The sequence below is a fragment of the Serinus canaria genome, chromosome 1 (assembly GCF_022539315.1).
Source record: "Serinus canaria isolate serCan28SL12 chromosome 1, serCan2020, whole genome shotgun sequence".
Taxonomy (NCBI): domain Eukaryota; kingdom Metazoa; phylum Chordata; class Aves; order Passeriformes; family Fringillidae; genus Serinus; species Serinus canaria.
The window spans coordinates 68,735,703-68,807,791 of NC_066313.1; the positions used below are offsets into that span (position 1 = coordinate 68,735,703).

The 72,089-nt window shown below is 34.5% G+C and overlaps 1 long non-coding RNA gene across 1 annotated transcript; it reads left to right on the top strand.

Moving 5' to 3' along the window:
• Positions 1 to 34,076: 34,076 nt before the first annotated feature.
• On the top strand, positions 34,077 to 57,698 carry LOC127060187 (uncharacterized). The gene is made up of 3 exons (XR_007778906.1): positions 34,077 to 34,273; positions 56,792 to 56,853; positions 57,630 to 57,698. It is a non-coding gene; the product is annotated as an uncharacterized LOC127060187 (long non-coding RNA).
• The last annotated feature ends 14,391 nt before the right edge of the window (positions 57,699 to 72,089 follow it).

The window sequence follows — 72,089 nt, forward strand, 5'->3', positions numbered from 1 at the left end:
TAGAAAAATAAGTAAATTTGTGGAGGTTTATGGAAAATTTTATACTGAAAACACTGAAATAAAATCTTCCCATTTTCATATTTTTACCTGTAGATCTCGGGAGCAAGATGGAGAGACAGTGTGAAACTATTAATTGATTTCACAAAGAGTTGCAGTCACTAAAAATTTAATCTTCTTATAAAATTATTCTTTTAGATCTTTTTGATCTGATTTTACACTAGCAAATAATAAAGAAAATTACAGAATATAAAGCTCTAAAGTAATTCTTTTTCTCTCCCTAAGGCTACTGACTATCTTTTCCTCTTGATCCTATGTTTTGTCCTTTCAAGGTCATTCTCATTAAATTTAGTTGGTGTTTAACTTTTAAGCTGCTCCCCATTTGATGTAGAAGCCAACTGTGTGTGAGAAATATTAATTTTTCTGCCAGTCAGAAGAAATTTGATTTAATTGGCTTTTATCCTGAATCATGTCATTAAACTTCAAGAAGATTCCTAATTAATTATTTACAGGGCACATATCATGTTCCACACAGTGCAAAACCTTAAATGCTTGGACTTGAGAGTACAGTATTTTAACAGTTGAGTTTGTAGAGAGGTAGAGGCAAGGATGGACTTCAGGTATATATACAACCTTATAAAAATACCTTCTCTTTTATGAAGTGAGTGGCAATGAGAAGTGATGGTGTAGCATAACTGCCTTCACCTCAACTTCATTTTGAAAGTTTAAACTTAACAAAGCATAAGTAACTATAATAAAATCCTCCTGTAGGAGCACAGCATGTCTCCACAGTGTTCTTCATCAGTTCTGATTCAGAAAATGGTGTCTGCCTCTAAGGGCGGTCTCTTTAGAAATTTAACAGTCCAGTTCAGAGAAAACTAACCCACAAGGGTTACAAAGATTCAAACACCGCAGGACCTAGTAGGGAAGCTATTATAATTGGCTTTCCACTGCTATCCTTAGCTATAAGAAATGTGTCACTATCAGAGAGTCTTGGACCCCTCGTGGGTTGTAAGAACATTTGGAGATTTGAAATGACAGAGTAGAGGCCTGGAGTGTGTGCAGTAAAAATGGCAGAAGAGCTCTGTTGTGTCTGTATGCAGTTTAATTACAGTGTTTTGCTGTAACATTTTACAGCAGGAAGAATATATCTTGAGGGGCTGTACAAGCAAATAAGCTTCATTTGTACTGGCTTTCTTCTAAAACCATTTTCCAAGTTCAATATGCTCAAAAATTAACTATCTTAGTTATTGGAAAAGTTCTAAGGTTCAATGAATATAAATGCTCCATGTTGTAGCCACACATGATTATAACATTGCTAGTCAAATCTCTGTAATTGTATAAATTACATTCTATATGCAGCAAAAGATCCAGCAGGTCAATCTACTACTACTGCACCTAATACTTTTGTATTTGTCTAGGCTTGATTAAATTTACTTTTAGACAAGATAAAGCTAATCAAAATCTATCAACAGAATCCCTTTTGTGATGGTCTGTATCAGCACAACTATGACAGGCTTCTCTTCACCCCAGAATAATCTTACAATGTGTGAAGGAAAGAGCTTAAAAGAAATGGTTAGGGATCAAATTAGAGTCCTCAGCTAAAAAAAAGAGTTTTGCACTTAAGCAATTTGAAGTAAAACTGTAAATAGAGGTGACTCAACTGTCGTGCAAAAATATTTTATGTTTTTAGTGAAAAACATATTTCTGCATAAAAATTTTGTCTGTGAAATATTATTTTTTTTTAGTAAGAACTTCTTCTGCTCTCAAGGTAATTAGCATATAATTAAACGTTCAATGAAGAATGTACACTAAAATATTGGTGTTAGAAGAACTGGTTTTATAAAATATTTTTTATTAAACTACAATAAGTTCCAGTAAAAATAAAATGGTAGGGGTTTCTCTAACACAAACAAGATTTCCTTCAATTTATTTGCTGAGCATATTGAATACCAGTTTTTTTTTCTTTTTCTGTATGGTATAAAATATATCTTGCACCAGCGGTTAATAGTAATATTTTTTTGAAAGACAATTGTAGATAAATGTTTTAAAACAAAAAGTAACCTATGTAAGGGCCAAATCCTGAGAAAAAAGAAGCCCCAAACTACCTAATATTATTTTACCTACATTTTACCTTCTGTCAGGGGAGCCCATCTCCAAATAGATGCCCTGCTTCCTTTCAATATCAGAGCATTTTATTTGATTTTGCACATTTATTTCCATTTAAAATACATCATAGACAGGTCACATGCTCAGGAAGAAAGGAAGATTATTCCTTCCTTGAAAAGAAACTAAGTGTACCTAGAAGAAAGGAGACTCCAGAGCACAGTGTGTGACTATAGCAGCAAATATGAAAATCACAGGAAGGAACTAGGAAATAGCAGCTCAAGCAGAGACTGAAAAAGGAGTCTTGGTAAGCACCTTAAGGGATGTCAGCTCATAAAATATCTTGAGTTAATTAAAAACTGGCCTGAAAACTGAGACCCATTCTACAAAGTCCCAACACAAATACTTTTTAAAAATTGTATTCCTACCTTACCTCTTCACTTAAAGCTTTCTATATTTATTAGATAATCTGAGCAATCTCCATTTCTTAGATAATCTGAATGATTTTTTTTTTCATCAGGCAGCTTCCTGAAAGCAAAATGGGTCAATCTGCCTCCAAGGTCTTGCTGACTTAATATGCATTTACAGTGATTTAATATGTATCAATATGAAGTTGTATGAATAACTGAATTTCTGCTCCCTTTCATCCTGAAAGCTGATTGAATAGCTGGGTTGTGACTTAACCCTATTTTATAAAGCATAAGGAGAAGTTATACATTTTTTGCCCAGAAAATTTGCTTTGATTTGATTGGTCCTGATTATCTTGAAATCCAGAACCCTGAATGACAATTTACTGAGGTAAAACTACCAAAACTGATTATCATGAGAGATTTAGTAATTTCACTCACTAATATTAGGAGAAATGTCTTATTTTGAAGTTTTAAATGCCAACATTTCTTTTTCAAAGAGGAATAAACTTTTCTAATTCCAATTTAAAGCCCATAAGTAAACAGCATCATAAGCTTATCTTTTATTAAACAATTAAATCTTCAAAACTCTCACCCAAATCACGGAAAAACTGCATCAGATTTTTTATTTTATCTAATCAGGTTCAAATTGCACCATTAAACTTTCAAGAGAGTTATCTAACTGCATATTGTAGCTCATATAGAAAGTGATTATGTAATGAGGTACTTTTAAAGGACTTTGCTCCTTTGTGTTAAAACAAATGCACAAACAAAAACTGTGTGCTAGATAAAGATATAGAAAGAATAAATGTGGGTTTTAAGATTAATTATTAGGACAGATATATAAGATAGGAGAATCAGAGATTTTTCAACTTCAGAATCTTGTTACTCACTGTTTTATCAGATTACTTCAGCATAAAGTGTAGAAAATTTCTCTGGAACAGCAGCTGAATTCTATCCATCTTTTCTGCTAATAGAGTTGCCTTCCTGCAATTTATGTAGTTTACCTTTTGGTGTATGTTGATTTTCCACAATTAAGTGGACTGGTCTCAATAACTTCTCTTACTAGTCACCTCAAAGTGTTAACTTGGGAGAGAGCACACTTCTTAGGGGAGGATTTTCTTGAACTAAATCCACTGTGACTGTATCAGGAGTTGAAACTGGATATTCAATGGCTTTAATAAATGTTGCATGTGAGATATTGTGAAACCAGGAAGCACTGATTCCTGAAGGTTTGAGGTGTTTTTTTTAAATGACAGTAGATACTGTCTTTGTGTAGCATGAGGTGTAAGGTTTCAATGAATCTGTTTACCACACAAGTTTCACATCTTGTCTTTCCAAAGAACTCCCCAGGGGTATGTGAAAGGAAAAGCAGTGTGAAAATCTAGGAGTTGCGGACTGTCTGAGGTACTGCTGTTCTCCCTGCAAGTCATCATGGGTCACTGTTACTTCTCTTGGATCTTTGGATCCAAGGGTAAGATAGATGTTCATTGTTCCAGAACCACTGGCATATGGATATGTCACCCAAGCCTGTTCAATTGAAAATAGAATGTGTAATTCTTATTGCAAGTTTCATTCTTTCTACATAGGAAAGTCATTAAAAACTACTTTATGAATGCTTATAGTGTCTGTTACTGTCTGCTAAGACATGGAAAAATGAAGGACATTCTGACCATGAGGTTAGTTTATCTGGGGAACTTTAGTGTACAAGACTACACATATATATGGGTGAGTCATTTTCCTGGCTTGTTAGCAAGCTGCTGAAAGATTTTGTCATCTTGTTTTGCAGGTGAACTAGTTTAGACCTTTTTTTTTTTTTTTCCGTAATATTCATAGAATATTAGAACACAGAAACAGAACACAGAAACAGAAAGTTCAAACTTAAGTCAATTTTCATGTTGCAGAGAGAACTAGGAAAAGGCCTGCACATCTCTTATTAGCCATGTACCTGTGTTCCTCTTGTATGGTTTCTGGACAATAATTCATGGCAACTCTTTGCAAAACATTAAATTAAGGAAACAAATTTTCTGCATTATCATCCTCATAAAATAATCAAAGATCTATTTATTCATCTCAATTCTTTATATTTTATTATTTTGTGTGTATTATCCATCATGGTAATGACTATTTCTTTCTGATACCAGGAGATCAGAACATCTATAAAAAGAAGAACTGACACTAGGATAAGAAATTCATAGACATGGCTTCAAGTAGTAGTTACTGACCAGTAAATGTAAATTACTGCCTTGAAAATAGAAAAAAATCGAGTTTTCATTTGAAGAGGTGTAAATGGTTTTATGCCTGATCAATCACTCTAACATATAATAAAAGAGTGCTTTGAACTACAATGATCAATATATTTAGTCCATTATTGGACTTTTGTCATGTGCATAAGCAGAGCTAATGCAGATATAATCTGATTTTTGAGAAAGGCAAGAGAAATAATTTTCCATCTCTCTCTTTAAGCAGAATGTAAAGCTACATCAGTCCCATAGCTCACAGTCTGCCTTTATGCATTGTCAGATGTACAACTTCATTTTCTTTCATTGTAGCTGTTAAGCTACTCTATAAAATGTGCTGCTTTACAACTGGCTTGTTTTCTTGGTTTTTTTTTTTTTTGTGAGGGATTATTTTTTGGTTTTGGTTTTGTTTTTTTTTTTTTTCTGAACAACAGAATAGTCCTGATTTTTTAACTTTATAAAGGACAGTTTTACAGAGAGTTATGAAAAAAAAAAAAAAGAGAAAGTAAATAGATAGTGTGCTAAAAGCAGGAGGTGACTTTTGGATAAAACAGGGTGCATCTTAATCACTTGGTAGCAAAAAGCTAATTAAACTCCACCAATAAATTGACATAGCACAGGCTAGAAGAGTACATGCAAGTTATCATTACATTATGCAAGATAGCAAAGTTTACAGTCAAAATTGTAGCCTTCAAGGGCAGACTGTCAAGTGCAGAGGACCTCTCGCTTAGAAGTAATGTGGGACTAAAATCAATTTTAATTGCTTGATAAAAAACTTGTAGCTTTGGGAATATTTTTGCTCTTTTATCCTTTGATATTTTTTTTCTCTTCTTTTTCTGACAAAGAGGTGGCTGAATCCACCAAGCTTTGAAAAGTCTTTTTTAGTTTTTTTCAGGCTTTGAGTCTTTGTTTAGAGTAGAATGACACTAATGTGTGCTACTGCTCATGTGATAATGCCTCTTGGTAGCTTAAAAACCCAGTTGTAATTTTCTGCAGCTTTTATTCATAGTAAAGATAGTAAGTTAGATTCAACAAAATGATTACTGATGATCATTAAATATATACTGCATAAGCACAGATAATGGTACTGTTTATTTTGTATGAGACCTGACTTTTTCATAGGAATAATTGTAGATTTTACTCAGTGTAAAGCTATAATAACTGCCTTTAGAAAAGTACTTGCTCCACTTTTCTGGTGGTCAGTAAAAAACAGAATTTGGCCCTTAAACCTACAGCTTAAATGACAATCCCAGCCCCTTTATTAACTCATAATGAGAATTATTGATAATTAACAGACAGGTATTCAGTTAAACTTAGGGGAAGTAATAGAACCCTCTCAGCCCATTCTGATAAAAGTAATTTTAAAGAATTTGTGAGGAAAACAGAAAAAACACCTATTCTCAAAAAGCCCACCAAGATTATATATGTTTTCCTTACTTCCTGCTATTCAACTTTGACTCCTCCAAAGCAATAGTGAGAAAATGTTGAAATAATAAGAAGTCTTTCAAAATAATCTTAAAAGTATTAGAAATCACCTCTTTTTTTATCATTTTGTTGCATATTGTACTGAACTTACAAGGTCTGAAGAGTGAGGTTTTACAGTCTTGAGGTTTTTCTGAGCTTATTTTGAGTCATAACTTTTTTATTCCTTGGCTTAGTTTTGAAAGCATTTTTTTCTAATTTATCAGGTGTCTATATCTAAATTTCATTTTTTGCATTTACTTTTGCTAATCTTTGCACAGTAAAACTGTAGTTTTTATAGATAATGGTCACAAAAAGTTGTTCTAGGCAGAAGGAAATATTTACAAGCCTAACACAATGATATAGTGTAGAGAAACACAGGTTTAGTATGATAAAGGCCTTGACATGGACGGACAAAGTGCAGCACAGAGAAGGAAAAGAGAATAAAAGAGAGGAAATGGGAAAGAGAAAAAATAAACCATTGACATGATACTATTCCTCCCTGAAAAGGATTCCAGATGCTAACAACTGGCTAGAACAGATCATCACCACTAAACCCATAATGAAATTGTTGGCCCAGAGAAGCAGTTAAGGGGTGAGTGGAACAGCAGGAAAAGGAGCAGAAAGTAAGAGTGCAAATTACAATTTTAAATGTGGTATTGCTCTTATTGAGAACCTTTCTGCATATAACTATTCTATCAGCATTATTAACTCTTTGTTTCTCTAATTTCCTATAGACTAATGATGATTTTTGAGTTAGGCTATTATGATGTCATTTATACTAACAAGTAAAGTCTCAGCTTTACTTAAGTAAATGGTTGTTGCTCTTCCTCTTTGACCATAGAAGGATTTTGAAAATAATGTGCTATTCAGTTAATTTACATATTGATTCAAAACTTCTATTATTTGCAATGCATTAGATCTTGGAGGTTTCCATGTGCAACAAGAATCTTATTGTCATGACTGTGGTACAAACGGACCAGTAAGAGCCACTAGTACTCAGCTGTTTATATGGCTAAAATAATAGAGTAATTCCCAACATTACCTAAGCCTGGGCCACCCATCATTTTTCCAAACTCCCCAATAATTGTTCAGAATTTTAGTAGTCAGAATACCTTATCCACTGAGAATTCAGCTATAGAGTTTGGATAATAGCAGAGTGTGAGAGAATGGACAAGGTATACTCCTGAGACCTGAAGTTCAGTTTGGTCCAGTCTTGCTTTGTAATCTCAATTTTGCTCAAAATGTTATTAGGCAGATATAAATAATAGCTTCAAAGCTGAACAAGAAGAGTTGCTGACATGAGAGGTTATACAACCTAGAAAAAAATAAAATAACAACAAGGCAACATCAAGGATCAGCTTGTTCTAAGGGAGCAACAGTAGCTCACCCAACTGGCACATGCCTGGCAAGCAGACCTGTCTCATCCAGAGTGCTGAGCATATTAATATAATCTTAGCTTTCTACCACACTAGTCCTAGCTACCTAGTGGATATACTTGCCAATAAATAATTGCTATGTTAATAAATAATTCTTAAGTTTTCTGTTTGAGAGTGTCTCTGTGTGTGATAAAGGTACACGAAGAAAAAAGACTCAGAGAAGAAGAGCTTCAGGGGGTGCAGAGGATCAAGGCTTTTGCTGTCTTCCATGCTGGGAATGGACACAGAAATACTGAGTTTTAAATTCTATTTTTCTCAATATGCTTAGGAAAATTCTCCTCAGCTAAGTTACTTACAACCTACCTATTGTATTAACTTCAAAGTATGACGTAGAGCCAGTCAGGCTGAGAGGTTTCATCCTGACAGATTCAGAAAATTCATTTCTTTGTATTCTCACAGATGTGTAACAAAAATTGCTCACCATGTGTGCCTTCTTAGCCAGGCTTGACCCTTATATAAGAGGTAGATAGTAGAGAGTTAAATTTAAGTGAGTTTTTAAAGCTCTTGCTGTTTGAGCCTGGCAATTAGGGAAAGTTTGGTGGTGAGTTTGTAACACTGGAGCTCAAACTGAAAATCTCTGATGTATAAACCACTGAAATTAATTAGATAAAACAACTATTAATTCCTGCTGAGTTGAGCGGAAATCAAACCCTACAAGTAAAAGATTGTCTTCTTTATTATTAATAAATTCTCCAGTAAGTAATAATTTAATAATCAGTTAAAAAATACAAAAAACCCACAACACCCAGAGTAAAAATTGTAAGGTAAATTCATCAAATCAAACTTGTTCCACTTTTGAAATTAAATAAGCAACATTTTAATCATCTGGGTGCAAAGGCAAAATATCCCACATCTCCTGTAAATATACTCAGTTATTCTATGCCCTGCCATAATATTCTAATTATAGAAATGTTTTTTGGGTCTCCCTTGAAGAAATAGGGACATTAAAGATAACTTCTTTTTTTTTCTGTAAAGCACTATGGACAATTTCAAGGATGATTTTCATGGGCAAGTGATGAACTCCTGCCTTGAAACCACATAAATTAAACATGCTTAAAAAATTTTTGTTTGAAAGCAATCTTTATGCTTTCCTCCCATTTTGGGAATTATAAGAGAGAAAATGATTCAGAGAAAACAGCACAGCAGTGGAGAATAATGCAACAATCTGTTATTTTGAATTTATGAATTACATAATTGAGGCATTACATTCATGATCTATGTATGCCTTGCAGATATTTCTTTTATATTAGAAGTAAACCATGAACACATTTTTTTTCTATGAAAATAAAATACAGAGGAACTAACAGAGCCATATGTTTTATTAATGACTTGAGAGCACGCACTTCAGCTGCTGTCATAACTAGTGACACTTCCCTTATCTTTTCAAAACACAACATAAAAAGTTTCAGGTTAGTAATTTGATGTGAATAAAGTCTCATGAGAAAAATTTTATCTTGAACATGGTAACTGGTCACTAAAAAATATTTTTTACTTCTAGAACATTTCATAAGACTTGTTCTATTTCAAATTAAATATGCTATGAAGTTAGTATGCTACTTAATCAATACGAGATCTAAGATTTTCTACTGATTTTGAAATGGCATTAAATTACTTAAAGTGGTAAGAAATGCCTCAATAGCAACTATTCAATATCAGAATGCATGCCCTATCCATTGATACATGTTTTTGCTCCCAGAAACACGAGTATCACATCAAGACATGCAGAAACTATTTCCTCTCAGGCTATGGACCCGAGTATTTTGCTTTGACTTTGAATTATGGATACGGAGTGCTGACCTTGATTTCTAAGACTAGAATTCCCATTGAATTTTTTTGTATTAGAGGTATAGATAAAAATCTGCTCCCGAAGTCTAATCTGGGGCTATGTGTAAGCAAGCCATCCTAATTTTCTTTTTAAACTTTGACTAACACTATTGTGTGGGAAAAGGAAACATTCCTTTTTCAGCAAAAAGAACCAGCACATTTCTTGCATCTATTTTGAAGAACACAGCTGAGTTCTGTGCTCCACAGCATTCCTCTCTAAAAGACTGTGACAGTAGCTGAGAAAATAATGGAAATGAAAGGGTTATTTTAAAGACCAGAATGACTCAGTTTTTGTAACAGGAAACCAGACTAGAGAAGCTGATGCAGGATATAACATAATGTTATAATGATTGTTATAGAAGTTCTTCTGAGATTTACTTCCAGTTCCATGCATAAACCTGGCATATCCAGATTTGGCACACTGTATCAAGTGTAGGGATACACTTTGAAAGGTATGAACACCATTTTTGTTCATTTCAAAGGAACAAAAGTGAGATGTCATCAACCTGTAACCCAAGTATATGATACTTGAGTTAGACCTAGCTTTAAAGATAGGAGCAAATTTGCCCAGTAGTATGGGTATAAACTGTGCAGAGAAGAAACTGTGCAATGAAACAACGGAGTAAAAAATATATAAAGAGGACAGAAAGAGAAGCACAGGAAGTTACATAAGAAAAGAAGTTTCCTTAAAAGCCTTGTATTGCGAGTCGTGGTTGCTGCTTAGGGACTAGATTTTCCTTTTCCTTCCATGTTCTCTTCAGATTTTCAACATCTGGCAGTATTTAGTATTAGGAACAGGGTGTAGTCCACCATTTTTTGAAAGAACAAGATCAGAAAGTTAACATTCCTGTAACTAGGGAAAATCTTTCTGGTCTTATGGGACATCCATGTCTATATGTATCAAACATTGATTGAAACTTGTTTTGCAATTTTTTAAAAAAAACATGGCTAACACAGTCAATAAACATATGAGAGACATAACAGGATACCTTTCTTTTGTTAGTTTTTCTTCAGTTGATTTGTATCTTTGTTGGATTTTTTGCAAACGTAGTGTTGGTTTTTGGTTGGTTTGGTATTTTACATGAGGCAATAATACTAGGAAATATTTTTAATTCCTTCTAAGTTAATTAATAAATTATTAAATCCTAAAAAATTTCATTACAAATGCTACTTAATAGTGCAAATGATGGATCTCATGTTAATTCCTCGCTGCTGTAGAAATATATTAGCTAAGACAATAAATCTCTTTATTACAATACCTATTTGTATTCACAATGAAACACTGTTCATAGAATATACTTATCCATTATCTAGAACATGTACATGTACGTGTTTTCACGGTATTCTGCTAGCAGTATGCTGGTAGAAGCACCACTTAAGAAAGCTGAAATTACATTGCCTACCACTGAGCACAGGGATAATGAACATGCTTTGGTTGCTTCTGAGCACCTTTCTCCTTCAGTGCTGAAGCACTAACTTCAAATAAACTACAACATTTTTAAGCCACTATCTAGCATGTTGGATAAGGTTAATTTTTTTTTTTTTTTTTTTGCACTTTAGGCTTGAATCAATGTTCCTTTGACAGTAACAAAGAGATTAATAAATTAATACTATGGCTCCACTAATTTTGGCATGGTCCAAGAAGATTTGAATTTTAATATTCTTCACTGTTTTTTGGAAAATGTACATATCTTCAGGAAAGGAAAATTAAAAGATCGAGGTATTATTTCTTTCAAGAAAGACACTTTTGTGACTTTTACTCAATGAACAATTAATTTTTTTTAAACCATGGACTCTCATATGTTAAAATAACTTATATAAGTTGTTGTCTTCTTCAGTGTCAAGTCACAGGTGTAAGGAAAAATAAGGTTTTGATTTTTACTTTTCGTTTAGAATTGCAATATTAATATGCTATGCACATTTGCAGAACCATACCAGAACTGATTTATGTGGCATTAAATATTTCAAACAACTGCCTGGAAGCAATGCCTTCAGGTAGTCCCTATACTAGCCAGCTACCATGTTAAGAGTAATGTAATTCCCACAAGTACTGCTTTCCAGAAATACTACTTTTTTAACATGACAGCAAATGCATTGTGACAGACATGTTTGATGGAAACAGAGGAAAAATGTTTCTTTTATATGAAGTCCTTGTAGCAATGTTTTTTTAATGAGTTGGGAAGTCGCACAGATATTAACAGATATTTTATTTTTTCTAGATCAAAATAGACATATCTTCAAAGCTGACCAGAATACAGAGGTGCCATCTTTCTGTCCAGCATTTCTTTTAGTTTTATTCAAGCTATTATGTGATTGATAAAAAATGATTTCTCTTTCTGTCCCATTTTTCCATTTATCCTTCCGTCTAGACTGTTTGATAAGAGGCAGCTTCTATCTAATTTAAAATCTATATAAAATGCAGAAAATACTATTAATTTCACAAGTCAAAGATGGGGGGCTATCTCAGCATGATAATAGTATGAAATTTAGATTTAAGCTCTCCTTGTAGTTTCTTGTAGTGTATTTTGTTTTACTTTGGTTTCCTGTCAAGCAAGAAAAATGCAATATTTGAATAGAATATAATTCAATTGTGTCCCTAAATAAAAAAAAATAAAGATACAAAACTGATACATTGTGGAGTCAAATTCTGCTATTGTTTTACTCAGATTTACCTCCAGTTTGCTTTTGTAATTTGCTGTTGATTTACACTAGTGTACATAAAACTAAATGCTAAATCTATGGAGTCCAGGGATCTAATCCTAAATAAAACAAATTTTCAGGCAGTGAGCATGGGTAAGACATACCTGCTGGTCATTAAAATGTTCACAAAAGTGGAGATCAAAGAAATCATGCTGTCAAAAGAAATTCTAAGTGAAATCGTGTGAGGCTTCAAAGAATGAATAAAGGATGGTGAGACAAGAAAAGAAAAAGAATGAATTTACATAGGGTGAGTAAGAATCTGCTGAGAATTTACAACTAAGAGTCTCACAGTGTATCATACTTATTCCCATGTTTTGAAGGTTAGGACTTCTAAAAACAGTACTAACTCTTAAAATATTTATCAATCTACTTGCCAGCAGAACATAAGGAAGAGAAAGAGCATCAACAGCCACTGGGGAATATTTTGTTTCTTCATAATAATGCACACTTCCAGAAGAAGAATGGGGTGATAATTGAAGTCATCCTTACTTATATGCTTGCTCTAGAATCTGTGTTGCTTGTCTGCTTGTTTGCCTTTTCCAATTTCAGCTTGGAAACTTGATTTCTTTTTGGTACATTTTTCCTTGCTGGGAACCCCTCTTTGCTCACTGTAAACTTACTTTGGCATTTTATTATTGAACAATGAGTTAAAAATGTGTGACACTTGTATCCTATACTTTCAGATTCTAGACATAGTTTTTATGCTTCACAGTATGCATTGGGCCAGAGATGCAAGTCATCTGTATTCAGATGTGTACTGGGTGTGCTCCTTCTCAACAAGTACAGTGAGCAGTAAAAGTTTAATATATTTCTCCAGTTTTGCTGTAGACTAGTTTTCCCTTTCAGCCCCAACATATGGAATAGACAAGTTGCACATGGAAGCGATGAAAGATTTGACTCCTTCTAGAATGTCATTGCTGTGCCTTGCTTAGTACACAGGTTCAGAGCATTAAAAAAAATGAATAAATCAGTTCAGGTGATGCTATTACTTCTAGTCCAATAAGTTTTCATAAACAATTTTCATATGAAGCATTAAAAAACAATTCCTTTTTTGTTTTTATGCTACAAATAATTTTGAATTTTAGTCATTCATTATTAATTGTATGCATTTTTGTAATTTTGTTCTCCAGGGTATACTTTTGATGAGGTTAAAACTTAGCAGGATTTGTTTGTCCATGCTTTAGCTTCCTTTCCTATCTAAAGAAAATAAGAAAACAATAAACATGTAATTCATTTTCAGTCGTCTTAGAATAGGACTGTAGAAAAGAAACACTCCTATTTTTATCTGCTAGCAGGAGAAATTTATGTAAATCAATGATGAAACTCATCCTTGGAGAGAAGGTGCTCAGAAGGAAGTGTAAGGAGATGAAAAAGACCAGTACAAATGACTCATCCAGCGGGATATACAGCTACTCAGACACAAGCAAAGGTGAATACTTTGGACTAATCTTTCAGCAAAATTGTGGGTAGGCAGCAACATTTCCTAAGAGGCATATTCAGAGTTGCATTCCAGGAAGGAGTACACATGTAGAATAATGCAGGAAGAGTGTAAAGAATAAAAATGAACATTCTATTGAAGGTCAGGATAATTGATTTTAGTAGCACTTGCTCTCAGTTAAAGTGCAGTGCATTTGTTGGCAGGTGAAATTTTGGGTCATCTATTGTCTAAATGACAATAGTTTTCTCTTACAGACATTGAAATAGCTTGTTTCTATATGACAATGAAAGTAATTTCCTGTAACATTCACTATGGTTACATTTTTTACCTCATAATGATTTTTAATAAGTCACCTTAAAAAGTCTATATTTACTATGGATCTTACTGACTAAAGGAAAATTATTTTAAAATTAGCAGACTACCTGAAGTACAGCATCCTCCCCTTTCACTCCTACCAACCTTGTGTTTATAGCTATGGATCATTCTCTTTAAGAAAATGATGCATGATCTGTGTAAGCTGTTGTGTTGATATACATTGCTAGTGTTGTTATGATTTGGCATATTTAGGTTCAGTTTCCCATCTTTGAAAAACTGAAATGAAAGCTTAACATAAAGGAGATGTGTAAGCTTACCCAAAATGTTTGGGGATTTTTTAACATATTTGTGTGCAATGAATAAATACAAACAGCTAAGAACAATCTCCTGATAACTCAAAAAAACTATAACAGTCACTTGACTCTATACTCTGGATCTATATTTTCATGCATTCAAACACCATCAGACACTGGATAAACAGAAATTCAGAATTTGTATATAATTTAGAAATTATCAGAACTGAACTAATGTGAGTTGAGAAATTTGTTTAATACCTAGCAAAGGTAAATGATGCAGCTTTCAGGGGTTTGTCTATAATTGTTTTCCATTGTCTCAGGCTTGGGGACAAGTAGGGCATTGTGAGGAGCATTCACCATCCCATCTTTTTTCCAGTTGCCACACAGAGTTAAGCTGAGGGGTGAACACCTTTTGAGTGTAAAGCACCTTCTCTTTTTTTTTTTTGGTATACTTTTGTTATTAATATTGCTGATGTCATTACCTATTTCTTGTTTCTTTCATTGCACCTTGCTGTCAATAAATTCAGTAAATTGTTATCTCAACCCATAGTCTCTGTCTTTGTCCCTCTCTTGCCAGAGAGGATGGGGGAAAGAAAATGGCTTATCCCAACAGAATGGCAGATGCATATTTGTCCACAGCTGAAGCAGAGGTTGTTGGTGTCACGAGAAAACTAGAAAACTTGTTAAGTTGCTCCAATAAATAACTAGCCATTTACTAGAACATACTAAATATAAACTGCAGTATAATGACACAATAGGCTGATATAAAATATCTAGAGATTACCATAAGACTGGGATTGCTCAGTACATCAACATAATTGTACACTCACCATCATCCCAAATCAATCATCTAGAGGAAAAGCCTAGTCATACAGCCACCCTGTTAACTTTACAGAAAGTCTCATGATTCTTAATCATCTAAAGTAAGATAAATCTTAATCTTACTGCAGAAAAATTTCTATTTAGAAAACAACATTAGCAGAGTAGACAAACTCATATTTTATCACTAATGAAAGTTTAATAACTTCCCTGAATTTTTAATTTTTTATCTTATTGGGAGATCTGATATGCCACTTCATGACTGATCAAGAAATTCCTTCAATGAAAGAAATCCCAGTAGAAATGGGTCAAGTTAATGTGTCCGAGAAGATCAGGGAGTAATGCAAAGAAACTTATCTAATCTCAACACACAGAGGACCAGAGGGTGGCCTTTGTTTCAGATGAACCACTGCCAACAGCTGAGTCTCAGTTGGATAACTGGTGCTGTAAATGTTTTTCCCTGTGTTCCTTAGAAGTGTAAATATTTCCCTGAGTCAGCCAGACCAACAAGAAGCAGAGCTAATATGTGGCTCAGCCCAACACAGAGCAGAAAAACAAAGCAACTGGTAAAAGAATTTCTAAGAAAGCAAAAGTCTTGAGCTGTCTTCTACCCATGTATTACTTCCTGCTGACTGATGCTCATTATCACCCAGGATGGTGATAGTGAGCATATCATAGACACTGGGAACGGGAATCACAGTGATATTGTGATTGAAGGGTGCACTGCATTTGCAGCGTTTTGCTAACTGTGACTTATATTTGGTTTTGTTATGCAGTTTATTTTGAATCACTCTGATAAATCAGAAATAATTTTCAACATCAGATATATTTAGAATAGGTAAAACTCATATTAAATACTACAACCTCCACAATCTCAAAGGACCCAGTGAAAGTGTACTGCACTCTGACATATTTAAAATGGGTAAATCTGTCAAGTAGCTTATCTCATTATTTGTCACAGGCAAAAAAATAACCTACTCTGTGGGTGTATAAAAATCGTGACTGTGGGTTCTTAGGATTCCATAATACACAAGGGTGCAATCCTCTAAAAGTCTCTTTATTCCAGATCACCACATATACTTATTTCCCCCATATCACCACTAGTGGGTATACTACCACAAAATCACCACTAGCAAGTAAAGCTATGATTAATAAAGCGAATATATATATATATATATATATATATATATATATATATATATATATATATATATATATATATATATATATGACTGTATATCAAACTATCAAAGAATACTATCAGTAATCAATAATATAGTATAGATCAATAGTATGGTAGCAATCAATCATATAACAACAGCAATCAATTGTAAAACAGCAACACAGTTGTGTTCTATTATCAGCTACCAGAAACTTATAATTAGTGAAACAAACTTATCAGCAACATAATAGTGGGTAGCTATAATAGAGGAGTCACATGAATATGCAATACCAGTATCGAGTGTATTAGACAGATTTCAGAGGGGGTGAAATAAACCCAGAGAGGAGGACATTGATACAAGAAAGGAACCAAACCATTTCAGAGGTAGAGGACAAACCAAACTAACCCCAGAAATGAGACCAATGCAGTAATAGACTGAGTGTCTCTTCAAAGATAACCCACACCACAGATTCTGAAGTCATCCAGGCATCCCCAGGCTGGGTCCAAGATCCCATAGGAATTTCTTTTGGAGCATTTATCCTGTCTAGGAAAGGAAAATTAAGTCCTTTTTATTTCCTAGAAATATGATCACATCAATCACCTGCATTCTGAACAGTCAGTAGATGTTGTGCATCTCTATTTTTCACTTGTAAGAGCCAATATGTGATGAAGTTTTGTGTTTTTTCAGACCAATTTAATTTTCTCAGATTGTTTCCAGTTTTTGAGATGATAAGTTGCCCTTGCAGTTTCTTAGGTTTTGCACTTACTGATGATATCTCAGGATGTCTCCTATGTACACAGCTGTATTTCAAAGATGCCAGCTGCACTTTTCAAGGGTATTTCAGCTGCCAAGGCCTAGTCACCAGGCTTTTATTCTGGCAGGTAATTTGTCTGTCAGTATTTTCCAACAGACATTTCCTTCTGTAACATTCTCCTTCTAATCAGGCTACTAATTATGGATGCTCACACCACCATTTTATTTCCATCTCTACACATCTACACTGTGTAATTATTAAATTTTTTCCAGGATCTTTGTGAATGTGAATCAACCTATTCCCCCAAGACATATTCTTGCATGGTTTTAGATGATGATTTCAGTGCTGCTCTCCAAATCCAGCATAGGTGAAATAGCACCTGACTTAGTCCTTTCTACATTAAGAAATACACTTAAACTATTTCAGGCATTAAGTCATTATTATATTACCTAATACATCCTAAATGAAGAAAAACATAGAAATACCTCTTCTACAGCATAATCTGCACAGTATGTCAGACACTTTTAACAGGAAAAGAGAAATACTTTGATTCTCAAGGGCTACATGTGGCCCTGGTTACCCAGGGTTACTTGCCCTGTAGTGCAGATACCACCAATCTGCTCTGGAAATAGCTAGTCCTGAGCTAAATATACAAGAATCACTGCACCACATAGTGGGGTAACATCTCTCCTAAGATGGATACAGTGATACAGTCACCACTGTAGACAGAGACTATGAGTAATGATTCATTTAAAAATAATTCCAGTAACATCTAAAGCGAGGCAATGGATCTACTTGGGTAATGAAGGCCAGGTGCCAGAAAGCAGTTTAGTGCCTTATGAATGATATTGGTAGAAATTAGAGATGGAATTTAAAGCTAAACTGCCATCTGAACCCATAAATGTCTAATCTCTATCAAGGTATCACTTTTTCTTTTTTTTTTTCCTTCCTTTTTTTGAGATATATTTGTAGGAGTCTAAAGTAAAATTTCTTTATTTCTGTAAAGGACTGAATTGTGACAGAAATTGAATTAAGATGAAGGAATGGCACATTTCTCAATCAAGATCTTGGAGACTTGTAGCAGAGTGTCCAATCTTGGAGCACTCCCCACACATCTCTAGGATCATGCTCCACATAAAAATTATAGTAATAAATATCTTGTGACTTGTGATGGTGATCCACATCCTGATATAGACTAGGATGTATCATATGATATCCAAGATCATTTCCTGCATTATTACCTTTCAATTTTATAATTCTGGAGAGTAATCTAACCACAAAATAGAAATCTAGCCCATAGTCCCTTATTTTCCCAACTTGTTGAAGTTCTACCACTCCACAGAAGATAATTCAGGAATCTTTGAAATTCAGGAAACTTTGGGTAAAGAATTCCCCTGAATGCCCTTTCCTAGTTATCTCATAAAGCCACTATTAGAATATGCTCATCCTTAGGCTGTTCATCCTGAGGTGTGTGATTTGGGTAAACCATTCTGTTAAGGCATAAAACTCTTCTCATTCACCTTACCAAACATATGACAACTATGTTATTGATGACATAATCTTGAAATTTTGAGTTAGTATCTCTGAGATTGAATATTTGTTTTTATTTTTTAATCACACATCTGGAGAAGTATTCTAGTAGAAACCTCATTAAATTCAACAAGGGGAAAGACAATGGTGTCCTGGGCTGTGTTAGGTAAAGTATTGTTAGTAGACAAAGGGAGATGAACATTCCCCTCTATTCAGCACTGGTGAGACCACATCTGTGTCCTGTTATGGGCTCCTCAGTACTGGAATGGCATGGATACACTGGAGAAAGTTCAAAAAAGGATGACTAAACCAATGAAGTGATATAGCTTTTCTCCTTTGATTAAGGGCTGAGAGAGATGGGAAGGTTCACCCTAGAAAAGGGAGCCTCAAGGTGTTTAAGAGAACTGAACCCACTTCTCATGTGAACCATTACTGGCCCACTCAAGTATATTAAAGCCCCATGTTATGAATTCTGGATCCACCTAGGAAAAAAATAGTTATCTAGCAACTTAGAACTCAGTATATAAATACTGAACATATGGATACATTTATGGTGACATTAAGGTATGAAGAAAATTAGTGAGGAAAGGTTTATAGAATAATAACAGCAAAAAGGGATGAACTGTTCTTCTTGTCAGTACTTTTTGCTTTAATTGTTCTGTTTATCATATTCCTACATACAAATTCTGTATTTTTAATTTCTTATCAAGTGCTGCTTAGTCTGATAGGCATTTGAATGCCACAGTTGGGTTAAGGAGAGTGAGCATCCTCCTCCTTCTACAGAGAGGCATAATAAGCTCCACTGCAAAAAGAGATTCATGGCTCCAAGCAGTATCTGAAGTTAAAAATTCCTTAGCAGCTCTCTGTACATCTTAAATGTACTGAAAAGGAACTGATCAAAATAGAGGAGGTTTCATGACTATGAAGCAAAACCACAGGAAAGTGAAAAATCATCTTGGTTCTTTCTTTCTAATAGAGTTAAAATCTACTTCCCATGAAATTTTATCTTTTTTAATTGGAAAGTTATTTTAATTGGAAAGTGGAATAGAATAGAGGCAACTACAATTACCCATCTTTATCCCAATACCACTCGGTATTCATTCAGTCCTACATTCATCAGTAATTTTTTAGACCATATAAGGGTCTGAGACTAGACGGTAAGATCACTAATCTACAGCATCTACACCTTGTGGATACTTGAGACTTGGAGTGTATAAAAATGGTACCTCAAGAAGAACTGGGGACTCTCACACTGAGGAAAGAGAAGGATGTCACAACCACAGGGACCTATGGTGTTCTCTCTCTCTCCTCCCTACCTATCCCTTCCTTGCCCTGCTCCCTTCCCTCTCTCTTCCTATTTCTATCTCTCTACCTCTCATTTACTGCTAAATAAAATCTATCCTATTGACTTTGGCATATGGTCTGGTTTGCATCTTAACTCAGGAAGAGGCATCTCTTATAACTAGATCATAAGATCAAGATAAAATAAAACTATGAAAATAGTGAGATGTAAAAGTTGGATAAAATAATTTCATGGCAATCTCACTTTGACTCACTTCTGTTATAACCCTCTTTTTATCCAACATGCGTGGCCTGAGTACAAGCAGCTGTCATGGCTTTCTTTAGCTTCACCTTTTCATCAGGTTTCTGCTGGGGAATATGTTTTGTCTAGCAGCTTCTTGTTCATTTCATAGATCTCAGAGTCCCACTTTCATAATACTCTGAGAAATCACAATTTCATCTCTAACAGGTTTTTAGTGGTATTTTATTTCCTTTTACAGTAAGTTTCACATTACTGCAGGAGAGTGAGGTAAGTTGAATAGTTCCAATTAAGATGCTTTTGTTGTTTTGCCCAGTTCAGTAGGTGTTTCTAGAGGTGCACTGGGTTTTTTCAGCAAAGATTCTGAAGAGTCATCTGTTTTCCTGAGCTGACTTAATAAAGCTTTATTAAAACAGAGCAGGATGCCAGGGTTTTATTTAATCAATTTCTGGTTTCACCCACCCCGAGTTCATCCTTCTCTAGAGTACCCGAATGAAAACAATCTGATTCAGCATTTCTGTGTTGGCTAGCTCATGCAATTAAAAAAAAAAAAAAAAAAAAAAGTTCAATAGACTTAATGTCGAAATATATCTGTCAGTAGTTTGCAATCTAGAGACACTTTATATTTGCAGCTCTTTACCCTGAATTTCCATAGTTCCTTTTACTATTTTGCAAGGTATTAGTTGCATTAGCAAGTATGTTATCTGAAGGAGAGTTTTACTGCATGTATTGGCTTGACTAATGTGATAATGAAGACTATGTCAAAAAACGATTTAACACGTCCAGAATTATTTTTTTGGTAACTTTTCAACTGCAGCAGAAACAGAGTAAATGTACTGTAAGAATACAAATCAGAAAAAGTTTTCTAATAAATTATTTTATCTTTAGATCTTTATAATTTTTATAAAGATCTAATATATAAACTATTATATAAACTATAATAGTTTTAACTGAATAATTGCTGAAAATGCACTTTATTTTAAAATAGTTTGATATCTGGTGCTACTAGTATTTTTAAAGTCCTAATAATTGGGTACTCTAATACTACTAAGAATAAATGTGTTTTATTGGTTGACTAATGTGATATATGAGAGCTTGAATGTAAGTAAAAATGCAAGGTATGCAACCACGATATTACTGAATTCTACTGAAGTTTTGTCATTTCTTTCTGAAAAAAAAAGATATCACCCAACATGGGTGACAACATGGGTGACTTTCAAAATAAACAGTAACATCTTGACAAAAGATAAGGAATAGTAACCTTGATGTTTTGTATTTGCTTGCAGATAACTATTAGACCTGCATTTGAGTAACATTCAAAAATTATTTAAAGTGGTGAATGGCCAACAAACCCTATAGGAGATTCAAACACTGGAAAAAATTCTCTCCATGTAATAGTATCCCAACAGACCAAGATAAAAAAAGGTGCTGTAAACATTCAAGTAAGCAGTCCCAGTGATGTTCTGTGAACTTCTGTTTATGACTTCAGGCCATCACCGCAAAGAAATATGTGTCCCCAGTGATGACAGGAGGAAGGCAGTGACTTGTTGGTGGTGTCTCTGCTCTGTGGTTGGGAATATTGACCTTGACTGCAGGAAGAGCTGAAACCTTCCCCACACCATAAGTGGTTCCATTTTTATTCATTTGCCTACCAATGATTCTCATCCAGAAGTGCTGTCCTCTGACATCTATTTCAAAAACCTTGTAACCATCTAGCTACAGATAGAAATGAATGTGAAGGTGGAAGGCAGTTTAACTAGAAAGAGGACATTAAGTTCCTGCATTAATAATGAACAATGCACAGTGAATGAAAAGTCATTGCTAAGAAAAGCTGACTAGATCGACTGTCACAGTACAAAACAGAAAGCTGTATTCTAGACTTGTCTTACAGAGTTGGTTGTACATTTTATAATAAACAGTTGTTGGATCAAGTGGTGCTTTATGTGGTCTAGTGAATATTTCTTACTTTAAATTCTGCATTGACTGTTGAACTTGAAGGAACAATTTGGCTAAGAGAGCTTTTTTGGATTTTCTCTGGAAGTAACCAGTGGTGGAAGAGAAACAAATGATGGGCTATGAATTTCATTACATAAGGGGAACTGATGTGAAAGGAAATCAGAACATCATGATCCATGTTCATATGCAGAATCTTAATATCCTTTTTTTTGTTTTCTTTTTTTTTTTATGTACTACTGCCCTTGCTTTTGTAAGAAAGATGAACAGCAAGAGAAATTCATACAGCTTATAATCGTGATAAAGCTCATTTGTTCCAGTTGTCACTTTATTCCATGACTCTTGCTTAAGATGAGTGTTTGTAATGCACATTACTTGTTTTTCTTTCTCTAGGTCTAGGGAGTCACAGAAAATTTCTTTTAAAGCTGTTGCCAACATGGAGAAATCAACAGTCTTCTATCAGTTTCCTGAAAGACCATAATTTCTTTTCCTAATAAAATAAGAACTGTCTGCTAAAATCCACTGACAACTAAAGGATTTCTAGGCTTATTAAAATTTTGGTTACACTGATAGACTGTGCTTTAAAAGCATGGACACCTTAGGTTCTGCATTGTCTTCTTTTTTTTGTTTGGAACAGCACATCGAGCAATTGAGTTCAAATACTGTGTCATTTTAATTGGTGCAGGAGAGTAATTGACTTTCAATGGCAAAATGTCAAGTGCTTCCTTTGCCTCATCAAAGCAAATTTGTCAGGAAAAGACTATCATCTCATATAAATAGCAATCAGTGCAATTAATTTGTATGTTTCAATTAGCTCATGATCTAATTATCGCATGGTCGAAGGAAAACAGCTAAGGACTTCAAAGAGAAAGAAGTGTTTCTCCTCTCTGCTGCTTCCTATAGTGTTGATTCTTATTCATATACTTGAATAAATCCTCTATGATAGTTTGTTGAACTTTGCAGCTTCATTTCACACAAACTTTCAAGTTAGTTATACTGTGAACCTCAAAGCCAGTCCTACTCAACTGCCAGAGGAATTAAAGCTAGCTCAAGTGATAGAAGAAAGACAGATGTTACATGAAGTGTTGATTATATTTAAATTATTAATGTATTGAGAGTAAATCCCTAAGACCTCCTAGCACACTAAGAGTATTAAATAAAAGCTGAAATGAGACAGAATGGGATAGACCCAACAGAATATTAACGTGTCTGCAATGTTGTTGCTGTTGTTTTGAGATGCCAGAGGCCCATCTTTACTATAACAGGAGACTATTCTAAACAGGAAGAGAGTTTCAGATTTATTTTCAGTTTGATAAGATTCCAGGCTCTGCCTAGAAAGGATTTCTGGTGCTTTTTCTATAGAAGGAATATTTTAACTGTTTCTGAGGAAAAACTGTATCGCTGGCTCCTTTACTTTTCAAATAATTTCAAATAATTACTAGGAAAATACTACAGGGCCTTGCTTCAGACTCTTTTTGTTCAGCCAAGCTGAAACACATTTCTCTTACTAACAGAAGCCAATACCTCATATGGTTTTCAAAATACATCTTGCTTTCAACCTTTCACCATTTCTTAAAAATAATTTTCAAAACAAAGTAATGGATGACTACATTGTAATGCAGAATAGTTTCTATCAGTGGTAGTTAGGAAAAAAAAAGCAAGCAAAAAATATCCTTATGTAAAGACAATATTTGTCGCAGAATGCTAGAATTCTTAAAAGTATAGGAATTAACAACTTTAAAAATTTTGCTTCATTATAAAATTCAAATATGTTTCCTGTTTCATGATATCTTTTTCCTTTTTTGGTTTGTCCTCTTTTTTTCTCTTTTCTTTTTATACCTCATGAAAAAAGGAAAGGTGGGAAATGAGTAAAAGAAAATTGTTAGAAGTCTTACCTGACAATTTTCTCTGTTAATTGGTAGAAAGTGAGTCTTTTCTCCTCTGTGGTAAATTCCAGCCTTCCTCAAATGAGAGATGGGATTAGGTTGTCCTGGTCAATATGACAAAGAAATTTTCCTCCTAGATGCTTCTGTTGTGAACAGCTGTGGCTTCTGTCTCCCGTGAATGGAGCAGACTTTTATATCAGCTAAGAGTTTTCAGTTTTCTCTATGTATCCTTAGATTAACTCTCAAAGAAAAGAGAAAAAAAATTAATAGCAGTAACTTATATTTCATGTTTACATCTTTCAGTCTGTGCTCCTGAAAGAAGTCATGCTCAAATTATCATTTGTCCTACTAAGACTGTAGGCAGACTGACATGACTGAAAAATAAAAGTAAAAGTGTTTTATCCAGCAGCAATAGCTTATGATTTGTTCAGGTCATGGCAGTCATTGCATAAATTAAAGAAATTCCACCTAAACATGTACCAAACATAGCCTCTATTCTCTCAAATTAGTGCACTTTTTTATGGGATTAGATTGTTGACATTTCCTCTATTCTTGCATTTCCTCTATTATCAATCTTTTTTTTTTTATTCAGTGTAGCTATTTTGCAAATGTAGACAGCATTAACAGGAAAAGAGTTTCTGTTGTTCACAGTAGAGCAGCATCTAACTCAGGCTGTAACACTCTTAAAAGTGTAGAATTTAAATTTTTCTATGAAAACACTGCAACAAGAATCTCGTATCATGAATGTGATATCTGTTACAGCCTTTTTCCAAAAGAATACTCTCTATTGTCTTATGAACAAAAGACGAAAACATTTTTTGCTGTCCTCCTTCAAACTAAGTGAGGAGGAGCCTGTGGGCTGTAAGTTCTGTGCTGCAGAGCTTTTGCCTGCAGCCCACTTCTTTAGGCATTTGTGAAGGGCTGATATGGAGTCATAGCTCTTTTTCACAGAGTTTCCTCCTAGCTGCTTCAGGCAAATATAGAGCCACTGTTATAAATTCTGTCATTCTGAGTGACTTAATTCTAGAGTGCATTAAACTACAAGCTCAGGCTCTCTGCACTAACTGCATTTTGCATTGGGACTTGCACATGTAAAAGCTACATTGTGAGATGCTTAGGATTACAATGCCTTATTTGTCTTTTTCATCCAGTCCCTTGTAACCAGTACCTTTTGCTTTTCTTCTGACTACATGAAAGACTTTGGTTTTCATTTCACATTACTCTAAAATATTCTCCATGCTAGGGATGGATTGTCCTGTTTCTCAGAGTAGCTGTGTCTTCTGTGAGATTTCTGGTTTGTTTCAGGATGGTTTTGAGGAAGTATGTTTTATGCCTTGCTGACCCTTGTGTTTAAATATATTCTATAGCTTTACTAAGGTTCTCCCTAATCCACTACTTTCAGAGGTTCACACCATTAAAAAGAAAGCAGCAGAAAAATTTCATTAACAAAAAGATACTGTAACTCCACAAATTAAATCAGTTTGCAACTCAGATCAGAACCATTTAAATCTCAGATGGAAGTATTTTAAAGTAATGACAGATCATTACAGTCCCTGTTGAAAACACCTAGCTGGTTTCCAAGTTTACTTTGACATTCCTAGACTTTCAGATTCATTATGAAATTAGTAATTCATAGCCATTATAGTATTTGTTTTTAATTTTTCCTTATCATATTCTTGATTTACTGTAAATCAACTGGTTGTACTTTAGCAAAATTATTGCCTCATTAGGAGAGGAGAAGAGAAAAGTTCTCTTAGTCAGTTGTACTTCTATTTCCAGCATGCCAGAATCAGAGTTTCTAAAAAGTTGGCAGGTCTTGTACCTTCCTACTTTTATCTGAATATCTAATTAAAATGAGAGCTGTCTAGGAAAATATAGGTCTTAAGATACAGAGAAACTGAAAATCCAGGACATATTATCAATAAAGTTTTCAGCAAAGAACGACAAAGAATTCAATCAAATATTTTATGGTTTTATTACTGTTATTTTGAAAGTCACGTCTGAAGCATCTATTTTTCTTTTCTGCAAGCTAGTTCTTTTCATCCCTTCCTTAAATCTGTACCACACACACACACACGCACACACACACACACACACACACAAAAACACACACACAAACTGCTTCTTCTCCAGTTCTTCAGTAAATATAAAAAGAACCACATAGATTCATAAAATGCGTAGCACTTTGCAGTGGATGTCCTGATTGTTTCCTAAATTAATGTACTTTTGCTTTCTTTCCATCTGGACTTTGAGTGAAATGAAGAAATGCATCTCATCAGACCCTGTATCCAAACTTTGTAGGGATCAGGAGCACAAGGAATGCCATAGAATCAATCTCCTTTACAGCAGAGACACAGCTTCAAACATTCTCTGGGGTAGATGCTTATCCACAGATCACTCTATCCTCCCCCACTAAACTCTCTTAGAAGAATGTAATTACATTCTCCAAGACCCAGATCATTGTTTACAGTCATTTTGTAATGAGGAAATTATAGGATTAAAAGGGTTATCTTCTGTTGGGCAATCCAGTGCTGTCTGACATCAATCAGTCTTTTAAAAATTGTTTGGATTTTTGTTTGGCTATTCTGATGTGGAAGTTAGTTTCTAAAATAACTGCTTTATGAGGGGTGGTTAAACACCAGACTTAATAATGTTCACTTTGTGTTCATTTATTTCAGTGCTTATATTGCTCATTTGTTTGCATACCTTTTTTTAGAAGTGGACAGAATTATCAATCTCAGTCCTGTAGTATTAACTTTTCCTATTTTGCTAACATTTTATTGTCTCATCCTGAAAGATTTAGGTCCCTTTTCTTATATATTCTGTTTTTAGAATGTAGGTGACCTGAATTGTCCATATCAATTTAAGTGTCATCCCACCAGGTGAGATATATTGAAGCAAAGTTAGACTGTTATATATATTGCCATCTATGCCTGAAATAGCTCACCTCATATATTCTAAAAATAGGTTTTATTTTTTTCATGCCTGCATCCCATTAATGGGTTATTTTCATTCTGTTCTTAAATTTTTAAGCATTAAGTTTGCTGTATCTCCTCATTTTTAACTGAAAGAAAAGGAAAATTTTTAATTTGGCCAACTTTTTCATGTTGAATTTACATATAGTTAGTCCATGGCACTGTTTTAATCCTAATATTCTATTATGTACTGAACAAATGAAGTCCATTTTTTTACAAGATGGGGCTGGAAATGTATGTGAAATTGGAATGGTACATGGTCATTAAAGGGTACATGGTCACCTGTAAGGGGGCAAAGACCTCTGATTTGTGAGAAACATCAACAAGGATTCCACATTTAATAATAAATAAATAATAGACAAGAAAATATGTGGTTACCTGTGTTCATTTTTTGTGTGTGTGTGCATGTGTGTGAGTGTATTGGCACCTCTGGAACATTTTCTGGAACTATAAACAAGAACAACAGCAAACAAACAGAGAGAATAATTCTTTGGAGTCTGGCATCAGACAATCTAAGCAGCAGATCATTCCCACTACTCTCTCATTATGGTTACTAAGAGACAATATATTCTTCTTAAATATTTATCTCTTCCAATTTTTCTTTGCATGTGGTATTTTTTGCAGAAAGATAATTTTCATAGAGTTATATTTAGTTACTTAAATATGGTGAGATTAGCAGCCCATGATGCAAACATGACACTCTTCAAGATCACAGCAGTTTCCTTGTGATTTGCACAAGATTTATAAATATTAAAGCTACTTCATATAAATGTTGGCTATGGCACATGCAAATGCCTCTAGATGTAAACATAGACTCTAAATTTGCAGTTGCAACTTAAAACTGTCAAAAACTGTCAAATAATTTTAGATGCTAAAGTCATATCTTTGAAAACATGCATTGAAAGGCATTAAACAAAGATTTCCAAACATTCTGGCTGATCAGTGGTTTGCTGTTATTAAATCATGAAATTATACTACGATACTCCCAGAAACGGCAAACAGCAGAACATCCACTCTTCTTTGTGTTGCCAAGGATCAATGTGCCCAAAGCACACAAAATGAAAATTGAAGGAGTGCAAAATTAATTTTTGTGCTTAAGAGGAAACAAAATTTTTTAGTTATATAACAGCCTGTATGATGAAAAGAGAAGTCTCCTCAATTTGACCTCAAATGTAGCCTTCTTGCTTTCTAAAAATCTCAGAGACCGTTTTAAATGCATGTCAAAGACCAACAACTGAATACTTACAGAAAAATCAAAAGACATGAATGATTTAGAGATTTGAGAAAATAATGAATTCTGTAAAAAGAAAATATAGGAAATACAACTATTTTTGAACATCATTGGGAAAAAAAAAGGGGTTTTATTAACACATGCCAAATGATTGCTAAGTACATGAGAGAAATAAGACTGAATATATAAAACATGCTAGAGCTTTTTGGTAATGGGAATTTGTTCCTGAAATTAGATAATGTTAATGCTAAGCAAATCTAAACTATGAGATGTCTCACTACATTTCTTACTTAATTCACACATAGTATGCTAATCAGAAAAAATGAGAACTTCTCACAAAATTCACATTTTTCCTATGAATTCACTTAATGTCCAATAACAATGAGTTTAAAATAAATATTTTTAAAAATTCAGAAGTTAAAATATTTGTGTATATGTTTTGCAAAGTTATGTTTTTAAATACAATTATATTTTCTGTGGTCAATTATTTTCCTAGTAAGCAAAATCTAGCTTGGAAAAAGTGAAAGCTGTAGGCTTTCAGTCATACCTGAAACTTATTGTGATAAAAATATAAAACCCACTAAATCACAGATAGCTATTTAACTCTTTGGTATACAAAGATCTACAGCATGAAATATTCTTGACTTTTATGCCACTAAAATGTAAATATCTTGGCATTATGCCAGACACATGGCACTTTTAAAATCACTTTTTTTTTTTCTCAGCAGTTATTTCCACTGCGTCAACTGTGCTAAGATTGCCCATCAACATCCCCTTTAAATCCTTGGACCACATCAGTATATATAGATTATTCAGTGGTAAAATAGATTTACTCTGCCTAGCTGTTGCCAGAATATTTAGCAGAACCAAGTGCCCACGGAATAAGTGAGCTCATGATGTGGGATCTGCATTTTATTCAATGTTGGAAAGTCATCATTCATTGTAATTCAAATACTTAGTATTACACTACTAATCCATAAAATCTGAAGACCAAAATTAAGTTGGGAAAATATTACAGAGCAACTGTATGAGACCAGATTGGAACACAAATCTATGTAAATAGAATAAATAAAATGAGTTTATTTGCATTCTATGGACTACAGATGACAATAAAGATATTACTGTATAGAAATGTCTACTTCTCAGTTAACAAAGGAAGTTTTTTGTTACTGTGTCACAGTCCTTTATTTCAGGTCTGCCAAGTAGTCTATGGGTAGAACTTTTCAACTCATTTCTTCTTAATATGGTGTGTCTTCTGAACACAGTGACAATGAAGGAAATACAGAATCAGTTTTGCTCTGCCCCTCCTTGATTAAGAGACAGTAACTCAGTAATTATTCAGTTTCTGATTCCTTGGAAAGTGGCCTACAAGTCTGTTTGTATTTTATTTTTTTTTTTGTCCAGAGAGGTTCATGAGTCCTGCAAATCCTTTCCTCATTTTAAAGAAACATTCAAACACTGAATATGCAACAATATGACAATAAATATAGATAGCATATATAATACAATTCCTTATCTCTGTTGTATTAAACAAATGTGGGGCATTCAAATTGGTTAATTTATAACTTGTAGGTCCACAGTGGAATAGAGACAACATGTACACCTAATCAGAGCATTTTCTGTAAAAATATCCTTTGAGAAATGGCTTAGCAAAGTAGCAAGTTGTTTTAAAATGAAACCTAAGCTAAGAGAGAAGTTGCAAATTGTGTCAGCTTCCCAAAGTTACCTGTTTATCACATTAAAAACAAAGATATTTTGTTTCCTTTCCCCCCACCCTGAATTGAATTCAACACAGTGTAACATACCACAGAAAAAAATAGAAACTATGCTATTTTTTCTGCATCTCTATATTTTTTGTATATTCAATATTTTTTAAAGCAATAAATGGTTTTAGTCAGTTCTATTTTTTAATTAGCCCTTTTATTTTACCACAAACAATAATTCAAAAATTGACCAATTTCAAACAATATTTCTTTTCAGGAAATGCACATATTTAGATTCAAAGTTTATTTTCAGAAATGGGAAACAGTATTTTGATAACAGTTTTGGAGGGTACTATTTGCATGTCTTTTACTGGGAAAAAAAGTGATTAAATGGATTTGCTTTTCATGACTAAGAGAGTCAGAACCTCCCTAAAATTCTAAGAACAGCTCAGCTCAAAGAGATACCTTTCACTCTAAAAAGACACCTTCAGTTTTTCCTATAGACTCAGAATTTGTCTTAAACTATGATGAAAGAAAGCACTCTATGTGCAATCCCTTATTTCTTAGTCAGCTTAACAAATCAATATTGTCTATTATCATGAAAATATATCATTTTCCCGAGTTTAGTTGTTTTAGTAAAATGCAAGAATGGTTGTTAGGAGAATTCAAATGCAAGTAGATAATAACATCTTTTGAATTAGCTAACTAGCCATAGCAAATTAACATCCACTGCCTGCTCTTTTCTATCTTCCTCAACTTTTCAGTGGTTCCATTCTGGAAGCATCTACCTCTATTACTGAGGAGGACAGGAGATGAGCCACTTCAGTAAAAATTCTTGGAATTTATTTTGAAATCCAGCCAGTGTAGTTAAAGCTGACAGACGTTGCGCTGAATCCAGTCTGTTGAAGGCATTTGACAGCAGAGAGAGAGGGATGGAGACCAGAAGCAGTTAGCCAGAAAAATAGAAGGAAGTGTAACTTGCTCATTTGTAACAGCTGGATGTGTAAGCTTGTATCTGTCAAAGCCTTAATGAAACCTAGACTAATAACCAAAAAGTTCAAAGCAGAAAGATGCCCTGTTAAATGAAAGGTCAGCCTTATCTCACAGAGCAATTTGAGCTAATTAAATACAAACTAGTAGACCTAGGTTTACTTTATAGCTAATGGAAAGAATTTGGTGCATCTATTTCATGATGAGATGATTTCCTATTGGTTTTCATCTCCTTTTTAATTTCTTATATGGAATACCTTAACTGCTTAAATTTAAAAGTTAACTTTTAAACCCTGAATTATACAGCATAAACATTAGCCATGATGATTGAAAAAAAAATCCTATCCAGATCTAAAAGAAATGTTGACTTCTCTTCAGTAAGAGAAGCGTGGAGCTTGAAATTCCAAGCAAAAATGAAATAGAATTGAAAAACATAGCTGTGTTATTTAATATGGCATGAGTCTGTAACTTACAGAAACTTTTTCGGATTATGTTCTTTGGAGAAGAGTATGAACCCACAGAAACTGCTACAATGTTGTCTGATTTGCAGTATTGGTCTTGGCAGATCAGTGAGTAACAACTCTTCAGATTTATTAAACAAAACCAAAACAAACCCCCAAATAACACCCCCCGACCTCCCCCCCCAGATTATCCTTATTCCCTTTTTATGAAGTACAGTGTTTCCTTAAAGGAGCTCCAATCCTAACCTGAATGTAAAGTGTATATTACACAAAATTGCCCATTGTTTCTCCACTAGATAGAGGCAGACAGTGTGAAACATTTAGCAATAGTTATTGCAAAGAATCACAGAGTCATGGAATAATTTACCCTGGAAAAGACCCCTAATACCTTTGAGTCATCAAAACATATTTGTTTTCTCCTTTTACCACCTGTAATGTTCCACCCTATAAAGGTAATTATTCTTTTAAAGAAGCAATCAGAAAAATCTTTATTGCAGTCAACAGCTTCAGGACCAGGTACTGAACAGAACTTGAAAAAGTTGAAGAGTTTCTGCTATTTCTGCTGCTTTTCCTTGGTAGTAAGGCATTTCCTCATTGTTTGACCTTTGTATCTGCAAATAATGTTGCCTGGAATAAATGTAGGTGATACAAACATCTGAAATATATCTGAATTATTTGACCATTCCACTGTTAGTGAAAAGGCAATAGACAGAGATGTTATTCCTCTGGATCCTTCTGGAAACTCACTAAGACATTCATGATATTTGAGAAGAAACTGCTCCACCAGATATCTTAGTAAAAAGTTTTCTGTGATTTATGTAAAAGATTGGAGTTTACATGTGAGGTAGGATTACACAATCTTAATATTAGAATTCTCTTGCCCATAAACCCTAAAAGGTCACAGAAATAGAGCAGTGCTCACCTCTTAGCTTGTTTCCATTGAAGATATATGACAGAAGCCAAATTAGGCTGACAGGCTCAATACAGTCAATAGTTTATAACATTAGACTGAATTTTTGGGTAAAATTGTTGCAATTACTACAATGAAGTCTATCTGGGCACTGAGTTCCAAAAAGATTTTTTTAAATTCTCAGATCTTTCAATGAGTATTGCCAACAAGTAACAGTGCCTTTGGGGTTTAGAGTATTTATGGAATACAAACAACTTGTCAAACTTCTGCTGTTTTTCTGTAGGTTGTATTTAAGGCCCCCAGTAAGAGTTATAGTATCAGCATTTTCATTCCAGTGGAAACATTGACATTCCTGGCTGGGTTTGACTTCTAAGACTAACTTGTTCACCCCAAACAAAATCCGGAGTAATACAAATATACCTGCTCAGCCCTTGTAAAGCAATATTAACAGCTTTCATACCTTTTAATAGCCAATAATTCTGAAATCTCCTTTGAATAATTTAGAAAAACTAATTGCTATTAGCCAACCAAAAAAAAAAAAAAAAAAAGCCGGAAAATATGTTAGCGAGCACATGGCAGGAAAGACTCTAACTGGGTCATGTGGTTTAAATCAAAGTCAGTTGTTCAACTGTTCCTTTTCACATTTTGTAAGAAAAGTGCTTCACATGAGAAATCTGGTCAAGGTAGACAATATGTTTGTATTTTACATTAGTTCAGGGTTCTGACTGCCCTCCTCCAAGGAACCAAAGTCCTAGGTTGTTCCCTCAAGCCCAGGTTGGCAGCCAGAGAACCATCTCTCTGGTATTTTGTGCACACCTGTCGAAAGCTGAGAAAAAACAGCTTCAGAATGATCCCACTCAAGCTGTGTGGACAACTAAAAACCTGACCAAGCATTCCAATAGCTGTAGAGACAGATGAGTCTGCTGTTCTACACAGGAAAATCAGTAGGAGATTCAGTCAGAGACTCTGAGGCCATGAGAGACACTGATGAACATGCATAAGTTGAACTGATAGTTGTACAGCCTTGAGCATAAACAGGAGAGAGGAATTTTGTTTCTGTCAGAATTGCATTCTTTGGGAGTAGCACAGCGAACCTCTGGTTCTCAGAAGGGAATAACATTTTTTTCTTCCAACTGCTGCTTCTTCTGTTTTTGATTGAAAACAACTTATTGTCTATTTTCAGAAGCAAGAACTGATTCAGGTTTTTTATTTTATGCAGTGGTTCTCTTGAACAAAATGATAGAAAAACTCTTATGATGTACTGTCTGTCCTTTTTCTCAGTGCATGCAATGAAATTGTGTTTAAGTGGCTTGAAGAGTCACGGAACATTTGAATGCCTCTTTTTTCTGCTCCCAGCAATTAAAATCAGAACTTGATTCTTTTATTTTGCTGTGTTTTAGTTATTTAGAATTGCTGTAATTTTTCACTTCAACCAAGTTTAACTTGAGTTAAAATAGAAATTGTTGTTCTTGTTTTTAGCAGAAGTAAAACTGTGTGTTTTTTATTCAGGGTTTTGTGTCTTGACCATTATTTCCAGTCTCTTGTGCTCAAGATGCTCTTACACCCTTTTCCATGACCACGGCTGTGTGCAGCTAAGTGAATTTGGACATGTGGTGTTAAATCACCCTTTTATTTGGTTCGAAGGTGGTTGAGCTTTAAAGAGATGTATCTTAAAAATAAAAATCATTGCATTTCTCTTGATACAATTGTTAGCAATGTAATAATTTAACTCGGAAATATAATTATTACAACTCTCTGCAGTCTCTTCTTATAATTTGTGAAGCAAGGTTAAAAGATTTCAAACCACTTATTCAAAGTGTTTGTACAAAGCCATTTTCATATTTTAAAGTATATTATCTTGCATGTTTTGTGAACAACTGTTCCTAATTCAAGCACTATGTTTACACCTAACAGGAAAAAAATGTCAGTGCTTTAGGAACACAGGCTGTGCAATTCAGACCAGGGAATGTCTCAGTGAGAGTTTTTATGCATGTGCTTTTGTATATCTGCTTTTCACAGTGGTTGCAACACTTGAGAAATAATCTCTAGGACACAAAGTATGTCTCAGCTTGGTCAGTGAAGAGAAGAATGGACTAGGACTTTATTCAACAAAATATCTGCTACTCTTCTCAGAGGTATGTTCTGATATCCTTCTTACTATATACACACCGGATAAAATCAAAATTAAAAAAATATTTACATCACATAGACTTGAACATCTGCATTGAAGTGCACTGAAATTCACCATTTGAATCTACGTATTCCTTGGAGCTCCAGCCAATGCAACCTCTTTTTCCTCTGGTTGCTGATACTATTTTGCATTTGTGTATGCATACCAATATGGACATTAAAATAGAACTGATAAATCTTTCTTTGTAAGTACCTTTTTTTTTTTTCCCTCTAACTGCAAAAGAAATCTACGAAGTTTAGCTCAGGTGCTAAGATTTTCATTACAAACAAATCAGTATGTACAGTGTGGAACCATACTTACTAACCAAGTTAACACTCCCCTCAAGAAATTATTCACTTCACTATCACCAGTGTCGAAAGACATTCACTTGATAGAGTGTCTGCAGTAAAATTGTTAGTTATAAATGATATTTTCTAGATTCTGAATATGTTCAGTCTCTTTTAGTCATAAGGCATTATGAAGTGGGTGATTAGGGATAAGTGTATTTTTATATGGTTCAGATACACTCTTGTAATGTCCAGTTTGCTAAGGCCACAGGTTTTCCTAAGAGGAATATGTGTTCTTTCATTTTGAGATAATCATGTCTTCTAATGGCCAAGGACTTAGGATCTTTACACTTTTTACCTCCACCATTTCACAAAAAGGCAGGTTTCATTGTAAAATAATGTATTTACTTTTTTATTATAATAATTTCACCTGATTTCATAGCTTCTTTTTTTAATTTCCCTGACTTCATGCATTAGAACATTGAAAGTTAGTCCTCTTTTTGTTTGCCCTCTTTTCAATTCATGATTTTATAAAACTCTTTCAGAACATGTGCTGCACACTATACTTGAGATGGAGCACTTTCATGCATTTCTACAGTAAAAATTAATCAAAAAGAAAAGAGCAACAAAAAGTAATCAAGTTCAGTTTTTCATTAAAATATTCTTTTTTTTTAAGAAATAATTGCTCATTTAATTTTATTAAGATTACATGTATTAGTTTTTCATCATGTTTTTAATCAGCAGTCAAGAACACTCAGAATATTTAAGGCATCCTGCAGCAATTCACTGCCAGCTCTTACAACCTGTGTGTACCAAGAGTTGTGATTGGTGTGCTTAGAAGACTGAAAAATCAGGTCAGTCTCAAACTGTTAAAACAACACTTCACTAGATTGACATTAATTAACATCACATGTTGATAATAATTAGTTATTGCACATTGTTAATCATTATCACTGCATACTGAAAGCAATTCTCCCTTAACAATCATACTGCACCTGATGTGAATGTGCAAAATCACAAAGACAATGCTGTGCAGTCAGCACTAATGGCTGCAGACTGTGATGTGCATATTCACTGACTCAATATGTGCTCCACGCTTACACCTCCCCATACCCTAATTCTTCTACTCACTGGTGCTTGGCTACTTCTAGTTTTTTCAAGCAAAACGAGTCCTTATCCAGCTCTACAGCGTGCACACAAAACCTCAAGAGGTCTTTAGTCCAACCTCCTTCTGAAAGAAGGGTCAGACTGAGTTTGCACCAGAATGTTCTTGCAAACCTGTGATGCAGCACAACATCCCTGGGCAATCTGAACCACTGCTCAATCAAAGGGAAAAACTGGAAAAACTCTTGAACAGCATGGAGTTGCTTGGGTTCCCAGAGCCCCGCTGCTGTCAGCCTCTGCTCACACTGGCAAGACCATAAGAAAATCACTCAGGGTAATGAGCTATTTGCTGCCAAGTTCACACAGCCAGTTCCCTTAACAAACTGGTAACAAAAGGCATGGCTGGGCCTTGCATTGTCAGGCACAGGTACTACAAGGCTTGTGGGCTGTCAGTAGTAGTGATAGTATTAAGTTTTTGGGGTGATGGATATAGAGAAGTGTCTCCAATTATGCAATTGTTGTCAATATTTTGGTATAACATAAGCTGAATATAAAATCTGCTCACTCAGCTTCATCTTTCATGGGTAAAGCAGGCCTCCATATCTGTCTAGATAAATATATTTATTCTCTTGAAATGTTTTAATCTATTTAACTCATTTTCACTGTGGTTTGAAAACACAAGACAGTATAAGCATCAACACAGAATCTTATGGAATGAAGTAACTGATGGCATCCTGTTGTAAATAATAATATTTACTTAACTAAAACTTCATAGTAAATTAGTTTCAACAAACTTCAGGAAAAGATATTTTCTGTAAGTACAAGCATACTGTAGGAACTTGGTGGAAGGTAGCTGTATGCTTAACTACTTCAAACCCTCAAGTTTGTTATGCTTCTTAGTGTTATGCCAAAGAGTGATCTCTGAAAGTGTTAATTAATGTTAGTTTAGTGTTAATTCTTATTACATGTTCCTCCACATATAAAATAATTTTAATCATGTCTTAATCATTCCTAATAATTTTGCATGCATTATGGAAGGGGTTATATTTGTAAGAACTTCTTTATTTTCTTGCTTATCTGCAGGGTTTTTGTGCAATTTTAAGTTCTGTGTCTCTCCTGGGTCTTCATAGCTTCCCCTCTCATACCTCACTATATCTGCATAGTTCCTTTGATAATTAATTACATTTTTATCTTTCTCTAAGGTTTTTATTTTGTAATCAGCTTTGGAAGAAGAGAAAAATTAACATAACAGCTACACCAGACATTTATGCTTGTATGAGTCTATTAGGGAAAGAAACTGAAATCCAGAATTTCTTTCAGCTCTTAGCATGATGATGGTTTCTAATTGCACTGAAGCATAACACAAGAATTTGAGTGGGATTTTTCAGGAAAAGAAGAGAGTGACACACACATTTTAAATCTCTGATACTTAATCTTCTTTTGACTTTTTTCTGTGAGTCTATATTGCTATCCATCTCAATATTGTAATTCAGAAAACATAGAGGCCAATGTCAATGATGAAATTCCACGTGATCAAGGAACCTCATTTTTTCTCCCAATATATTTTTTTATCTCACCAAGATTTTTCTTTAAATTTAATATTTATTTATATTTATATATTATTTATTCTTTCGTGTACTTCAATTTTATAATTTTATTCTCTAAGTGAATAACATCATATAAGAAAATGGAGGAATATCAGTAAAATATTTCTGGTATTACAATAACACATCCAGAACAGAATTACAGTGGGAGATCAGATGAAATCCATTCTGTTTAGGAAATGTATTCTTTTTAGTAAAAAAAAAAATCAATCTCTCTACCACATTTAATTATCCCTTTGTTTCCTGAAATAGACACTATTATATGGATTAAGGTTTGAAAAGAAATTCAAGGATGAAGGTATTACATAAACCATAATCAGAGTGAGTTTCTGTATATCACTCTGTGTTGACATATCATAGTTTCTATCAATTGTAGGTTAACTTTGATGAGCTTTCCAAACATTTTCTTACAGTCAAGTTACATTAAAAGGCACAGGTATTCTTACCATTGTGTTCTAGTTTCAAAATTCAAATGATTATGGTGTATTATTATTAACATAGCATTTAATATACTGATAATTATTGGCTGCTGATCTGATATGCAGTCTTCTAGATGTTTGCTTTTTAACAGTTTTCTTCTTTTTCTTCCAGTCATAAATCCATTTGTTTATTCTCTCTGCAAACACAGATGGCTGGAAATAATCATACAAATCATACCTAGAACTACATAAGTTTGGAGTAGACCATACAAAAAAAAATTTGCTTTTTTTCCTATGTGGTAATAAGGTAAATGAACATGAAGAGATTTCATAAAAAGTTCTCCAAAACAAAGAACACTGTTCTAGTTTTTTTGCAAATACAATTCTTTATATGTTTAACAGATTTTAGATTGTGCATGTATGCAATCAGAGTACTTAGGGCCGTACTACCTCTAAGCTGGTAAACTTCTGCTTTTCTTCATGACAGCAATTTCCCCTTTTGAGCTAAGATGGGCATTTCAGGCAGTACTTCAACACCAAACCACTGGAGTTTTACATGGCATAGCAGGTGTCAACTTTATCCCAACTTATTGAAAGACAAAGTAATCAAATCAGCTGATATCTTACTTAGCATACACAAAATATTGATTTGAATATTGAGATGATATTTGCACAGGAAGAGAAAGATCTGATCTCTAAGTGCAACTCTGAAGATATTAAAAACTTCATTTTTTCCCTCTAAGCTGCACAAAGGAATCTGTCATATGACTTCACCCACTGTCAAGGAGTTACTCAAGACCAGGTATCTTACAACTCACTACCTCATCATGTTAGACCTAAAGGCAAAGTTGAAAATTAAGCCTCAACACAGGGACAACACTGTCACACTACCACTTTCACAAATAAACTGCATTGCTTACCCACATTTGTGTAGCTTCACCAGAAGATGTAAGTGCACAACTAAATTAGATTGCAGTAATCATTGTAAAATATGCTGAGAGGAGGGATCTGTGGATCAAAGCCCAGGGAAAACACAGGTTGTGTTGTCAAGGCGAATTTACACAATTTGTCTTTTTGGCATTGGGTTCTGAGGCGAACTGACTCTTCATAAATACAGGAAATCTGCAGACCTCCACCTTCAAATGCTACTTCAGTTTGTGAATATTAACCTTTCCTTAGTACAGATGAGAAGAGCAGAGTTGTATAAGAACTTTCATTATTTGGCTTTTCCTCTCGGCTTACTAGAGCACTGAATTATTCGACAATGGTTATAATAATTAATGCTTAAAAAGAAACCCAACTAGTTTTCTCCACTCAATACATAGAGAGTTTGAGTTCACAACCTGAGTTTAGAAAATTCCTTTCCCATGTATATTGTAAATGTCAGGTATGTCAGTATTGTGCTTAATGCACTTAAATTGCTATTTCTCTCAATTTCTTCCTTCTATTGCAAAAAAATTCCATTCCTGTAATATATTTCCTTATACTTTCTTTGATCAATTATGCTCTCAGCTCTGACTTTGATAACAAATGTTATCATGTTGTGGTTTTTACTGCACTGTGCTGTCAGACTGGAAAGAATTTTGTGTAAAGCAGCACATTTACCTTTATTTAGTAGTGTTGGTGCACTACCCTTTAGTGCCTACTTCATTTTTTGTGGTTATGTGAAGGAATAATGGGAAATTCAGGTATGTTGTCTTGCATGCAGTGTTTCAGAAGGTAAGAATTGAGTCTTCATATGAATAACCCAGGAAAGTTACTGAAAAACATGATAGAAAAGATTATCTGAATATATTTAGTGGAATGTCAGATATTAAAAAAACCCAAAGCAACACAAATAAAAAGCCTGAACTAAAACAGATCAATAAATAAGACTTTGTGCAAGGTATATCGACAATTGAAGGTACATTATCACAGATCTAAAATGAGGAGTGTGAAGCTTTGAATTGTGTTTCAGTTGCAATGTTTTTAGCAAAATGTAAGAAAAAAGGAAAAAAAAAGCCAATCATGCTATTGTCTTACTTGAGAGAACTGGGAATCAGAGTAGTATTTTATTTATGTTATTTATATTTATTTCCCTTCTGCATTTGTTCTGGTTTGGTTCTCTTCATCTGCCATAGATACATTTCAATAAAAAAAATAATGACTCTGATTTTTGCTCAGGTGCTGTTAAGAATTCCACAGCAGCTTTGATTTTCTATAGTTTTTAAGATACCCCAAACCGATTACTAGCTAAACAAAGGACAAATTTTAGCAGATGAATACAATGAAATAGTGAAGTAATAAGGATGTTCATAATGAAAATAACTCTTTAAAATTTTAATGTAATTCTGACAATGACCAAAATCAACTGCCACAGGAGATGTGAAGGAAGTAAGTGCAGCAAGTGCAATGACTTCAGCTGTTTCCCTTAACAACAGAGAATCAGGATCAATCCTTGGACATGAAACCAAGGACTGTGGGCTGGCTTGCATCCAGACTGCTTAATAGCAGTTGCATTAGGATGAAAACAGTACATTCATGATTTGTATCCTGCAATGGGTCCCCTGCGAAGCCTCCGCAAGGCTGGTTTGTATTTTTCTTTTCACAATAAATCGGATACAACGAAAGGGCTGTGCTGCACACTACCAAAGTGCAGGTTTTTTACCAGATTTTGGGAGGCAGAGATTCTGTCTGGGTTTGTAGCAAGGCGGAGCAGGGGGCGCAAAACTTTGGGCAGTCTCACAGTTTTGCTGCCCTTTTTGAGTACTCCTTTGAGATAACTATCTTTAGAATGAAGTAGAATATTTCCTTGGCAGGACTTTCACTGGGATTAAGTGCTGAATTAGGTCAGCAAAGGGAAATCCAAACCCTTATATTGTTTCCTTGCTGGCTGTTTTTTTAGCAACATAGATGTACTCATGATATTTATTTACTTTCTTCTTATGGGATGTGGTGGGTTGACCTGGGCCAGCTGTCAGACCCACAGGGCAGGGGAAAAAATGGGTTTTTAAAGCCCCTGGGTTGACATAAAGACAGAGAGACCACTTATCATAGCAGCTCCAAAGAAGACTGACAATCTGTATTACACTCAAAATTCTCCATATGTTAGAAAGGAATCACTTTCTCCATAATTTATCAATTAGCATTAAAAACCATTGGTTATGTCCTCAGAAGTTCTAATAGAACATGAGACTGAACTCAGATTTTATCTAGTCTTATCTGTGCAGGATGGCTCTAAGGTATATCTTAGCAACTGGCTCCTCAAACAGTCTGCACAAAGCAATCTTTGAATTCCCATTTCTTCAGCACCATACCACAAGATTTATGTGTATTTGTACTCTTGCCATGCCAGCAGCAAATATTGTCTTAACATGCTGCATTTCACCTCATAAGGGAATAAGAAAACTTATTACGTTCCTTTCTTACAAAGAGAGGAACTCCAGGGCTCAATTAGTTCAAGCGCCAAGGTAAATTCTGTTCATTCGAATCAGAAAATTGGAAAGAATTAGTAGTTGTTGTAATTTTGATGTTTTCTCAGCCTAGCAAGAGATTCAGCCAGGATGAACAGGCCAAACTTGTCTCTCACAACTGAGTACTGAGTTATGGATATGACAAATCCTAATGGAGAATTTCTGAAGGAAAGCAAGTCCTGCTTTATAAGGGAGGCTGTAACTAGGTCCATTATCATAACATGTGAATTATTATTGTTTGTCCTCTGAGTGTGGCTGAAAAAAAAGACGATTTTCAGTCTCATATTTTCTAGCTGAAAAGGTTAAAATTGGTGTCATTAGGAAAATTACATATAATTGTAGCTCTTTTATTGTTTTTTTAGTATTTTTAATTGTTAGTTTTAGCATGAGGGATAATTCAAACTTTGTAATTTTATCACAGTTTAAAAATTTTACTCTTGAAATGAATCTCTTTAGGCTGATAGACCAGAAATATTTAATTAAGTTTGGATGAATATTCACATAATTTTTACTGCATACTTGCGTCTTCCTAAAGTGTATTTTTACGACATTGCAATCTTTCATCTTTGGTAGTTTTAAGGCCCTGTAGAGGTGCATTATTTTGAAGGAGATTTGCAAAAAAAAAAAAAAACCCATCTCTTTTTTTTATCATATTGTAGTGTAAATAGAAAGCCATTAACTGTAATTAAGACATTTTTTTCCTGTGTTTAAAAATTAATTCAATCAAATTAGCTGTCCAGAATATATTATTCCCTAATTATCTGAGGGTAGAGAGGTGTTAATAAAAGCTTTATTTTCTTTGCTTTTGCATTTTCTTTTTTCCTTAGGTTTTCTTTCCTTGTGTGGTTGAAAAGGCATTGTTGATTGTACCTCAAAGAACAAATTAAAGAGACTTTCATTATCAAAACAATGAAGTTACATACCTGTTAGTTAACAGCTTTTGAAAGCTTTACGAAATTACTTTGTTCTTTCTCTAGAACAAAAACAAAACTTTTTGATTTTTACCCCTTTTAAAACCTTTTTATATACTGTCACATCATGTTTATGGTCGCCTTAACACATAAACAACTCTCTGAAATTACTTTCTAGATTATGTTTTCAATAGTAACCCAAGCTAAGGAGTAGGAGCATTTTAAATTAGGCTAAGCATGGCCATCTGACCATAGTGTGATTCAAATCTGTGTTGGGACATTTTTAGAACACTCTGTCCTTATGACATCCTTTCTCCCTCCACCTGTTTTACACTAAGCTCCAAAGCAGTCTCAGAGGATAAACTTCTCCTGAACTGCAGCTTCTTTTAAGGACACAAGGCAAGTCCTGATGAGTTTACTCAAAGCCTGTGCTTTGCGAGTCTGATACTTTACTCCTCCTATTTTAAAGCTGGCTGACTCAGGAAAACATTTACCTCCCCAGCTGATCCACTCAGGTGTTGGAAGTGGTTTACCTACAGCAGAAGTGACCCTCAGGTCCTCTTTGTGTTGAGATTAAGACGTCTTCTTTGCACTGCATTGTAAGATGAACAGGCATATCAACACCTTTGCCCATATGAACATTCTTCCTCTGTTGGGTTTTCCTCAGTGAATCCCATTCCAACCCTAGGGGTTTAGTCAGTAACAACATGCTCTTAATGTTGAAAATTCTCCTGCCCTTTTTTTTGTTCCCTCTCATATTACCCTCACTAGGACTCATTTTTCCTTATCCTTGCTGTGTTTCTATATTTGACTACATAGTTATTTTGTAATACAGTAAGATATTTTTCATAAGTATATGAAGATTCAAAATCACCAGATAGTTCAGGAAGGGGCCTCAATCTGCTTTTCTAGGCCAATAATTTTGGAAAAGAAAATTTTTTTTTCTTGACTCACAACTTTTTTGAGGATTATATTGATCCGTCAGCTTCCTGACTAAAAACCAATATGGAATATATTAATGTTTTAATGGTGAACAAGCAAAAAATATATAATGGTATAATCTTGTGTACCTAAAATATGATATTTACTTGTCATTCCATAGCACAATATTCATTCTAATTACCATAATTTCTTAATTTCTGCACTTAACTAATATCCTAAAATTAAGGTAACACATTCATATTTAAATTCAATATAATTTACATTATTTTCCTAACTTAAAATAAAAAAGCCTAGGTTAAATTCTATTGTCTTAATTCTAGACTATGTTTTATTTAAATCACAGATCTATTCCAATGCCCTGAGGTACACATTCATGTTTGGGACCAGATAATCTCCAGAGGTCTTTTCCAACCCTAACCATTTTCTGATTATATGATTTTGTTATAATGTTTCCCAGTAATTCTTTATAACTTTTATGTTTGTTACTTCATTTTTCAGTATCTGAACTGAAAATACTATTCAAAGATAATTCATGATTATTCCATTTAATTGGAATTACATAGTATGGGAGGCATAGACCACCTTTATCACTTGACTATGAAAGTACATTCTGTACTTTGTAAAGCAGTAAAGCTCACACTTGTTAGGCAGGGCTCATTCTTACACTCAATAAAACTGAAAAAACATTTATAAAATGATGGGGTGTGAATTGTTTATTTGTTACTTTCTCTGAATCACTGGAATTGGGATCATGGCTATGATTATAGATCATGTCTCCCTGAGAAAAATAAAAAAAAACTAGACTAGAGCTATGCACTTTTAAGACAAGATTTTTTTTCTGATTTATTTTCACTTCATTCCTGCTAAAATTCCATTTAAGCATTACAATTTTCAGTGCTTAAAAGGTAGAATCCCTCTTTTTGTATAGCCAATAGGCCTCTTATGTTGTTAATGTTTCTTCTGTTACAGTGAAAATCAGATTGCTCTATTCAATCTAACTTTTCTCAGTGCCATTTTCTTAATAGTCTGTGTTCAATCAGTTTATGTGATTATTTATTCATAGGGTCCTAAGGTAAAGAGTCATCATCTAATAAATTCTTCAGCTCTTCTTTTTGCATAGCAATTAAAGGAGATGAGGTTTTTCATTTAAAATGTATGGAATATGTAATGTTCAGTGACACAAATCAACTGAAACACTAGCTGAGTTTTTTGAAAACGCTGCTCTTGAATTCCTCTTATTTGGTCATTATGTTTCATATATTCTCTTCACGTATGTTTCAGTTGATGTAAATCCAAGTTTTATCTAGATAGACTAAAATATTTCTTCAAATGAAAGAGTCAGCACTTACTGCATCTCAGCTCCTGCATTTCCCTGACTTGCAATTTTATTTAATATGTCCTACTTTATGTCTCCATTGTCATGTACAGCTGGCGAGATCATTTATGTACAAAAGAATATTCAAAATAGAAGTAACTCCTTAATAATTTGTCATTCTCAGCATTTCTTGTGGTTTTATACATATGAAAAATGCAAAGAAGCATTAATTAATCTTGTATGGTTAATGAAGAGATTTGAATCTAAAAACAAAATGCTTTTCTTAATTGGTCAGCAAAACTTAATGGTATTTTTAAAGTCTTTAAGCCCCAGACAAAATGGGGACAATTTCAAATGTATTGTGGAAAATACATGCACATAATGACATTGCCCTGTCCTATAACCAGAAGGTTTGTGCTTTAGAGGGAAAGCTGATATGAAATCTCTTTCTAGACCAGTGCTCACTCTATTGACCAGATTAAACTGTTCTGGGGCTTTTCAAGATTTAGAAAGGCAATGAAAGGCAATTTAGAACAAAATATTTCTAGAAGAGTTGCACTGCTTCCAGCTCAAACTATTCTATGACTCTATATTTTCTATGATTAAAACATTATTGTACAAGAAGCCTTTTCTGTCATTTTCCTGTGCTGCTATTGCCTTCATTCTTCTCTTAGATTAGAACTACTTCTTGTAGACGGTACAGTGAACGAAGTTTTGGCTTGAGCATAAAAGAGTAATTTATTCTCTTTTTCTGTTTATTTTGCAGCTCAGGTCTTTTCTGCTCTGATTCAGCATGCAGCCTTGAAAGCACTTGTGCTGGTCTAATGGTGTAATAAGTTAAATGATAAAACTGAGTCACCAAAATGAAAAGAGGGCTGGGAACTTTGTTGTTTCTGGTTTATGTGTATGCTGAACTCCAGTTTAGAGTACTGAAAGAAATATCATTTTACTGCCCCAGCATTTCAGTAGCATTTCTCAGAGTCAAAGCATATTAATAGGGGTTCCTTGCCTTTGTTAAGTGTTGCCAAATTGAAATACCCCTTATGGTGTTGTTCTTGACCACAGAAACGCAGAATGTAGTACCTGGTAACCATCTTAGGAAACTTTCATTGTTAATTTATTGCACCCTCATTTGAAATCTGTCAGATTTCTTCTACGTTTTTTCTTATGGAAATTATTATTTTAGGCTTATCAACTTTCTTTCAAGATATTTTAAAGCATATTTATAGTGAAATTGTACTCATTTGTTCCTCTATCAGTGCTACTCAGTAATTTTGAGTACTCCTGACTTTCTGCTATATCCCCTTTGCAATATTTGAGAAACATTTGGTCTTCTTCTTCTTTTCCTTCATCATCTTCTTCTTCTTCATCATCTTTTTCTTCATCTTGTTCGTCTTCTTCATCTACTTCGTCTTCTTCGTATTCTTCTTCGACTTCTTTGTCTTCTTCATCATGTTTGTCTTCTTCCTCTCCTTTGTCTTCATCATCTTCATCTTCTTTCTCTTCTCCGTCTACATCGTCTTCATCGTCTTCATCATCTTCGCATTTGGTGTCTATCTTCTTCTACTTTGTCTTCTTCTTCGTCTTCTTCTTTGTCATCTTCTTCTTTGTCTTCTTCGTCTTTGTCTTCTTTGTCTTCTTCTTTTCATCTTCTTCTTCTTTCTCATCTTATTTTTCGTCATCTTCTTCTTCATCTTCTTCATTGTCTTCTTTGCCGTTGTTGTCTTCGTCTTCTTTGTCTTCTTCTTCTTCCTCTTCATCTTCATCTTCCTCTTCCTCTTCATCATAATCTTTGTCATCTTCTTCTTGGTTGTTGTCTTCTTCTTCATCATCGTATTCATCTTCTTCTTCTTCTTCAACGTCTTCTTCGTCGTCTTCTTCATTGTCATCTTCGTCATCATCATCATCGTCTTCATCATCACCGTAGTCTCGCTGTCTTTGTCTTTGTCTTCTTCTTCTTCGTCACTGTCGTCTTCTCCTTCGTCTTCTTCTTCTTCATCATTGTCGTCTTCTTTCTTCATCTTCTTCTTTGTCTTCATCTTCTTCATCATCATTGTATTTGTCTTCATCTTCATCGTCTTACTCTTCTTCGTTGTTTTCTTCGATGTCTTCTTTGTCATCGTTGTCTTCGTCATCATCGTCTCCATCTTTGTGTTCTCCGTCTTTGTCTTCTTCTTCTTCTTCTTCATCGTCGTCTTTGTAGTCTTCGTCTTCTTCGTCATCTTCTTCTTCTTCATCTTCTTTTTCATCTTCTTCTTCTTCTTTCTTCGCTGTCTTCTCTCTTTGTCTTCTTCTTCGTCTTCATCTTCTTCATCTTCATCATTGTCGTCCTTGATGTGTTCATCGTTGTTGTCCTCAACGTCTTCTTAGTTTTCTTCTTCATCATCTTATTTGTCGTCGTCTTCGTCATCATCATCTTCGTCATCATCTTCATCTTCTTCTTTCTTCCATGTCTTCTTTCTTCGTCTTCTTCTTTGTCTTCTTCCTATTTGTTGTCTTTGTCATCTTCTTCTCTGTCGTCCACTTCGTCGTCTTCTTCGTCGTCATCTTCGTCGTCGTCTTCGTCGCTGTCGTCTTAGTCATCAACGTCTTCGTCGTCAACATTGTCATTGTCTTTGTCTTCTTTTTTATCATCTTCTTCATCGTCATCTTGTTTGTCGTTGTCTTTGTCGTCCTCGTCTTCGTTGCCATTGTCTTCGCCTTCGTCGTTGATGTCATCATTGTCTTCTTCTTCTTGGCCATCTTCTTCTTCGTCTTTGTCTTCTCCATCTTTGTCTTCATTGTGGTCTTCGTCTTCGTGTTCTTTGTTTCCTTCTTCTTCTTCTTCTTCTTCTTCTTTGTCTTATTCTTCGTCTGCTTCTTCTTTTTCATCATCTTCTTCGTCATCATCTTCTTTGTAGTCATCTTCATTGCAGTCGTCTTCGTCATCTTCATCTTCTCTGTCTTTGTGTTCATCTTCATCTTCTCTGTCTTTGTCTTCTTAGTTACATCATCTTTGTCTTCATCATCGTCTTTGTCTTCATCTTCTTCTTCTTCTTCATCATCATCTTTGTCGTCTTCATCATCTTCATCAACTTCATTGTCATCGTCTTCGTCTCCTTCTTCATCAACTTCTTCATCTTCGTCGTCATTGTCATGGCCATTGTAATCATCATCTTTGTCTTCATCATCGTTTTCTTCTCCGTTGTTGTGTTCTTAGTTACATAGTCTTCGTCTTCATCGTCATCATAGTCTTCATTGTCATCTTCATTGTCATCTTCATTATCTTTGTCATCTTTCTGGTCTTCTTCATCATCTTCTTGATCGTCTTCATCGTCATGGTTGTCTTCGTCATCTTCATCATCCTCTTTGTCGTTGTCGTCTTCATCATCATCATCTTTGTCTTCATGTTCTCTGTTTTCGTCTTCTTCATCATCTTCTTTGTCATCGTCGACGTCGTTGTCATCATCTTCTTCTTGTTGTTCATCTTCTTCTTCGTCTTCGTCTTCATCTTCATCTTCGTCTTCGTCTACTTCGTCTTCGTCTTCATCTTTTCCGTCTTTGTCTTCTTAGTTACATCGTCTTTGTCTTCATCGTTGTTTTCTTCATCTTTGTCTTCTTCCTTGTCTTTCTCTTCTTCATCTTCATATTCTTTGTTGTCTTCTTCATCTTCGTCTTCGTATTCTTCATTGTCTTCTTCTTATTCTTCGTCGTCTTCTTCATTCTTCGTCTTCTTCGTCTTCGTCTTCGTAGTCTTCATCTTCTTCATTTTCTTCTTCTTCGTCGTCATCTTCATCATCATCTTCATCGTTGTCTTTTTAGTCTTTGTGTTCTCTGTCTTCATCTTCTTCTTCTTTATCTTCTTCGTTGTCGTCTTCTTCATCGTCGTCTTCGTCACTGTCATCATCATCTTCTTCTTCATCTTTCTTCATCCTCTTCTTTCTTCTTTTTCTTCTTTTTCATCTTCTTCTTTGTCCTCTTCTACTTTCTTCTTGGTCTTCTCTCTTCTTAATTTTCATCATCTTATTATTATTTGTCTTCTTCTTCTTCATTGTCTTTGTCATCTTCATATTCTTCTTCCTCGTCTTCCTCGTCTTCCTCGTCTTCTTCGTCTTTGTCCTCCCCTTGTTTTTCCCCTTCTTCCTCCTTCTCCTTGTCCTTCCTATCTTTTTCCTCCTTCTTCTTCTTCCTTCTACTTCTCCTCCTGCTCCTTCTTTACATAAGTTCGAGCTCATCTTCCTTGATTGAGGATCAGCAAAGTGATACACAGGACATCAGTTTGAACAAGTTCTCCTACAATGGCCCTGAGATCTATTCCTGTTGAATGCAACCCTCCTGATGCATTCTGACATTGTAACTCCCAGTTTTGTGCCATCTATAAATTTCATTACCTTGTGCTTGGTTTTGATGCTGTTGTTAAAAAAAGATCTATCTTTGAATATTTTTTTAGTCAGATTGTCAGAAATTTCCTCACAATTCATTGTTCCTCTTGTCAGAGACATTTAATGATGTCATTTTTTTAGTATGGTCTTGCACATCACATCTTTCATCATTTTACAGTTGTTTTTTTTTTTTTTTCTAATCCATTACTGTTTAGGAAAATAAAGATGCCAAAATCAACCAACCAAACTATTTCTAAACTGTCACTTTTGACTAATAATTATATCTATACATATGGATAGAATTCATTTAATCTATACATTTGTGTTTCTTGAAATGCAGATTTAGCTAAGATGTAATTTTACTCATGTTAATGCAATTGCCAATTATAATCTGATTTAAGAAAACCATGGCTCTCTGTGTTCTCTTTTTCTATGTGTCTAAAAGGAGCTATTGCCAACATTCTGACCACATTTGTAGTGCATGAACTTGCTTAGTCTTGAGCAGGCAGAATATAATAACTGATTGTGTCATGCCTGCTGAGTGCCTTGTTTTTCCTAAATTGAATGGCATGTATATCATACAGAATTGTTCAGAGTCAAGGGGGAGTTGCAGCTGGGAAAGGCTCTGACACAAACATGGAAGATTATAGTTATTTTACACCAACAGAAGGAAATGCAGATCTCGGTGAATAAAAATTCTGACTTCAATTTGCAAACAAAATAAGTTAGCCTAATAAGATGTTGACTATTTCAGCTGTGAAATAGAGCCAGTAAGGGGACTTTTTTTTTTTTTTTTTTTTGAGGACTAGATAACTCTGGAAGTTTTAGTTTCTTATGTATAATATTTTTTTTTCTTTTATCAAAAAAGCAATAGTTCTACAAGACACTGTAATGGAGACATAGTCGCCTCAAAGGACAAAAATACGCAGCACAATTTTGCTAAAAGATTGTGCCAACATACTGCTTACTTTCTCCCATATTGCTATTCTATTATTCTCCATAGGGAGCCTTCAGACCTCATGGTGCACTGGCAGTGGGACATCCATTTATTAATGCAATGTTGCTCAGTCTGTGTCTTCAAGCACAGGCCAAGTAAAAGCTCTCTGTCATGCTGTGAGACTGGCTGTTCTACCCCTGCATCCAAAAATGTGTCAAAGGAAGAGAAAATGAGCATAAGAGTAACAAAAAACAATAGGAATAATCAGGGGTGTGAAAATCATGATTAATGAAAAAGGATTAAGAAACTAGATTGCCCATTCTAAGAAAAACTAAACAAGAAAATAACATCAGTGATGAGTATCAAATATTCACCAAGTTCCTCAGGCACTTCTGAATGCAATGTATTTGACTAATATAAATGAAGGACTGAGGATTAAAACATAAGGACTGCAGCACTTTCATTCCAGCTCCTAAATTCTAGTGAGGCAACTCATACCATCTAAGTTAGGTGCAAAGATAGGATGTGCAATCAACGAAAAGGACCAAGAATCTCTGAAAAAGGTAGAGAGTACCAGCATTAAAGCTTTCATTATGCAGAAAACTACTTTTACCACAGGATTCTACAAAAACTGTAACCTGTTGTTACCTTACTGGTAGATGCATTGAACACCATTTGATTCCTTGTGGGTAGTCAACACAGGGTTAAAGAATAGGCTTTTCAAGAGACATGAGTTGGGTGTCTTTGTCAGAAGACCATGAAGCTGCAAAAGGTGTTTAGAACCCTTATTAGGGATATGTAAAGGGTTAGGAAACCCTGCTGGTCCTTCTTGAAATCTCAGCCTTCTGAATCCTTTTCAAGTACTAATTTTAGAATATCCACCAACAGTTTTATCCAGGCTCTTCCTTAACAAATCTAGAGAGACGAAGTGTAATTGCAAATGACTGGGCTTTTTGGTTTGTGGGGTTTTTTTGCTTTGCTTTTGTTTTTGTTTTGTTGGTTTTTTTAGGGTTGGTTTACTTGTTGGTTTTTGTTTTGGTGGTTGATTGGTTGCTCTTTCTTTGACTTTTTTGAGGTTTTTTGTTTGTTTGTTTGTTTGTTTTATTTTATTTAAAATATTATGTCTAAATGAATAGGTTCTTCTGCCTGGAGTTTTGGTTTGGTTTTTCTTGTTTTAGTTTTCTGCTCCACATAAATTTCACCCTAAATTCTTATCATAATGATGGTGGTGAAAAAAACAGCACTTTTGATCATCTGTCTAAGATGGAACTCTGGCTTGTCTATTACAACAACATTATTTTTACTTCAAGGAACTAGCAATATATTGAAACAAAGGAGTTTTATTTTCAGTTTGTTCTTTTTTATTCTGAAGTATTACGTATAAGCATACACTACTTTAGTTCTTGCTAGAGATGAATAGTCGATCACTTACCTCTGCTTTGAAACTGAATTCGTCTCACTATTGCAAAGACAGGGTATAAGGCCAGCCTATAAATAACTTTTCAAGGAGCTGTCTCAGTAGCTCAGCAAAGATTTGGAGAAATCATTCTTCTGTAACTAGTCGAGGGATTATGAAAAGAGCTTTAGCTACATCATTCCAGCGAAATTTCCTGTCATATCAGAAGCTCAGGACCACTACATTCTGTGTGATATAAAACAGTTATCAGGATGTTCCAACATGTGGAGACATTGTTGAACTTCTGGCCAAGGACTAGAAAACACGTCTGGAAACACATAACACATGTCCCTCAAGCATTGCTGGTAGCTCACACCTGCTCTGAGATGCTGGAGGCCAAAAGTCCTGGTTTAACCTGAGTGTATTAAAATCAAGAGAGACAGCAAAGATATAACAGCAAATGGATGCAAGTTAGATGGTTTGAAATGCAAGGCAGTAGAAGAACACAGAGTAAAGAAATAAAATGGAAATCTAAAAATATCCCTGGGGATAAAAAAAAAAAAAACCAAAAAAACCCAAAAGAACTCTAACAAGAATATAACCAGAATAAGCCTAATAATCCAAAGAATATATCCTATTCAAAACTACTGTGCACATCATGGTCTGCTGCCTAAGGTACTGTGGTTCACAGAAAACATTTTTTCTTAGATCAAGAGCATGGAAGGTTTCCTTCATGCTAATATTTTTGGAATATTATTCACCAGCTAGATCCAAAAGATATTTCTTAGTTGCATCTGGATAGAAGATGAGAATAATTTAGTTGCTTCTATCTGTTGTGTTTCCTCTTTTATACCTGGACACTTGATGAGATTGCACATTGAGACATTTAGAGCTGAAATAAGTGAGTACATCAGTCTAACAAAAATAAAGATTGAACTCAGATCTCTGAAAAGCAGGTGTTTTGTTCCTTCTTTTGATTTATGTCTCAGTTTTACCCTCTAACAAAAATGAGTGTTAATTAACAGACATATATGTATGGAATATATAGCAAACATTTAAATATTATCTAAATTATACACATACACTTAAATATACCCATATATACGTGCATACATATTCCCATATGTAAATTCCCGTGTATACACCATTACACAGAATGACAAGAAAAAACGTATACATATCTGTGGCTCAATATTGTTAACAGCTACATGAACACATTAAACATCATTTACACACATCCATTCTCTTCTCAGTTTATATATATATAAAAGTTTAATTTTCTCATAATTTTTGTAAGTAAAACATTGCCATAAGAATTAATTATAAAACCAAATATTTTCCAGTTTCAAAGTCATTCTAGAAAACTCCCACTGACGAAGGAACAGATCATGAAACCCTGACTGAAAATGGCAACCAGATCTTTATATGAGCTTATACTAATGGATTTCATTTATGCTAATCATGATTAAATATTCACAAAGATCTCACAACGTAGCAATGAAATAAATAGATCAAGCTCTTTAGAATCTCACTTGCAATTGAGTATTTAGCAAGAGGTTTCACTGACACTAGTATGAATGTTTGTATAAGTAACTTGGCTGGGCCAAAATTCTCATATTAAGAAATACTGCCAAGATTCAGTTGAATGACTGCCTGAAATTTTCATGTGTTTAACACAGCTAGAATGCCATCCCACTATGTAACAGTTGCATTTATCTTCCACATTCATCAATTAATATGAGTGCCTATATAACTATCCTAATAATTTTTCCTTCCTGCAATGTACAATATATCCATCTCTAGCATTTAGAAGACGAGATAAAAATAACTTTCAAAAATGTTTAGAGCAAGCAAACACCCACTACATTTATAGAGCTTAACATGTGTGCAGTTTTTCATACCAAGTTAATTTTCAGACTCAGGAAGACACACTCTCTGCAAATGAGGACACAGTGTCTTGTGAGCTGAATGTAAGCTAAAATGCTGCCCTTGAAAAATGCAATAGAAATTTCAGAAGTAGTTCTGAAAGGTGTTCTGAGGCACTTCTCACTGCAATATAGCCACAATATTTTAATGTCAGAGAGTTGTGAAGATGCTTGACAACTATATTTATTGAAATCACAAAGATATTAGATAACAACATTAACTTCAGTAAAATCAGAAAGACAGTAAAACCTGGTAGTGGTTATGGTGCTAATAGGAATTTAGATCCATGACCAAGTACCTAAACATTTAGAGACAAAGATTTTAAAATCTAGTGAACTTTATCTTAGACTTATCGTAAATCTAAGCCTTTAGTACACTTATATATTATCTTTGAAATTCATTTTGCAATGAATGGCTCTTTGACATCCTTTTCTACTTAGGTAGGCCTATATCAGTAGTTCACTTTGTACCATTTAAGTATGAGGCCATATACTTTTTATTGGGTTTTGCTTCCAGTAAATCTATTTATGAGACACTATTTGATTTAATGGTATTTTCTAGTACATATAAGGTAAGTTTCAAAGCTTTTTAAGGTCTTTTGAATTCTTTTATCTAAACTCATTCAACATTGGATCAGATCTATCATCATAAACTGACTCACAAATGTTTTTAACTGTAAAACTTACAGGAAGCCATTCTTTCACTGCCTCAAAATTCAAGCAGTTGTTTTACTTATCATCCCATCTGCAATGTGTCTTGTTGATATCTGACTCTCTGATCAGAGACAACAAAGCACAAAATCCCTCCATAATTCATTTTCCTTCCCCATCTGACACTTTTTCTACCAATAAAAAAAATTAGCTTTTTGCCTATAATACACCATTGATGCAAGATTGAAATTTCATACAGATTTTAAAGTTTTCATAAACAGGAGTCGTCATCTGTGAGAAATAAATGCCTCTGTATATTGCAGTGCTCCAGGATATGTTCCATCAACCTTTATCAGAATTGTCAAGCACTCCAAAATTACCTGGACACAGAGAGAATATCTAATAAAGTCAAGTTTTTTTGCTATTTTAGCAAAATCATCCAGTCAGGAAATGCATCTCACTGATAACATCACTAGACATCTAAACTCAGCAAGTTGTTTGATTCTGTTACCAAAACATGGGTGTCCACTGGCAGCTGTCATGCACCAGGACATCCTGTCTTTTGTCCAGCTGCTACTCAGAACAAATTTTGTTTTTGTCAGCCATCTACCATTCTCTCAAAATACCACCTATCGCCACTTTTTTTTCATATAACCATATATCATTAAATTGTTTTGAGAAGGAGCAAGAGGTAAAGAAATAGATGTCCTTTCCAAGACTTTTGGCTCTTTGACCATTTTTTGTTTTTAAAATTGATTTTTCTGAACTAAACTCAAGATTCCAGGATTTCATGTCCAAATTTCTCTTGCTAACTATATTGTATCAAGCACGTCATGGTTCTGTGAGTAAACACAAGAGGAATTATGAGGCTTGTGTAAGCTTTTACACCAGGCCAGCTTTAAGGCATCAGTCTTTAATCAACAATATCTGTGTCTGAAATGATGAAATTATGTTTTGTCATTTTTCTTTTCTTACTCAGGCTTCTCTAGGCTCTTGCCTGAATTTGACTGAGAAAAATTTCAGCATTCATTCTAAATCAGATGCAGGAAATAGAGAGACTTTCAAGCACTTTTCAGATGTTCCCATAGAACAGTTTTAAAATATATTTTCAAAGCAAAATACTTTCCGTGTGTGCTGCTGGTGTATAACACATCCAGTCTGTTTCTGATTTGTCCCTTTGCTTTATTACTATGTGACATGTTGTTTCTAAAGCTGAAAGGCTCACTCTTTAAAATTGATAGTGATAGAATTATTATCAGAAACCATATAATTTGATATAATGTCTTACTGGACACAGAATTACATTCAAATTAAGGCCACTTGCAGAATTACATTCAAATTAAAGCTTAATAGCAGCGACTTAAGGGCAATGGACTGAATACTTTTTCACTGTGTCAGAAAAGGGAAGAAGGTCAAAACCCAGAAATTTTTACTGCAGGAAATATTAAAACGTAAGAAACCAAAACACTCTCTTGGAGTTTGCATCCCCAACAGGCAAGAGTAGTTCCTGAGAGAAAGATAGAATATAAAAAATCTAGAAAGGTCTTTCTGATGATTTAGCATCACGATTTCCATCACTTCATAATTTCAGTTTGTGAGCATCTTGAACATGTGGACTTCTGGACTGGACAACAATTCTTGGTTAAATAATTACATACTTAAGTAAACTCAATCATATTTCTGTCCTTTCTTTAACCAGACTGTCCATGTGTATTTTGATGGCATCAAAATGTGGGACTAAAATTTAGGACTCTTTGACTAATAAGTAATTTGACTAAATTTGACTAATTAGTTATTGTATATCACTAACATCTCTGTAAAAAGTGTCCACTTTTAAAAATCCTGCAGATCTTCACAATCACAAGGACTGTTGGAAACCCATGCACCCTGGTCAGAAATCAGAATATCCTTTGTTATGTTCTCTTAAGATGCATGAATTAAAGAGAGGCTCATAGGAAGCCTTAGCTTATGTTAATTGAAAAAATTTTTGCAATTAGATGCATTTTCAACTTATTAACACTGAAAAAACAGTTAGAAGGCAATGGTTTTAATCTCTTGTTTATACCTCTAAGAAAAAAGATGCAAAATTGGTAAATTGGAATAATTGATGTCCTGCATTTTCTCTTTCTTTATTGGCTTGTCAAACACCTCCCTCTCCTCTATGATTTATTATTCCCTTATGGTAGAACTTGGTTGCCTTCTCCAGAAGAAAATTACAAGCTAGTACACAGTCTTCTAAACATGCAGATGAATCCAAGGGAATTTCTAGATTTCAGAGTAACACAAATATGATTAATCTGTTTGTGATAGCAAGAACATGTGTCCAACAGCTCTGTTTATCACCAGTGTAAAGAAGTTTCTGAACTGCAGTTCATATGATACAAGTTTTGATGCCTCAAATAAACTTCAGGATACTTGGATAGAATGAAATCTATGTCTGCATTCATTATCCATCTTCTGAATAAGTGCTCTTGTCTTTTTGCCTTGCCTTACAATAGTAGAAATAAGAAAAATTTCTTTCCTGACCTTGAGGCAGCTGCTTGCCAAAGCCTTGCTAACCAATGTATTTTTGGAGCAAATAGAGGACTACTAAGGGGATTTTCTTTAATATTTCTTCAGCAGCTGACAAGGCCCAAATAAATGTGTCCTTGGAATTTCCTTATGGCAATGAAATGAAATAAAATTCCTTACTCTGTATTCAACTTTGCTTTCCAGAAAAAAAAACCCAAAAACAGTAGGCTAATATTCAGTCTATGTAAGAGGGAAATATGTTTAAGAGTAAAGAAATTAAAAGAAACAACAGATTTTGTACCATATCCCAGAAAGAAATTTGTATTAATTACTTTGTCAGAACTGACAGGAGGTTTAGATTCACTTCTAATACCAGATAGCAAGCTATGCAGTGGTGGCCAAATGTACCTTTGGTTCTTGAAAGCTGCATATTTTTTAAGGTAATATTGTTCACACGTTCCTTTCAAAAATAAAGCTACCTTTCGCTACTGATGTTTTCCCCATTTCAAAATTAGGTAAAAATGCACAATGTTTGTCTACCCTTAATTGTGCCAACACCTTCAATAGTGACCCTAAAGACAGATACTGAATAACAAAGTGTGACCTAAGGACAAGTAAGGCTATTTGATTCAAGACTCTCTAGATTTTTTTATTATTTTCTGTTCTAGGAAGATGGGGCAAGACTTGACAGAGTGCTTTCCAATATTTCCAGTGAAGAATTTTTCATTAGGTAAGTACAAGTTTCCTATTTCAAGGAATCACAGGCATTGCTCAAGGACAGAATACTAATATGAATTAGCTTTCATGCAATACGTACAGTGAGGGATCAAGAATTTTATGCAAATCAGAAAGTTAACCAAACTGCTAGTCTAGGTAACACAAAGAGACACATCTGTTTATGGCAATTTATCAATTTATGGCAGGCATTTGATTTGCTGCCAGTGTCTATGAGTAGCTTGTCATAATGAGAACACAGGACATCACAGTATATACTACACTATTTTCTATTATTCCTTTTTTTCTGGATATTTCTGAAGGTATTATTTTTGACTGAGAAGTCATGTATAGCCAAAGTGTCTGTCTTTGACAGTACATAATTTTTTTGATACTCCAACTGTACTTAGTAAAAGTTTTGCAAAATGCTTTGAGCAGCCTGAAAAGTTAAACCTTTTTGAAGTACCCTGTGTTTTGTAGTTTGGTCTTGTTCCCACTTGTACACTTAGTGAATATAGCGGATCAATGTATTATTGAATTACTCTTTCAAGGTTATACTGGCCTTTCTGAAGTGTGTCTGCAGATGGGTACAGATGTACCTTATTTCTCTCTGTACTTCAGATTGACTGCGTTCAAATGAATATCTCTAAAAACTGCATAACTCTTAAAATTCTTCTATGCCCATGTAACAAAGCCATGGCTCCAGTGCAAGTTGAAATTCACACACATCCCACTTAACATTCAAAACTTTTGACTTTGAATGCCGTTTATTATCATTCTTTTGTGTTCCAGGAGAAAGAAATTTAATTAAAATTACTAATGGATTCTGTCTACTTCACATTTACAACAACTTGACATCAGTGATCATTGTGCAGGTAAAATCGCTGGCCTCTCGCTTGTTTAAGAGCATTAAGATTTTAGAAGTTTCATATGAAAGTACTGAGTAGAAGATCCTATCATGAGCATGTTAATAATAAAAGCTCCTTTCCTTTTTTTGTAAAATTATATGATAATTCATTTATTTAGGTTAACATTCTTCTTTTTTATAATCACAGAATCACAAAATATGATGATTTGGAAGAGACCCACAAGAAGCATCAAGTCCAACTCCTGGCCCTGCAAAGCACAATTCCCAAGAGCCACATGATGATCCCAAGTGCATTGTTGAAACACTTCTTGACCAACCTCTGTCAGGCTGGTGGTGTGAGCACTTCCCTGGGGCACTTGTTCCAGTGTCCAACCACCCTCTGGGTGAAGAACCTTTTACTAATATCCAACCTAAACCTCTCCTGACACAGCTTCAGGCCATTCCCCTGGGTCCTGTCATTGATCACCACAGATGAGGTTAATTTCTGCCCCTCCTCATTCTCTCAGAATAAATCTGCAGACTGCAATGAAGTCTCCCCTCAGTCTCCTCTTCTCCAGGCTGAACAGACCAAGCAACCTCAGCCACTCCTCATGCAGATTCCCCTCCAGATTCTTCACCATTTTTGTTGCCCTCCTTTGGACTCCTCCCTAACAGCTTAGTGCCTTTTTTATACTGTGGCACCCAAAACCACACACGGCACTCAGCAAGAGTTCTGCACAAGTGCAGAGCAGAGCAGGACAACCACCTCCCTTGCCTGGCTGGCAATGCTGTGTCTAATACACCTCTGGACACAATCAGCCCTCCTGGCTGCCAGGGCACTGCTGACTCAAGTTCAACAGTGGATGATGCATTTAAACTATTATTGACCAAAAAAAAAAAAAAAAAAAAAAAAAAAAAAAAAAAAAAAAAAAAGAAATCCTTCCTAAATTGTGTAGTCCAAAACTCACCTAGCAATTAGATTTCAAACTGCTCAATCTTCTATTTAAATATCTGCTTTTATTTTTTAACAATGAAAGCCTTCTTAATAAGTCTTTGATTTGCAATAATTTGTGTTTAAGTCTGTGTAAGGGTATGGTGTCAGCAACAGTGCGTAAATCAAAAGCTTAATAATTTCTTCTCTCATCCTTTTGAATTTGCAGCTACAGTTACAATTCATTACCTTAAAAATCATAATTTGATTTAAAAAATCCAAATATAAAAAGGGAAGACTCTTAAACCAATCAAGTATGAACACTCAGTTATATTGAGGCTCATAGGTCATTTACTGTAAGGGTCAATATTTTTTAGTCTAAAAGGAAAACAATGTTTTATTTTCTTCCCTCTGTAATCTGCCCATTGCCAATCGGTCTCTACTGTATAAAGGCATTGCATTTCAATGGTGTTATATATCTAGGAAATAGATATTTTATTTTATTCTTGTAGCTAACCTATGTAAGAAATGCAGATACAGAAAACATAAGCATCTGTCTTTAAAATTTACACCAAAAGAAATCCTGAGCTACAGAAGAACTAAAATTTCAGGAGAAAGATTTTCTCTCACTATGTTCTTTAAGGAAAATATCAAATTGGAAGCTTTTATTTTTCTTTCTCTGCCTCTACTTTTATTGGCAGAAAGAAGAGGGATACTGGCAGATAGAAGGTTACAGAACATTTTTATTGCTTCCTCTTTAGCTCACTTGTAAAGCTGGTAAGGGAGTAAATCTCTGCTGGATGATTTCACAGCTCAGCATGACCATCATGTAGGAAGGCAGAGAAAGTGGTTTTGCTGTTTTTTTTTTTATTTTATGCTATAGGCAGAGATCCAAAAAAGCAAAAGGATCTCAAGTGGTTAAGCACAAGGGCGAATCACCAGTTGATAATCAAAATGCTGAGTGATACTGAGGCAATAGTCTACAAGAACACTAACTTGATTCCCTACATTAGAAAGGGAGCTAAGTTTCTGACTCTTTGTTAGAGAAATGGTGAGCTACAATGTAAAAGTAGTGACTTTATTGTGGTGATTTATAAATAACTCAGTTTGCCTAACCTAAGGCTTGTGCAGATCTCACAGGATTTTAGTTTTTTTTTTTTTATCTTGATATTACCCTTAGAGATTTACATATTTGAAATTTTAATCTAGTTATATTTTTACTTTAGCTTGAACTTTAACTCGTAAAATCATAACTTCAAGATAGGAGTCAGTAGTTTTATTTAGCTGGACTGAAATTAAGTCAGACAAACCAGTGCTGGAAGGTTTATAACATGTTTATCCAACACAATCTGGATTAAATCTCTTCAGGAAAGACATCTGATATTTCCTTGACCCGAAATCCTAGTACACAGCTTCACAATGATCCTGCTGCACATGCATAGTTAGGTATATATGCATAGAAGTTCTGATTCAGTATATGTTGGATTAATTCTGCAATTGGCAGGCATGAATATATAAATTTGTGTATATTCAGAAAATCCCAAGCATTAGACTTACCTCATGTGCAGCATGAGGTAAGATTGATTCCACATTCATGAAGGGTGAAATGTCTGGTACAGATCTAACTTGAAGTTGTTCTTCATACATGGGATGAAAATTTATTATCAAGATTTTATGGAAAAGTATTTTTATAAGTATTTTCAGAATGTTAATTGAAATAATTTTATTTATAAGAATGCTGCTATACTTTAGCCATACCAATCTTTTAATATTCAAAAGACTTTTTCATGCATTTTAAGATACAAACCTTTCACATTATCAGACATATATTTTCTGATTAGCATTTCATTCTCTTTCTCACTGTGTTACAGATCATGACAGAATAATGAAAGTAATATGGAAAGCAGTTCTGCATATATTCTCCATGAAGAGATACTCATCTAAGACACTGAATAATTCAAGACTAATAGAAGATTGCTTGAGTTCTTGACAGGAACTAGTTCTCTTTTTTCCTGAAAAGGAAGAACAGGAAAGTAGCAATGCAGAAAAACAGAGTCAAAGTCCCTAATTGTATCCCTAAACTAGGTCATCCATTACTAAATATCTGAACTCGTGTTGTATTACTTGCTGACACATCCCAGGTAGCATGAATTTTATCTTGTGTTAGTTGTCTACCATACAGCTGAGCTAGTCACCCTGGGTTCTCTTTATAGCCAATAGAGAAAAGGAGGCACTATTTAGGGAGAAATCCACCTGACCTATTTCTGACACCTACTTTAGGATGAAATGAATCGTGCCCTAGAAGTGCTTATTTCTCTTCACTGAGCAGAGAAGGAGCACAGCCAGACTAGCTCACCTGTAGAGACATACATTGAAGAGGTCTGAGAGGAGCCTTAGCATTTGATTCTGGTCCTTACTTTAATCAGTAAATGACTAGTTTTACAAAAGAAGAGGAGCTTTCAAAATATGATTGAAAGCCTTGCACTTCCCAGTATTCTGCTAACTGGTGCCATATGCAATGCTCAGTAAGAACAGTGATTTCACTTAGATGGAATGGAAAATGAACCTGAAACCAAATGGTTTCCTACGCCCCGGAGACTCACTCTGATCATGAAGTTTTGAACTAAAGAGAAATGACATCAAATACTTCCACATTCTTCCTTAGCTCTTACTTTCCTTGAGCATACCACAGCTCTGGTTTTGCTCTAACAAAATAGCTGATCTAAATATTTTGAAAATATTTTTTAAAGAAAAAATAATAATAGATATATTAATACCTTTTTTCTTTCTGTATATCTGAAGTAGTTTGACAGATTCAACTGAAATTTGTATATTGCTTTTTTTCACATTAGAGATTTAAAAAACAGAGGTAGTTTATATTTTTTCCCTAGCACTAATTTTGTTGTATCTGTACTAGAAAAAGTTTTTTCTCTTCTGGAAAGAAAAAAAAGAAACTCAAACTTTCTATAAATACAATAGAACTTGGTAGAACTAATGCTTCATATTTTTAATCTTCCATATAAAAGAAGATATAATCATCATATATATATATATTTTTAAACTGCCATTATAATGCTTTTAGGTAAACTTTCACTTATTTTATAATGGGGAAATGAGGAAAATGTTTTTTATAAACTACTTGAACTTCCTTTTTCTTTTTTTCCTACTATCTTTTAATATTTATCTCTTGGTGATTCACTGCTTGACCTATTCTAATATTCAAAAGCCAATCCCTCAATCCTTTTGGTATTGTACTGTAGCTGTTACACTGGAAAGCAAATTTCAAGTTATATCATTGAAATCTAAAGAGACTCCAAGAACAAAAATGCAGCTGAATGATCATCGATATTTTGTAAATTAATCTTCTGAATAATAGTCATTATACTCTTAGTAAATTTTTCATGCTCTGTACATGCACTTCAGCAGCTGCACTAGAAACAATAAAAGAACTCTGGCTGCTGTTAACAGATAAGAGATGATTTTGAGTTTCTCATTACTATAAGTAATGATTAAAAGAGCTAAATGTTTGGACCACTCAGATATTTTAAATGCACATAGTTTTCCTGATAAATTGAAAGAAAAAGTCAGTCAATTTCAATTTAAACATACCTTCTTCTTTTAGAATTTTTTTCCCACATGCATATTCATTCCAACAGTTGCAGTTCAGTTGAATATTTGTATCAGGATTTGGAGCTGGTTATTATTTGAATATGCTTGTTTTCCAGACAACATGTGTATTCAGAACCAGAGTTACTAGTAAAGTTGTGGTTAATATAAGAAGAGGAAAGGACAAAGAAGTTATAATGTAAAAAAACCCCAAAATTATTCTTAATATATGACAAATTCATTATAGAGCTTTCAGAGATTTATATTTTTCAAATATGCTAATAGTGTAAATGGTATTTTTGCACTGATTTCAGAGATAGAAAAAAGCACTTAACAAAAAAAAATCCATTAAAAAAAATTTTCTTTGTAAACAACCACAAGTCTAGAAATATTTTTTTCTCTTATCACATGTTGTGTCAGATCTAGTTGCAAAATTTAGATCCCTAAAATTATTTTCGCAGATATAAAAATGACATAGGTACTGATATTAAGTCTTCATTGGCTATGTTGGCTGCATCACCATTGAATTTAAAGAAAGATTATGTACATAATTCATATATAAACAATTATGTACATAATCATCAACATTAGGGACTCTACATCTTGAAGCTGAATGCCATTCCTTATTACATGGATGTTTTGGTTGTACTAAACTGTACCCCTATGCTCTTTGTTTCAAATGTTAGACCATGTAAACGATAATAATTTTCTGGAATTTGGCTTACTCACCTGTAGTTTCCTGGTTCTTCCTTCTTGACCCTCTGGAAGAGAGGAGGTACATATGTTTATTTCTAGTCCTCTGACACCAGCTCATTAAGTCACCACGTTGCCATTACTTTTCATGGATAATCAATCACAAGTGTCCTCATAGTGATACCAGCTGGCTGATGTCAGCTCCTTCAGTGCTTGTGGATACATGCTACCAAATCCCATAGATCTGTATACGTCCAGTTTGTTGAAATGGCAAAACTTTCCAAGATCAGAATTTTCTGCAGGTCTCAGGAACCAGGGATCATTGAAAGCTGGTCTTAAAAATAAAGACAATGATAAAGAAGATTTTGAATATCTCAGCCTTTTCCATGTCCTTTGTTGCCATGCACTCTGCAACACTTAACAAACTCACATTTTCTAGGTCTTCTTTTTGCTGCTGGTTTATCTATAGAAGCTCTTTATGATCTTCATGGACCTTGCCAGATGCAGATCCAGGTAATTTTTGCTGTATCAGGCATATCAGCAGTAAAAGCAAGACTTATCCTGGACTGCACAGACTTCCCGATAGATGAGGAACTTGTGCTTGGAACCCTTTCAACAAGTTTTCTTTCTTGGTCTGTGCCATTCTTCCAAAAGAATAGAAAATTTATATAATTCATCTAATTTCATATATGCGTGTGATTGAAATGTTTTTTGGTCAGAGTCCCTCTACTCTCTACACTGCTATTTTTTCTTAAACTGCAATACCTTTGTAACATCATTACCTGTATTTCTTTATAGAAGGAATGAGAAGGGTACAAATATTTTTGGAACATTGTTCAGCACTTTCGACCGCACATAGCATGAATGATGTTCCAATTGACTGTATAATAAGGTACAAAAAAATCATCCCTAGTCTAGTACTGTCTGGTTAATATCTACATAAGCTACATTAGAAGTATTGTTTGCTTTAGACTTCATTCACCTGCCTGCAATAGCTGGTGTTTGTCCTTACCTGCACACAACTCAACTGAGCCCCAGATGCCAGAAAAAATGACACAAGAATAACTTTTATTAGCATGATCTACTCAGTAAGAAGTAATGACATAAAAGATTTATTTTAAAATACAAATCTTTCCAAAATAATAAAAGCTTCAGTATCTGTTTCACCAGGTCTTCATTGCTTCTATTTGGTAAATGCAAGTCAATTTTTAACCTAAATAAAATTGCCTATTTTTATTATGTTTTTTTTATTTTGTTTGGATTTTGATATCTAAGCATTGAAGTAGAGCATTGACTGCTAATGTGTTTTGAAGGTTATGTTCACTTTCCTTGTTTTAAGAATGAGACCTCCAAAGTCAGAATAAAGTCTCTCTGACCACAGAATTAAAAAAATATACATAACAAAAATCTGACATATATCAGTTGAGTTACTGGTCAAGAATATGAAAGCATATGTATGGCCCTTAAGTGTATTATAACTGCAGGATGACTACAGGCAGGTAGATAGTTTTATATTCTAAATGAACAATTATTTTGTTTCACTTAATTTCAATTTTGGTATAAATAAATATCCCTTTTTTACATCCACAGCAATAAAGTAATATTGTAAGAGCTTATTTACTTTCATGTTTCTATTCCTTATTTAGTCTAATTTTGCATTGTTTTATTTCTTTTTTGTCCCTCAGTTCTGTCTGAAAAGAAATACGATTTGGAATCTCTAGCCTGTTGAGAAAGCTAGATCTGTGCAAGAATTGAAATAATACTGAGCTGTTTAATAAGTTTTTCATAGTAGAGTCTAGTATACACTTTTGATATGCACTGGACAAGAATGAGAAAGTAGCATGTGTGAGCTGTTCATAGTACTAATCATGATTCATAAGGCAATTAATGGGAGAATTGTTATTCAACCTTCATATACTGTTAAAATGATAGGAGTGCCTCTAAACTTGAATAGAAGGAATAATAACATAATACATTACCTGAATTTGAGGTAAGTAGATAAATAACCAAAAAACTCCTAACATAAGTGTGTTCTTACTGAATATACTAATAGCCCAGACACTTAAAATTAAATAACTGCTTCTACTTAAATGGTGAACATTACCTTATAATGCCAGATAGATTAACTACTTCCAGAAAAACCTAGAAAGCAAGAAATTTTGTATTTATACAATGAAAAAGGAACTGGTACACTGAAAACTTCAAAAAATAGCTTTCCAGCTTTTGCTTCAAATCTCTCTGCTCAGTTACCTATTCACCACTGTCAGTAGCTGTGGTTTACCTGACAGACTTTCAACTTTTATTTCCTTCCACTCTTCCTTCACCAGTATCTACGCTGATACAAATTCCTGCCACTTGTCTCTTTACAATATCTCAGCCTTCCCATTAAATCTGCTGACAGCATTGATGCCTTTTGGTGGTCCCCATTTTTATCTGCTTTGCCCCCCACACCTCTTTGACCTCTCACCATCTTTCTTCTCTTCCTGCCAGGAAATAAGCAAAGAAATAAGAAAACTAACTTAATCTGTTTTCTCTGCCCTTTGGATCAACCCACTATTTTCTAAATCTCTCCAGCATTTTCCAAAGTTAATCTTTTTATTCTCTTTGTCAGACTTCTGTTGCTTAAACTTTTTCCTTATTATTTCAACATCATTTTCCTTATTCAACATTTCTTGCCTAATCACTTTGTGGTACCAATTGGTACATTTTACTGTGTCATTTTCACTCTATGTCTTAAAATTCTACAACTTAGTCCTCTTCTTACTTTCTTTATAGCACGATTTTTTTGTACCTTTTAGTTTTGAACTTATATTCTTGGATAGGCCGTGTGTATTAATATAAAACTCCATGGCTGGTGTTACCACCACAATTAAGGATTTTTCAATGCAAGGGCTGTCTTCATGGCACCAGGTTTGCTGGCACCAGATAGCATTCAACTTTCTCATCTTTATGGAAGCTACTTCTGGAGTTCATTTAGTCCAAACCCCTGTCAAGGCAGCATCTCCTAGAGCAGGTGATAGAGGAATGTGTCCAGGTGGGTTTTGAGTGTCTCCAGAGATGGGGGTTGCATGACCTCCCTGGGCAATGTCTTCCTTTGCTACATTCAGTGCTTTGCCACATCCAGTGCAAAGCATCTCTCCCTCATGCTGAGGTGGAACTTCCTGTGCTTTATTCTCCTAATGTAACCTTTTTGTTTTGCATGTGTAGAGATTCCTCCCTTGAGTGGGAGGAATAATAATCCTCAAGGTTATTCCTCAAGAGATATGCCTAAGGTCTTTGGTATTGGTGAATAACATCAATCTCTGAGTAATAAATGGCTTTGCCAGGCTTGATACCATTGCTTTAATATAATTGTTTCAATATTTCTTCATAGTGCACTGTACTATAATAGCTTTTATAGCACTCATACTATGCAATAAATAATTCTGATTAAAATCTTTTATCATTATCATGATAAAAACTGCTTGCTCAGAGAAGTAGTAAATACCCCATCACTAGAAGCATTCATGGTCAGATTGGACAGCAATCTGAGCAGCTGGATCTAGTTGAAGATGTCCTGCTGATTGCAGGGGAATTAGACCATGTGACCTTTAAATATCACATCCAACCCAAACTATTCCGGGATTTTATGATTCTATGATTCTATTTCTCTGTCCTCTAATCTTCATTCCAATCTGTTATAAATTGAGACATACACATTTCTTTCTCTTCTCTAAGTTTATTCTTGCTGTGCCTAAACAGAAAGATGCACAGAATTCATGTGAGGGAGCAAAAGCAAGAGAGGTCAGACAAAATGATGGTGCTGTCACAGCCTTTTGACATTAGGAATACTCAGATATTAGTGAATGGGGCGCAGCTAAGCTTTAAAATAAGAAAAAAGCTTTCACAATTTTTTCAGTACCTTTGATCTGCATGCTGGCCTTTTTTACTATGCTTTCTGTTCTGCAGGTTTTTAAATTTTTTGCAAAAAATGCAAAGACATTTATACTTGCTGAATTGCACAATAACCAGTCATTCGGCAGCACCTCCTTCAGTGACATTTTGCTTGGATATGCTCATTATCACCATAGTAACTGAAACCCTTCCTTCACCCAATTCTACATGTGTCTTCCCTTTCTCTCATCCTTCCTCCTGCTTCTGAGGAAGAATTTGTAAGAAGAAGCTGTTATATTATAGGAGCAGTTACATATTGTGTATTCAAAGTAATTGGCATATTTTTACTCACTCCCCAAATTTAGGATAGGCTGATTTTTAACTTTTTACATATGTGTGATCAATAATCACTTGTCTAACTATTTACCAATATTTTGTGACTGGTTTTAAACTGAAACCAGTCACAAAATATTGTCTGGCAGATCAGACAACCACATCGCAAGAAGACATCATCTGTCGAGGTCTCTAGCTGGTCAGAGGGACCCTGAGAAAAGTTCCAAAGTCTCTTTTCCCAGCCCTGCACTTAAAGAAGGAGTCAAGGCTCTTCATTTCTCGGTCTCAAAGTTGTTTATTGTATCCTATGTGTAAAATTCTTTCTCCTGTCCTGCTGAGGTCCACTCAGCAAGACAGTCAGAGGCACTCTGCTTGCCCCCGGGGTGGTGCTATCTTTATATACTAAAAACTACGTATAGCATGTTTACAATTACTTTCCAATACCTATCACCTATGTTAGACAGTTATTACTTTCCAATAACATCACCTATGTTAACCTATGTAAAGTTAGACAGCACTTTCAGCTTGGTTTAGAGCTTCTACTCTAAACCAGTCTAAAAGTGCCAACATCACAGTAGAAGATGGAGGCCAAGAAGAAGGAGAAAGGCAGGACATGTCCAAATCCCTCCATCTTACCGCCCTGAATCCCCATTCTAAAATCTAATTTTTCACCTTGTGATAAATTCACTATCATTCTACTTAATTTGTCATGGCTTGCAGATCTTCATCTAAGGTTGGTAACTTGCTCCACGGGTCATAATCAAAACCACAGGCTTTTTGGGCTTTGTGCCAGGGTCTCTGAGACCCCTGGGAGGGGTCTTGGCTGCTCAGGACAGCCAGAAAGATGTCCTAAGTCCTGAAAATTTTCAGCATATAAAACCTGAGTTCTACGAAAGAAGTGGACAGCAGAAATTATTCTCAACCAGCATATGGGAACAGGCTGAAATGAAAAGGAAGCTATCTGGTAAATTACTAGTGATTTACACAAAGAAGGGTATTCCCATATTCATCTGAAATAATATTAAGAATAACAATAAAAATATATTCCAAAGTTCATGAAAATTCAGACATATTAGTCTCAAGTGGATCTTTTTCTGGATTTTCCATCACTTCAGTGTGATGCATAGACATTCTGAACACAAGAAAATTTTTTCTTTTAGTAATTATTGTTTCTCATGTGGTCCTTAATCATGTGAATGTATTTAGACACTTCTCTCAGGAATGATAATTTTAATTTATTAAAAACCCTAAGCGTAGTTGAATTAGATAGAGAAATATATGTCCAAGGAGAAGATCTTTATGCTAGTTGTTCATTATTTATCAGCAAGTGTCTTCCTGATCCTGAAATACAGAGTCCTGCCCCAGGAAAACTGCCTTGATGGAAGATTATTTAGAGAGATTACTTTTAAGCTTTCCACGTGAGGCAAAGCTGATTAAGCACTCTCTTGGGATATCTTGAATTTCCATGAGAACTTGCATGTCATTGATTGCCTGATATTAGTCACGAAGCCAGAGGAAATAGCAGGAAATAGTGATCAGACCTTTCACTAAAGTTTGAAACACAACTTCAAAAAACAAAGTTATTTGTCAAACGTTGAATACATAGCTTCTGTCAAAAGTCATGGCAAACTGGTTTTTTTTACCCATACTGAGGTGGTTTAAGGCTGTTAAGGCTCAATTTACAATGCCTGAGAAGGTATAATATGAATAGAAAACTTAAGGGGCTCAGATAATATTTTTTTCTAGGTCACATTCATAGTTCTTTCAGCCATCTGATGGGGTCATGTAGGAAAGCCATTAACAGCTTTACCTGTTAACATTAACAGTGTTACCTTTCCCTATGACAGCTACCCCTGTCTAATCCAGATCTGTCAAGAAGCGAGCCAATCTATGTCTTGTCCGGATATTCAATGATTTGTGAGTGGCTCCCTGTTCTATTACTGAAGTATTTCCCTGGTTTGCACCAGACCCTGTTCAGTCTACCCACTTGGATTGAAAATCCCAATATTGTCACTCTCTCCTGTCTTCTCTTTGCTAGCTGAAGCTTTGGGGTAAGCCTACATGAAACAAAGTTTCATAATGGTGGCTGAAGCTTCCTAGCAGGTCCAATTCAGATCCAAGTGAAAAGTGCCAAAAGATCTGGACTATGACCAAGTACAAGACCTGAATTGTAAGCAGAAATGTATAGATAATAAGGATAAAATTTGGAGTTAGGCAAAATTAATGAGCTGACTAATTTATTTACTTATTTATCATTAGTAAGAAATAAAGAGACTAACCAAGCCAAAACAGAAGCACTTAAAGAAGGAAATCTTGTAGTTATATTAGACATCTATATTATGATGGCACTTGGATCTCCGGAGTTTTTTCCTGAGTATCTCTCAAATGAAATCCAGCTGACTTTTTACTGAGACAGCCATATCTTAGGCAGAAAAAAAATTAGATAAGTGCAATAAATTACTTCTTTACTTTTGGGATTGTCATGGGTTAAGCCCAATGGGCAACTAAGCAGCTAGGACCCACATGCTCACACTCCTCCCTACCCCTCCCATCCCCTTCTGGTGAAACAGGGCAGAGAATCAAAAGTAAAACTTTTAGGTTGAGACAAAAGCAGTTTAATAATTGAAATAAAGATAAAAATATAATCATATCAGTAAATAAAATAATGAAAGTCAAGTGAAAAATCAAACCAACTGATGCACAATATGATTGCTCACTACCCACTGACAGATACCAAATCCTATCCCCAAACCCTGATTGGCCCCTCAGGTCAACTCTCCTGCTTTATGTACTGAACATGACTTTGTAGGGTGTGAAATAAACCTTTGGCCAGTTCAGGTCTTCTGTCCCAGATATGCTTCCTCTTGTTTTTTGTCCATTTTAATACATTGTTTTGCTTCATCATGGCAATGGTTTATTTGCTTAATTAGTCCCTAGAGAAAATCCTTGGAGGTAGCTGGCAGTTGGCAGTGTCTGGCTTTTGAGATTATGCCAGCAGTCATTGTTCTTGGGAGTGATAGAATTAAGTTTTTTTCTCCTAGATAGTCAAGCATTAAATCACTAAAGGTACCTGCATGTTTACAGGTATATTGTTAGCATATGGGGATATTACTTTTTTCCTTTGCATTCTTCTACCCATTCTGGAAAAGAGATTGTTATTCTGCATTTTTATATGCTTCTGAATAGGAATGTGTACAAGATAATTCTTAGAAAATACAGGTACCAAAAAGATTCAGTAGCTTTGGGTGGTATCCTTTTTCTTTCAAGAAACTGTGATCCTTGTGGTTTTAGACATATTTTATTGTGATTCCACAAGTTCAGTAGACACCAAAAATCCAAATTATGTGTGGAGATGCATTGTATCTAATAAGGGCTGGGTTTAATGGTCCATGTTCAGAATATTTTATGTGCTTCAAGTAACGTATTTTGATCAGGGGATGAAAGCAGTGTGAATTTGTTAGGGAAAAAATTTAAGGATTCATTACATGCAAGTTTTTTATCTCCAACACTTACTTTATTCCTTCAAAATGGATCAGGTTTAGAAATTACTTACTTTTTTTAGATGTAAAATGTTTCCATTTCCCCCTCACCTTGGCTAAACATTTTAAACATCCACATAATTTGAACAAAAACACTGAGTCTCTTTCAGTTGACTTGATGTACTACAGTCTGAAAAACAACAGGTTGGTTTTTTTTTTGCCTTATAATTTTTTAATAAATATAGTGGCTATCCCATTATTCAGATTCCCTGGATTCTCTGCTGTTTCTCTCATGAGAGTACAGAAGAGCAAGAGTGATAGTCTGAAAATTGTGAAACTGTAAAGAAAAATTAATTTTTTTTTAGCAATTTTAAAAATTAAAATAATTAGTATTTTAAATGTTGTTTTGAATCTCTGAACATTTGCTTCTTGGTTAAGAAAAAATCAAAAATCATATGAAATGCAGCACTTATGAAACCTAAAATCCATCTTTTGTGATGAATATTATCCTTCAATATTTTAAGTGTTTGATTAATCCCCTCATCTCCCTTGCTTGGGTGGAAATACTTGCTTGGGTACGCAATTGGATAAAGAACAGAATATAAAGTATTTACTCTTCAATTATGAATGGCTTAATGTTTAGTCAAGTATTATTATAACTATTATAATCAATGATCATTCTAAAGAAAATGCAGCATTTAAAAAATCCTAGAAGGTAATCAGACAGCCTATCTGATTGGTGACATTTGACAGTTTGACAGTTTGATTGTTACTACATAGATGTAGTAACAATCAATATTGAAATATATAGAGAGAAGCTTAGAAAATCATGCATTTTCTTAAACTGGTAGACCTTCATTGCTTTAATTTGCACCCTCTGAGGATTCTTTACTTTCATGGGATAAAGACTTTCCCACATCATGAGTCTCTCCTATTCCAATGTTAACTAAGTTTGGATCTCTCAGACTGTACAAAACAGACTGTATGTGGCTGGTTGATTGTTTGTTTGTTTTTTTCAAGTAACTCTTCTCAGACTACAGAACCCCAGAATCCCAGAATCTTCTGAGTTGGAAGAGACCCACAAAACTCATCAAATCCAGCTCTGAGGTGAATGGTCCATACAGGGATCAAACCCTTGATCTTGGCATTATGAATATAGTTGAATAGGTGTTCTACAGAAAAAGGGTGCTAACACCAATGGCTTTGGTAGCAGGAGAACCAGATCTAGTGCCCAGCAGTTAATGCTTTTTTGAAAATATTCTCTTCTGTTTAATTGGGATTTATTTCTCCCGTTCTATTAACTTTCCTCCCATGGCATAGTTGGATATATTAGATCCTAGTGAGGAAAAAAAAAAATTTTTTTTTCAATCCAACAATCAAACAAGCAAAACACCTCACAGTGAATCCATAATTCAGAATATTTCTAACAGCACTCCAAATACTTATATTACCATCATTCATCAGGAGAACTAAATTCTCAATAAAAACTC